Source organism: Eptesicus fuscus, chromosome 5 (assembly GCF_027574615.1).
Source record: "Eptesicus fuscus isolate TK198812 chromosome 5, DD_ASM_mEF_20220401, whole genome shotgun sequence".
Lineage (NCBI taxonomy): Eukaryota > Metazoa > Chordata > Mammalia > Chiroptera > Vespertilionidae > Eptesicus > Eptesicus fuscus.
Window position 1 is genome coordinate 34,231,882 of NC_072477.1, and position 72,089 is coordinate 34,303,970.

Consider the following 72,089-nt stretch of genomic DNA (forward strand, 5'->3'; position numbering starts at 1 on the left):
CTAAGAGATCCAGAACACCAGAGTTTTTGAACAGCATTGGAAATCTTTATAGGACTATCTCAGCACAAGCTGTTCAATTTTAAGCGATTTGAAACCTACAGTATACATTCCAAACATTTTACTCTACTATTTTTGTAGTCTCAGCTCCAAGTTATTATAAAATGGTTTAGGATACTTAAATTATACACTCCAAAGTGGTGAGTTTGAAAAATTATAACTACCAAATGGAATAAGCTTGAAAGCAATTTTTGGGGGGGCAGTTTCTAGTGAATATCACCCTCACAACCAGGCAGATTCCTTAATTAGTATTCAAAATCAGGCCCTTTCAGTTGGTTTCATGACTTCTTCACCTTTTCAATAAATAGGCAAAACTAATGTTCTGCGTGTCTTCCTTCTGACATAAAATCTAATAAATTATGATGCTTAGAAACATTAATTCATTTGGAATTTCTCATTAATTATAAACTTTTGAGAATATTTTATACAAATTAGTGTCATTTCTAGCTTGGTTTCTGTATTAGTCAGTGTTCTTCCAGAGAAACAATGTATATCCATATAGAACCTATACAGGTGGCCCCCAATTTACAATGGTTTGACTTACAACCCTTTGACTTTACTGTGGTGTGAAAGTAACATACATTCAGTAGAAACTGGCAAGGCTAAACTATGATGTTCGATAGGTTAGGTGTATTAAATGCATTTCCTTTTTCTTTTTACCATCACCCACTGCATTTTTTACTTTATCAGGATGTAACCCCATCATGAATCAAGGCAGTGTATATAAAGAGATTTATTATAAGGGATTGGCTCACTTGATTGTGAGCCTGATTTGCTGTTGGCAAGTGGAGACTCAGGAGAGCCAGTGGTATAGTTCCAGTCTGGGTCCTAAGTTCTGAGAGCCTGGAGAGACAATATCCCAGAACAAAAATAGTCAAACAGAGGAAGTGAATTCTCCCACACCCTGTCTTTGGTTCCTGCCAGGCCTTCAACAGATTGGATGAGACCCACCCACGCTGGGGAGAGCAATCTGCTTTACTCAGTACCAATTCCAATGTCAATCTCATTCAGAAACACCTTCACAGACACACCTAGAATAACGGTCACCTAAATATCTGAGGACCTTGTATCTTAGTGAAGTTGACACATTAGCTATCACAGTTTCCATCAGAAAGCCATCTTTTAAAAGGTTAATTCATTTCAATTAACCCTTAGCTGAAATATAAAGTTGTATAGAAACCCCTATTATTAGTTATATATGGGAATGTACTCATGTACTTTATAAGCTAAATATAATTATCATCTTCATTTTACTGATGTGAAAGTAGAGGGTAGAGCTTACCCAAGTCCCCCAGCTATTAAATGACAGGGTTATGGTTCAGACTCCAGTCCCTTTAACATAAGACACACCACCCTTAGCCAAATCATTCTAACCATACTGTGGAAGGCACATTTGAGGGGTTGTGTATTGTACAGTGTGGCTAACATCTAGGAATGATTTTAGCGCTTCTATGAAGAATAAGAGTGACTTTGTTTATTTATTTATTTGTGGGAGAGGTTGGGTAAAAATGTATGAAGGAATGCAAGGAGTCAAGGGTGACTGAGCTTTTCAGCTTGGATATCTCTGAACCCAACTAACCACATTATTATATTTGATTCTCACATAAGTGATATTGATAATAGCAGGTTACATTTGCCCAGGATAGGAGACATAAAGGATTTTTGAAATGAATGTCTTTAATTAGTTCACAGGAACCACATAGAGTGCAAGAGAGAAGTGACGGTCTTGGTCCTAACAGGCCTTCCTTCCTTTCCCAAGCTGGTAGACAGATATGGGCTCTTGCCAGACTGCTATTGTCAACACATTGAGTTCATGAGTTTGTAACAGAGGGAAACATGAAGGGAGGAAGTGTAAGAAGTGTCCCCCTCATTTATGATCTCCAGGCGTGTGTCTAGGAACAGGAGGAGAGAAAACATTGTGCCTATCAACATTTGCAAAGCCTACAATAAATCTTGATTGAAAAATTCATTAACTAGACCAGAAACCTACACCATACACAATAATTAACTCAAAATGGGCAAAAGAGTTAAATGTAAGACACGAAACTATAAAATTCCTAGAAGAAAACATAGAAAGTAAAATCTCAGACATCTCATGTAGCAGAATTTTTACTAATACATCTCCTAGGGCAAAAGAAACAAATGAAAACATAAACAAATAAGACTACATTAAAATAAAAAGCTTCTGCACAATAAAAGCTTCTATCAACAAAATGCAAAGAGAACCCACTGAATGGGAAAACATATTTTCCAAGGATACGTCTGATAAGGGGTTAATTTCCAAAGAACACATACAACTCAACAAAAGGAAGACAATCTAATTAAAAAATGGGCAAAGCACCTGATAGACATTTCTCCAAAGTGAACATACAATGGACATATGAAAAAAATACTCAACATCATTAATCATCACAGAAATGCAAATTAAAACCACAATGAGATAATACCTCACACCTGTCAGAATGGCTACTATCAATAAATCAACAAACAACAAGTGATGGTGAGGATGTGGAGAAAAGGGAACCCTCGTGCACTGCTGGTGGGAATGCAGACTAGTGCAGGCACTATGGAAAACAGTATGGAGTTTCCTCAAAAAATTTAAAATGAAACTGCTGTTTGACCCAGCTATCCCACTTATGGGAATAGAGTATATCCTTAGAAACCCGAAATACCAATCAGAAAGAATATATGCACCCCTATGTTCAGAGCAGAGTTATTTACATAGCTAAGATTCTGAAACAGCCCAAGTGCCCATCAGTGGATGAATGGATAAAAAAGCGGTGGTACATTTACACAATGGCATACTTATGCAGCTGTAAGAAAGGATTTCTTACCCTATGCAACAGCATTGGATAAAGCTGGAAAAATTTATGCTGAGTGAAATAAGCCAGTCAAAGAAAGACAAATATCATATGATCTCACTTATATGTGGAATCTAATGAACATAATAAATTGACAAACAGCCAACCAGTGGTTAAGGACAACAGGGGGGGTGGGGCATGTTTGGGGAGGGGGGTGGGATGGAAATGGGGGGACGAGGACAAATATGTGATACCTTAATCAATAAAGAAATTTAAAAAAATAAATAAATTGACAAACAGGCTCAGAAACATGGATGAATGGAACATGCTGACATAGCTCAGTGGGGGCTGGGGGGAGGGAGGTGAAGAGATTGGAAGGGATTAACCAAAGAATTTATATACATATGTACATAACCAATGGACACAGACAATAGTGTGGTGAAGGCCTGAGGTGGGACAGGGGCTGTGAGGAGGGGAGCTAAAAGGGGGTGGAGAATTGGGGAGCATCTATAATACTGCCAACAATAAAAAAATTCATTAACTTTCTTTTGAGATACTCATTGATTGTTACCACATTAATATAACAAAAAAAAAGCTTTTTTGTCTTTCTAAAACAAGTGTATCTTCATTGAGAGACACTGATGCCAACTAAATCCCTTTAGCCAAGTATAAGAACCACCCTGGCCAAATGCTCTGAGTAGAGTTCATTACTTAACCAGCCAGCTTCCAAAAGCAGAGTACCTTCTTCTAATTTCTTACATATTTTTTCAACCCAGCCTTTAGCTTTTGAAGTATTTTGACTTATTAGTAAAGGCTCGCCGATACCTTAGAGCAGTGATGGCGAACCTATGACACGCGTGTCAGCACTGACACCCGTAGCCATTTCTGATGACACACGGCTGCTGAGGCGGCCGCATGCTGAGGATGAAACATTTGCTGCTCCTGAGGATGAAACATTTGCGACTAGAGTCTTGGAGTTAACTCCAAGACTCTAGTCGCAAATGTTTCATCCTCCCCTATTAGACACTCTGTGCCGGAGGTCTGTAGGCCAAAACAACAAAAGTCCGGCACAGAGCATCTAGTTCTGGGACTTCCGGTTAAGCCGGGATCTTTGCCCTCACTTCCGCTGGCAGAGCAGGGAGCAGTGGAACACAGCGGGGGACGCATCTCTGGGGGCCCTGCCATTACCAGTAACCAAATAACTGTTAACCACAGCAACCATTATCTACTGTTCTGGGGTGTCATGGATTTCTAATCCATCATTACTGAGATAAGTGAGGGGGAGGCTGGGAGAGGCGAGGGTTTGTGGCGTGCTATGGGTGCCGTTTCCCGCCATTAGAAATAGCGGCAGCCATTTTAATTCACATAAGGAACACCATCTTGCTCCATAGTGCAGACTCCATTTCACCACTATTACTGTTGTGCATCCTTATTAACCCCTATTTCTGCTTATTAACCCTGCCCTTTCCTAAAAGACAGTTATATGCACCATTTTGTGGTTAGTTAGGCTAGTTAACCCCTAATTGCCTGCAGGCCTAACAAGCTATCTATAGTTCTATCTTCTGTCACTGCCCCCCTAATGGAGAACCCCAAAAATAAAAAACTAAGGTTAAGTAAAGGAAGTGGTAGTAGCAGTGGCCGACCCTTTCAAGAGACATGGACCGAGATGTATGGCTTTATAGAAAAAAATGGCAAGGGATGGTCAGGATGTGGAGAAAAGGGAACCCTTTTCTATGTACTGAAACGATAGTAAGCAGAATGTGGAATATAAATAGACATTTTGAAACTAATCATTCCCAGCTCTTGGAAAAAAGTGAGGATGAAAGGAAGGAATACATTTCTAGGCAGTTACACCTTTAGAAGAGCCAATCTAATTCCATCCTTAAATTTATGAAAGGCTCTACAAATTTAACATCTGCAAGTTTGAGCATTGCTCACTCTATAGCTCAGCATGGAAAAGCGCTCAGTGAGAGAGAATTTATTAAAGAAACTCTCCCAAGATGTGTACCAGTTCTATTTCACGATATGCAGAATAAAGATGCAATTATTAAGAGAATATCTGAGTTACCACTCAGTAGAAATATCATGAAAGACCGAATAATGAGACTGAACACAAACGTACAACATCAATTAAAGAGAGACATAAGGAAGTGTAAATATTTTTCTATCTCTCTTGATGAAACTACTGATGTCACATCACATGCTCAGTTGGCCATTATTGGTCGACATTCTGATGGTCTCACAATGAGAGAAGAGTTGATAAAGTTAATATCAGTGTCAACAAGTAAATCAGGAAGCGAAATATGTAAGGTTGTTATACAAACATTTCGTGACCTAAGCATTGATATCTCTAAAGTTGTGTTAGTGACAACAAATGGGGCACCAAATATGGTGGGGGAAAAAGTTGGATTTTGTCAAATTGTTTACAGAAGCTATTGGACATCCGATTGTGCCTTTTCATTGTATTATCCATTAGGAGGCTTTATGTGCCAAGGCAGGATTCACCACTTAAACGACTTAATGTCAGTTGTTACAAAAATAGTTAATAGCTGCTCGCCCCCTTCACAAGCGAGAATTTTCGGCACTTTTACTGGAGGTTGATTCCACCTACAGTGGACTTCTGATGTACAATGATGTAAGATGGCTGAGCCGAGGCAAAGTTCTTGAGCGCTTTGTGGAGTGCTTTGAAGAAATTAAGGTATTCTTGACGATAAGGATCTGGGAAACTTTCCTCAGCTTGATGATAAGTGGGTCAACACCCTGATGTTTTTTACAGATCTCTCTGTTCATATTAATGTTACAAGGTTTTGGCCAAAGTATTGACGTTATGTTTGGATACATAAAAGCTTTTGAAAGTAAAGTTAAAATTTTCAAGCGAGATGTAGAAACTAAAACTTATAAGTATTTTCCTCAAGTAACAAAGTATTTTGAGAAGGCCAGTGCAGCTGTACAAAATGAAATGGAACTCTTGCATATGAAGTACCAGCATGTTTTAGACTTATTACTTGACCAGTTTAGTGATAGATTTAGTCAATTTAGAAGTCTAGAACAGACCGTGAAAATAATTAAGTATCCTGATGTAGTAGTCTACAGTAGTTTGGAATTAAATGGTTTCCAATGGATGCAAATTGATGATTTGGAGATGCAACTTGCAGAATTTCAACACAGTATCTGGGCTCAGGTGTTTGTCAACTTGAGGTCAAAACTTGAGAATCTGGAAAGGTGCCGCTTGGAGAATCAAGAGGAGTGCCACTACGAACAGGAAATTTGGAGTGCCTGGAACCGACTACCAGACACTTTTAGCACCCTGAAAAATATAGCAATGGCTTTACTCACAATTTTTCCCTCTACATACTTTTGTGAGGCCTTATTCTCAGTGTTAAATAATATCAAAACCAACAAAAGAAACAGATTGACAGATGAAGTTAGTAGCGCTTGCTTGGGCCTGAAGTGTACAAAATACCAACCTTCAATTGAAGATTTAGCCAATGAAATTCAGCAACAAAAAAGTCACTAATAGGCAGGTTAGTTAAAGAATTCCCCCGCCCCCTCACTTATCTTAGTTCACGGCACCCCACACAAGCTAAATAATACCAAGACCAACAAAAGAAACCGACTGATGGATGAACAAAGAAGTCACTAAGCAGATAAGTTAAATATTTAGTTTTTTGTTTATTAAATACAATTATATATAACAATTATACATTTATGTTATTTAAACTATAAATATCGCGAAATAATGTTTTTTCCTCAAAGTGACACACTACCCGAGTTATGCTCAGTTTTTTGGCGAAGTTTGACACACCAAGCTCAAAAGGTTGCCCATCACTGCCTCAGAGAAACTACTGGAAGGAAAGGCTAAGTTTGAGAAGAGGGTCCTTAAAGAAAGATGAGCACTTTCTTGGGTAAATGTTTTAAGTGTAATTATGGGCTTGGGACCTAGAGCATTGAAAAGGGCAATGGAGACATGGGTTCCTTCTACTAGTATCTCGGGAGGATCTTAGGTTAAAGAAAAGTTAGTGACAAAATAAAGTTACACTTCTTAAAGTATAGCATGTCTACAATTCATAAATGAATTCTCTTAATGCAGAAAATAGTGCAATACATGCTATTTAGAAAATAATTACAATATTGACAACAGTGATACATTCATAATACATGATGGGGTTGAAAATTCGTTTAATGAGACACATAAAACTGAAAGATGAAAGTCATCATCTTTCAATGTGTTCAGTGTGTCCCATTTGGAGATCCACATTGGAGGCCCTGCACAATTGTGGCCTCAAACCACTGGTATCTCAGTTCCCCATTAGAATAGGGCTGGGCCTGACTCACTTTACCCAAGACACCAATAAGCCTCAAACTTATGTTTGCAAATGATGACACTGCTTTTGAGATGCTCCTGCCTCCTCCCACCGATTCTCCTCCTTAGAAAAAAATTTTGATGGCATGTTTTGATCATTTATGACTCAGGAAGTTATGCAACTCAGCTCCCGTGGGAATGACCCAGAGCACTTTATTCTTCAATTTCTCTTGATCCCACAACATTATCCTTGTGCAAAAACTACAACAGTACCAACGAGGTTCTGAAAGCACACCAATTTGGGTTCAAGTTTTGCTCTGCCATGTCTAGTGAGGTGACCTTGAAAAATTACCAGCCACTCTGAGCCTGCATCTCACCTGAGAAATGGGGATGGTAACTGCCTCTGTTTTATAGGGTGGTCTGAAGAGTAAAATGAGCTACTGTACCCTGACCGGTGGCTAAGTGGTTAGAGCATCAGCCTGCACACAGAAGGATCATGGGTTTGATTCCCAAAGGCATGTACCTGTATCTAGGTTGCAGGTTCACTCCCTGCCCACCTCAGGGCGCGTGGGGAAGGCAACCAATCCATATGTATCTCTCACATTGATGTCTCTCTCTCTCTCTCTCTCTCTCTCAGAAAAGCAATGAAAAAAATATCCTCGGGTGAAGATTAAGGGGAAAAAAGAAGAATTACTACAAGCACTTGTATGCTGCCTGACGTCTGGCTCTACTCAAGAAATGTTAGCGACAGTTACTGTTATTCTTTTCCCAGAGTTACACACTCAATTTCCCAAGCAACAGAGTTTTATGTAAAAGATACAAAAATCATTCAAAATAAATTTTTACTACTTTTTGATATTTTTAATGTTTTATTAGTTTGGTTGAAGGCACCAAGTGCTCTGATGAAATGTGTAATAGCCCTGATGTAGTACCAAACTGAGCCTCCAGATGTCAGTATGAACTCAATTGATGGAAGCAGTTACTATTTCTTATGCATTAAATAGCATTACAAATGTGCAATAACCACTCTTAGATTTTAGAAAGGTAACAAACAGATTGGCTTCTTTGACTTCAGAAGACATTGCACCATAAAACCAGTAATTAAAAATATGCAACAAGTGTATGAATCTGGAAATACCATTACAGAAAAGTTGAACACCACAAATAAAAACATGGAAGAAGGCTTATATTTACCACTTGCTCTTGAGAAACAAGTTATTTACATGATTGTGATATGTAGCCTACGGGGCCTTCAAAAATTATTCAAGAGAACCAGTGGCCACATCTAACATTTTCTACATACTACAGCTGTGTAGTACACATTGAGGACCATTTCCACTAGAAAGGTAAATTGGTTAAAATAATTGTTCCATATCTATGAAAACCATGTACAGTCACTCTATATATACAGTGTCCCAGGTTTATTATGGCTTTTGCTGTAGAAACCCCAAGAAGAAGTTTGCTCTTAGAAGGCACGGTTACCCATTTTACTAATTCAACCAATATTTACTGAGCACCTACTATGCTTCAAGCAAATTTCACATGTTGGGCATACAGCTGTGAACAGAGCAAACAAAGTCCCTTCCCTAAATGGGTTTGCAGTTTAGGAGAGAAAGGCAATAAGTACAATAAATAAAAACAAATTAAAATAGCATATTAGAAAATAATTTCTACATATAAAAAAGGAGAAGAAGAGAAACATTCAAAATGTAGTGATCAATATGGGCCACGGCAAAAAAGTGAAGCAAAAACTTGAAGGGAGTGAGGGAGCCAGCCAGCAGCGTGTTTGGCGGAAGAACATTCCAGGCAGAGGCACCAGAAAGGCATCAGGAACAGCAAGAAGGCTAGTATGGCTGGAACAGAGTGGGATGGGACTCCTGAGGATTTTGGTAGAATCATGATGTGTTCTGATTTATGTTTTAATAGAACCTCTCTGGTTGCCCTGCTAAGAATAGACTGAAAGTGTGGAAAGGGCAGAAAGCAGTTAGGAAGCTTCTGTGTCACTCTAAGTGAGAGACTGGGGTCATTTGGAGGAAGGCTTTGGGTGCAGTGTCTAAAGGTTGATGTTCAAGCGGAGATCTCTAGGTACTGCTGGTGCCTGGAAAGGTCTAGGTTAAGGATGAAGCTGTTTTAAAATAAAGCCCACTTTAAAAAATCAACCAACCAACCAATAAATGAGCCCCATAAAGCCCCATAATACTTTTATGCTAATGGATTTCTTCTTGGGAACAAATTATAGTTGAAGTCCATAGACAATAAACCTTATTTCATACTAGTACAAAAAGTAGGGTCAGAAAAAAAAATGTCAGCATGAAATATACATGCACAGTGATTTAAAAAACTTTTTTTTATTAATTTCAGAGAGAAAGGGAGAGATAGAAACATCAATAATGAGAGAGAATCTTTGATTGGCTGCCTCCTACAAGCCCCCTACTGAGGATTGAGTCCACAATCCAGGCATGTGCCCGGACTGGGAATCAAACCGTGATCTCCTGGTTCATAGGTCGATGCTTACCCACTGAGCTACACTGGTAGGGGAAGCACAGTGATTTTTAAAAAATATTTTTTAAATTGATTTCAGAGAGAGGGAGAAAGAGTAATGGAAACATCAATGATGAGAGAGAATTTTTGATTGCCTGCCTCCTGCCCACCCGCTACTGGGGATTGAGCCCACAACTTAGGCATGTGTCCTTGACTGGAATCGAACCTGGGACCCTTCAGTCCGCAGGCCAATGCTCTATCCACTGAGCCAAACCAGCTGGGGCCACAGCTGGTTTTTATGGCAGACAAAATGCAAGGTTTCTTTGGACCCTGGCAAAAATATTGGGATCAGATTTCACTTAATTTTCTATTTTCTCTAAAATCTTAGTTTAAAAAAATGCTATAGTTATCTCAGAAATACCAATTCTGCGGTTCTTTGTGAAATTAATAGACTTTTAAAAAATTAAATTTATTGGGTTGACATTTATCAACAAAATCATATAGGTCTCAAGTGCACAGTTCTATGATACGTCATCTGTATATTGCATTGTGCTTGCTTATCATCCTGAAGTCAAATCTCCTTCTGTCAACATGTATTTGACCCTTTTACCCTTTACAACCCCACACTCCTCTTTCCCTTTGGTAACCAACATACTGTTGTCTGTGTCTATGAGTTTTTATTTATTTGTCTTACTTGTTCATTTGTTGCTTTTAGTTCTACATCCCACATAAGAACGGTTTTTAACTTTTTCTGTCTCATTCGCTTAGCATGATATTCTCAAGGTCCATCCATGTTGTTGCAAGTGGCAGTATTTCTTCTTTTCTTATGGCTGAGAAGTATTCCATTATATATATGTACCACATCTTTATCCAATCATCTATCGAAGGACACCTAAAGAGCAGTTTTAGGTTTATAGAAAAATGGAGCAGAAAATACAGATATCCTATATACCTCCTCCTTCCATCCTCTCCAAAGCAGTTGCCTCTCTTATTAACATCTTGCATTATCATGGTACATTTGTTACAATTGATTAATTGATATTGATACATTATTATTATTATTTTTAAATATATTTTATTGATTTTTTACAGAGAGGAAGGGAGAGGCATAGAGAGTTAGAAACATCGATGAGACAGAAACATTGATCAGCCACCTCCTGCACACCCCCTACTGGGGATGTGCCAGCAACCAAGATACATGCCCTTGACCAGAATCGAACCTGGGACCCTTCAGTCCACAGGCTGATGCTCTATCCACTGAGCCAAGCCGGTTGGGACTTGATACATTATTATTAACCAGAGTCCATGGTTTACATTAAGATTCACTCTTTGGGTTGTACAGTTCTATGGGTTTTGACAATGCATAATATAATGTATCCACCATCACTGTATCATACAAAAGTTTCACCGTTCTAAAAATGCCCTGTGTTCTAGTCACTCACCCCTCCTCCTCTCCTTCCCCTGAACCCTTAGCAATCACTGATGTTTTCTGTTTCTATAGTTTTGCCTTTTCCAGAATGTCATATATTTCGAATTATACAGTATGTGCAATCATTTCATACTGGCTTCTTTCACTTACTAATATTCATTTAAGTTTTCCCTCTATTTTTTTTTTGATGGCTTGATAGCTCATTTAATTTTATTGCTGAATAACATTCCATGTTTGGATATATAGCTTCTTTATCCATTCATCTATTTTGGCAGTTAGGAAAAAGCTGATATAAACATTCGTGTGCAGGTTTTTGGTTGAAACATACATTTTTAACTCATTTGGGTAAATGCCAAACAGCACCAATGCTGGACTATATAGTAAGACTGTGTTTACCTTTGTAAGAAACTGCCCGACTGTATCACTTTGCATTCCCACCATCTATGAGTGAGGTTCTGTTTGTTGCTCCACATCCTCACCAGCATTTGATGTTGTCAGTGTTTTGAATTTAACCTTTTGCACTCGGATGTCAAGATTAAAATTACTCTTTGAATGTATCAATAATTTGAAATATAAAAAAATCCAAATAAATAAGTTTGTACGAAAAGAAACTCCAGTTTTTTATTCTACTGCCACACTTTGTAAAATCTGGGGTATTTAAAAAATTAAATGCCGAGTAGAATAAAGGAATCGAGAAAAAAGCAAGCGAGTGCAAAGGGTTAAGCCACCCTAATAGGTGTGTTGTTTTATTTAATTAGTAGGGGCCCGATGCACAAAATTCAGCTGCTGTGGCGGCTGCGGGCCTCTGCTTCGGTCCCCACCTGCCACAACTTCATACAGAAGAAAGGACATCCGGAAGGACTTCCAGTCTAATTATCATATTATGCTTTTATTATTATAGATTGTTTTAACTTGTAATTCTCTGATGACATTTAATTTTGAACATCTTTTCCCATATTTATTAGCCATCTGTATATCTTTAATGAGGTGTGTGTTCACCCCCAAGCCCAAGGTCACCTAGATTTTCTCCTTTGTTAGAAATTTTCTTCCAGAAATCTGTTGAAATCTCTTGTCTGCTCAAGGTCTCCCCCCTTTCCTTTATCAGTATGTTTTACCTGAATAGAGTATTGAAAAAGACAGGAGATGAACATTTATGTCTGCCATCATATCTTAAAATAATTTTTAGTATGTAAGGAATGTATTAGGTTTTGAATATTTATTTTTATTCCAGCATGGCACTCTTATGGTTGACTCCCATTTGATCTAATGTTCTAGTTGTTCTTGGTTGATATAGTTTTCAGTTGTTTTCTTGGATATTCTAGGGAAATAATAAAGTTTGACATCCTTTCTAGAATTTATTACTCCTTTATCTTTATTGCATCAAATGCCTTCAAAATAATGTTTATGTTGTCATTAAAGATAATTTTTTTTCTGGTATATCTCTGGTTATTTCGGAAAGATGCCCTTTGTCAAGAAAAGGGATTTTTCCATCTCTTTCTAGCTTAGCTTGTAAAATGTTTTCTCAAAAATAGATGCCGAGTTGTAGCAGATGGCATTTGGTAGAAGATAATTTTTTCAAAATGATGTAGAGGTTCTTCATTCTTTCATGTATCTTCTGTGAAACCTGCATCTGCCTTTTTAATTCTGTATTTCCCCTTTTGTCTGAGGATGCGTCTCTGAAGAAATTCAGTGCCCCAGAAGTAAGGACATCTACATTCTGGCAATGACCCCATTCCGGCCATCTAAAAGCAAATCTCACCAGTCTTTACAGCTTCATCCACGTGCATTCTCAGATATCAACGAACATGTTAAGGCCACAGCATTACTGAGACTAGTCTCTAAAATGAGAGACCAAACTAAACAGTCAGAAGCAAATGGGTCTGAAGGAAATATAGATGGTTCACGGAAAAAGGGAGAACCCAATTAGTCTCCTGAGAATCTTCATGAAAACATTTCTTCTTAAAAACAAGAACTGGATGACAGGAAAAACAAATAATCAGCACATTTTTTAAACAGCCCTTGGACATAAAAACTATTATCTCCAAACAAAAAAATTAATAGGTTAGAAGATAAAGCCAAGAAAATATTCCACGAAGTAGAGCAAAACAAACAAAAAACAACCTACCAAGACTCCCATTAAAAATATGTATATATAGGGATAGTAAAGAACATTATAAAGTGATAAACAAAAAGATAGATACAGAGACAGTAAAGCATCAAACAGACTTTCAAATTACAGGGGGAAAGTTAGGGAGAGGTGGGGGAGTTATGAAATCAAACGAAGGACTTGTATGCATGCATATAAGCATAAACAATGGATGCAAAACTCTGGGGGGGGGGAGGGCATGTGTGGGTGTGGGGTGGGGGGGGGTAATGGTAAGATATGTACACATATAATACCTCAATAAAAAATATTAAAAAAATATGTATATAGTTTTTATTGTTTTGAGAGAATGACCAACGAACAGTGTCAAATCCATAATTCTAAAGTGGGTGAGTTTGTAATATTCCTTTCTAGATTAAAAAGGGGGGGGGCCACCAAGGGAAAGACACTTGACTATAACATTAGCAACCACTTTAAAAGTATTTATTTTTAAGGCCAGTCCTTTAGAGACACTTCTTTGTTTTTAGATGTTATGTCTACATGTAAGTAGCTGTTGGTAGAACAAATGGTGCTAGTCTAAGTGTTGGCTTTGGGAACTAATCAGCTAGGGTTTCACCAGACATGGGAAAAAATGAAAAACCTGACTTACACATGATCAAGTTAATTAGAAATTGTTTAATAAAATGAAGTAACAGAATTTAAAAAATTAAAATAGTAAGCACAACCCTTATGTCTACCCTGCTTGAGAAGGAATTGGGCATTGGTTTTCTATACCTGCTGGGGCCAGAAAGAAAAGATGGCTAGAACAGTGTCTGAAGGTACACTTTCTGTCTGAAGGTTTATAATATGCCTAGAGGCCCCACCCTCATCACGAGGCCCTGCCCTTGCAGTGAAACCTGCCTTGAACAAACCATGTAACAGGGAGTTTGTGAAGCTTTGGTAATGGACACACTTTAGGAACTGACCGTGGTGGTGGTGGTGGTGAGGTGGGGAAGAGGTGGTAAGGGTAAGTCTCAACAACGGTACTTGGGCTTTTTTTTTTTTTTTTTTTTTTTTTGCTTACTAACATAGCCTTGACCTCTTATGACCTTTATCCTTTCCATTTCTCCTCTGGTTTGAATTCTTTTATGGCTCCGATCATACATACTTACTCTTTTTTAATGAATTAAAAATTTAATTCTGAACCCTTGTTACAATTGCATTTTCTCTTGAAACATTGCATCACAGCAGGTTATAGCAACTCTGGGATAAAAAGCAACCAGTGAACTGTCCAAAACAAGGTTCCAAATAAGACCTCTTATTGATTTACACTACCCATACGTATCCCAAATAAAATTTTTGATCAAAAACGTGAAATACATCCACCTGCTTATTTTAAGCATATTGAAAAGGAAACTAATTGGACCATTTCTATTTGTCCATTTTATACAAAAAAGCTACACTCATTCATAATCACTCTGATTATAATATAAATAGTATAACATGTTTGCCCTGGCTGATGTTGCTCAGTGGTTAGAGTGTCTGCCCACGTATCAGAACCTTGCAGGTTCCATTCCTAGTCAAGGGCGAATACTTGGGTTGCAGGTTCCATCTCTGGTCCTGTTGGGGTACATACAGGAGGAAACCAATCAATGTGTCTCTCTCACATTGATGTTTCTCTCTCTCTCTCTCTCTCTCTCTCTCTCTCTTTCTCTCTCCACCCCTCCCTCCATCCCTCCCTTCTTCTTTCCACTCTCTCTAAAAAAAAAAAAAAATCAATGGAAAAATATACTCGGGTGAGGATTAACAACAAGAAAAAAAAGTGTAACATGTTTATTTATTCTTAATTTTATTATGCCATTTTATATAATACATTTACCTGAACAAAGATTTTAAGTTGAAGGATGTTCTCTTAGCTATTTTAGTCTGCAGTTTATAGCCTATGCGTCCCATTTATCCCTTGAAAGTACAAAGTAACTTCTCTTCTGCCAATGTTCTGATCAAACTGCTGGAGGCCTGTGTCAGTAGTGGTTAAAAGGGCTTCCTTTCCTCTCTGGGCCGCCCTTCTGGAATTAATCCCTTGAAGTCTTTGAGAAGCATTTCCTGTCCTAAGGACTAATCCTGGTTCTTCCTGCTTTGTCCCTGTAACTGAACTAGACGCGTCCTCCAGGACTGTGGGGTGATCTATGGTTAAGTCTGGCCTGGGCTCTCATGTTACAGCGTTGCATGTTCACGTATCCAGATTATTGCTCTCAGGAAGACGGCATCCGGACAAGATCCTCTGCTGCACGTAGCAGCAAAAGAGAAAGCAGGGAGCAGTCTGGGTGATCTGCGGGCATGTTCATCATGAACAGCTTTGTAAATACACAATAAAGAGCCCTGGACTTGAATGAAAATTAGAATGGCCTCACTTGATCAAAAAATATGCATACTTTTAAAGAAACCTTGATTGATAATTAGAAATAATGTGTACAAGAAACAGAACCCAATGAAAATAGCGCCATTGTTTTGTATATGCATATTTCTATCTTTATTGAAATACATGGTAGAAAAACATGGAAACACAGTTTTCAGAATAAGCTTCTATTTACACAAATGCCAGTGCGGATCCACCAAGGAGTAAGCCTGATGTGGGGAAAGTGGACAAGTAAAGGTGGAGATATGCATCATATTTCAAAACTATTTTTCTTAATGACAATCACAGTTAAATTTTAATGTGGAAAGGCAACTCACATGAGAGGTTTACGGAGGTTGTTTTTCTGGTCCTCCTTCCTGGTCTGACCCCAGTTGAAAGGGCTCTGTGGAAACCTCTGCAGTCTGCATGGAGGAAATCTACTAAATAAATTGATTTTCAGCATCTGTCTCCTTTTCTTCTCTTTCAAGTTCTACTTCAGATGAGTCCTCAGTTAGCTTTAATTCCATTTCATAAAAGAACTTGGTTATCAAATTAAATACAAGAGCAATCCAGACCAGACCTTGGGTACTCCAAATTAATAATAAGATTGAGTAGGTGATGCTCTGATCATCTTTCGTAGGATTTGAAACTAAAGACAGGAAGCAAATAACATGCAAATCATCAGATGGTGACTTTCCCCCATAACATTTTCTTGCCACTCATTTCTACCTAGAAAAATGCCTCCTTTAATCCAAAAAAATAAAATTAGAAAATAAAGTATATCTAAAAATGTCACTGCTTTCACGAAAAGAATAGAATTTAAATTGCAAATACTAAGATTCTTTTCTTAGAGCACATCTGGAGGTTAAAACTTTCTTTTACCCTTTGAAAATCATCCTTTTAAATCCTGCAATGAGTATAATATTTTTCTATGAGGCAATTTATTTGCTACTGCCGGGAAACTATTAAAATGAGGTAAGAAAAAAATAAACATATAACAAAATTATTTAAAATGGAATTCAGATCTTGTTGGGAAAAAAACAACAACAGTACATTTCACTGGGCCACTTAATTATATTTATGAGTCTAAAATTCTATAAATTCATTGCTTTTGTCATTAAAAATCTTGGTATAACACTTTAAAAAAGAAAATCACTTATAATTCAACGATCCTAATACCACAAATACTACAACTTTTATAGTTCCTTCATGTGGTGTCATTTATTTTTCATGATGAGCCATTTTCAGTATATGTATGAGGAGGGCGGAGCTGAAAGAGCATGAACTTTGAAGTCAAAGAGAAGTGACCAGAAACAAATAACACATAGTGATTTATCACAAAAATACAATTTGGCTGTGCTTATTAGAGCATAAATAACAAGAAATAGTTTAAATTATCAGACATTAAATCACTCAATATTTCTTTATAATTTTATAAGTTAACCAGCAAAGCTTTATGGAGCATAATGATCAGAGAATAAATATAATTGAAAGGCTACACTCACTTTCAGTTTCAAATGATATTTGGTTAACTATCTCTGATTCAGCTTCTTCAAAACAATGACTCCCAAAACACACACACATGTGCGCGCATGTGTGCGCGCGCACACACACACACACACACACACACACACACCAATAAAAGAAAAATATACCTAAGAATGGGAGTCCAATCTATTGCCATCATCTGAGTATATATTTTACTAATTAAAAAGAAATGTAAGGAACTTCTGATTTAATATATAGAAAGACACAAGATATTGTCATCCCACACTAACAAAAAGATAAAAATGAGATAAGCTACAATATTATAGTTTTATTAATTTTTTAAAGTCTGAGAGCTGAGGACATGAAAAAGAACCCTAAATACACTAAATTTTAGAATATGACAATCCCTCCCTAGGAGAGAAGATATTCATGGCTGCTTTCTTTTCTACAGAATGATACCCACTATGGGCAAGAAAGCTTGTCCACTGAAGCCTGGAGGAGAACTCAGGGAATCTGTCTGAAGCACATCAGGTTTTCACAGAATAAAGGCAGCAGCTGACAAAAGGGAGAAACTGGGGTCCGGAGAGCACACAGAACACCCAGAAACCCAAATAGCTATGAGTAGACCATAACTAGAGAGAAATCCTCCATGATTGCCTCTAGTGTCACTGGGTCTTGGCTCCCATGCCTTGCTGAAGAGTTGGTTTTGGATCGGTCTCAAAATACCCCAACCTAGGGATGAACTGAATCTAAGTAAAGCTGCAACAAAGCCCAGATCAGATCATCTGAAGATTCAACAGTTTTGCCTCACCCCCACACCGCCATCTCACACTAGTAATTGAGAAGAAGGACAAAGCCTTTTTCTGAAGGTGTACATTATTTCCTGCAGTCTCCATGGCTCTTTTACACACAGGCTGGCATAAAATGAAAACTTAGAAAAAGAAGAAAATCATGTGACACATTATCAAAAGAAAATAGTTAGTAGTCTTAGAGATGGACAAAATATTAGAATTATCAGAAAGATTTAAAATAACCATGAAAAATGTGATAAAGGATAGAGTAGAAACAGGAGGTAATGTAGAAAAATTTGGGGGGATATTTCAGCAGAAAAATGGAAATTAATGGCAAGGAAATGAGGATGCTAGAAGTGAAAATACAGAATTTGAAGTAGAAAATTGTTTTATAATTATGTTTATTTAAAAAAGAATAATATATTGATTTTTAGAGAGAGAGGAATGGAAAGGGAGAGAGAAACAATGATGTGAGGTTGACTACTTCCTGCATGCCCTCCACTGGAGATCCAGCCCACACCTAGGGCATATGCCTTTGACTGGGAATTGAACCAGCAACCTTTTGCTTCATAGGATGATGCCAAATCAACTGAGCTACACCAGCCAGGGTATTACTATGGTTGTTTAAAAATATAAGATAATATGGAAAAGTGGATGAAAATGTGAAGGATTTCACCAAAGAATGGGAACCTGCCAAAAGGGAGGGATTAATGGATACTATATAACTAACAAAAACATTATATTAATATTAAGAACTCATTATATAAATTTAAAAGCACATTATATATAGCAGGAGTTAGAATTAGTACACTAGAAGTTGATAAATAGAAGATGTCTTAAGTGAAGTCATAGAGGAATATGGAAAATACAGGAAGCTTATTAGAATACATGAAATGCAGTGAGGAGGTCTCACATTTATGTGATTGGAGTCCCATAAGTAGAAGAGAGAATAAGAAATAATCAGCATTCAAATACATGGTAGCTGAAATTTTTCAAAACTGATAAAATATTTTAATTCTTCTATTCAATAATCTCTGTCATCCCCAAGTAGAATCAATACAATGCAAACCACACTAAAATAAATTACAGTTAAATTGATGAAAATCAAAGACAAAGAGAAAAGATTAAAAGTAGGTAGGGGTGAGGGATGGGGAAGGGAAAGGCTCCTTACTTCAAAGGATCAACAATAAGATACAGCTGACTTACCATCAGAAATGATGGAAGCCAGAGACAATGGAATGGCACCTTTAAAATATTGTAAGAAAATAACTACCAATTTAGAATTCTATACCCCAAATAATTGATGAACTATTTTAATTGTGAGCCACAGATATTTATGGACACATCTAATGTCTGTATGGCTCTACTCCTTTCCTTTCCCCATCTTTATTTTAGGGAGGAATTTGAAATAAATTTTGGAAAAGCTATGTAAGGTACATGATATAGGATTAATCTCTTAAGCCTAATGTTTTGATTACATATGCCTTTTGTTTATCATGTGTGATTATACAGAAATACTTAGTTTAAAAGGAATTATTTTGTATCATATTCTGATAGTGATAACTGTGTGTGACGAGAGAGGAAGGAGGGTGGGTGTGTTTATTCATACACTGGAGATTTATTTGAAAAGACTTGACCTTTATCTTAACATTCAAAGAAATCTGTTAACATTTTTAGTTGAGCCTTTTTTTTTAACTTTCTGTTTCAATCTGTTGCTATGATAGTGAATCTTATTTCAAGATTATTAAGACTCACCTATTGCATAGTCTCCTAAACCAATAGCACTTATGGTGGTGAATGAATAATAAACTCCTTCGACATAAGTCCAATTCTCTAATGACATAAAAACAAATGGTGGTAATGCCAGAAACAAAAGTGTTCCAGTTATAATGAAAAATACTATCTTCCAAACAGTAACATTGCTCTAAAATATATTAGAAAAAGAGACACAATGTTAGCAGTTATATCATAAACAGGCAGCATTCAAAAACTATTGTTTGCTCTATTAGTTTAGTGTTCTTATCTACCCCTTCATTGCTCAAAGGCTTAGAGCCTATAGAGGAATCCTTCCTTTGAATAATCTTGCCCCTAGGAGTATGTTCGGGCTCTATCGCTCTACCTCCTATACAGCATCCTTTGTTTTTCCATCTCTTTTCTTCTCTTCTGTTCTTTCTTTACTATTCTCTGCATCTAGACTTTGATTTAAGATGAATTTTCACTTTAGCATCGCCCCACTTTCTCCTAAGATTGTCCTTGCCTAGATATCAGGGTACAGTTCCTCACTTCTCTGGGCTCTGCCCACACCCCCACAGCCTAGCCCAGAACATCCAATCTGGACAGAGTATCACGCCTTCCTGCTTGCTTGCTTAATAAGGTAAGTTAGACAACTGTCAGCTGAAAGATCAGGGTACTATTTGGCGTCAATAAATACATTGTTTAGAGAGTCGCACAGAACAAATATACTTATATTTTCAAACAAAATCAAGATACTCATCTTAAAATATTTTTATCAATTTATTTTTATCATATGATTCAAGTCTCTAGTCCTTTATTATACGTAATTCATCAGTTATCATTCCTTCAGTTTATTTTGCCCTTTTGCTGGCCAGCACTATATGAGATACAAGGCAAACAAAAGAAATAAAATCCCATATTTTATGCCTTCACTAAGCTCTGATAAGTAAATAAACATTTAGAAAATTTATCATTTATGTATGTACATATCATTTACTTAAATTTAAATATAATTTAAATATAACTATAAAGTTCTAAGTACCACAAATAACCTAAGTGCTAGGTTTTTAAAATGCAGTTGCATAGGAGAGTTATATTTTGATACTAATTTGTTATAGTGATCACATTAGAGCCCAAGGTGTACTGTGTTTTCTTTTGTGGCAACGCCAATCGAATAACAAAGTAAATCCTACAGGAACCATAGACCTCCAAAAAGGGCACAAAGAAAGAACAAAGGAAGTGGTGCCTCCGTTGTGAAGTGCTCTGACCAAGAGTAAGGACTTGATCACATCAACGATTAAGGGAAATCTCGCGTGCTTCCTTGGGCTCTCTGAAGGGGACTACTTCTCTATATTCCTTTATAGAAAACAAAATACCTTAAAGAATATCAACAACTTGATTTAATAATAAATTCTCAATTATCTTAATAAATAACTGCATTGTAATTATTTTAAAAAAGGTAAAACCTGTGTTAATTACTGAGTTGACCACACATGATTCAACACGATATGTGGTCAAAGCCTTCATCCAAACATTTCTGGGGTTAGTGCCGGCACTGCCACTGGTTTTCTAGGTAATCTTGAACAAGCCACCTAGCCTTTATGAAATGTTTTCCTGTCCTGTAAAAGGAAGGAGTTGACTAAATGACTTCTGAGATCACTTAGTTCATACACAATTCACCACTAATCATCTTATTGTAAGTTCAGTGATTAGAGGTTAATTACCAAAGAGGAAATAGATGGTCTCTTGAACATTGGATTTTCTCACATCTGTTTTATAACACAGAATGACTTGCTCTACAAATTGCATTAAACATGAGTTCAGTAAGTATTTATACATGTCATGTGCCTAGTTAATCTAAGGTCGTGAATCCATATATATATTTAAAGAAATAAAACTTCTCTACCAGGGGTGTGTGTGTGTGTGTGTGTGTGTGTGTGTGTGTGTGTGTGTAAAGTGAGAGAGAGAGAGAGAGAGAGAGAGAGAGAGAGAGAGAGAGAGAGAGAGAAAGTTCTTACCTCATTTACACCCTTATGTTCAAGGTAGTTTCCAAGTTTTTCAAATGGCAGAAAAACTAATCTACTAATATAATTAAAGACTATGATAGTTAGAGGAATTCCAATTGCAGCAAAGACAACACAGAACAGTTGTCCATTAGGAGTCCTAGGAAAAACTGTTCCATAACCTGATAAGAGAAAAAAAGATAAATGCAATGCCCCTCAATATGGAAGCTTGGCATAATATGCACATTTATCATTAGGCTTTGAGGGCAAATTTTTAGTCATTGGTATTCTTAGAGCCCCAGTACATACTGCACATTTTTAATAAAAACAAACAAAAAAAACACAATGACTTAGCTTATCCTAAGCAAATCAAGAAATGTGGGCTAAAATGAAGAAAAGTTTGCTATTTCGAAAAACTGAATCAACATAAATGTTCAATAATAGAGGCTGACTATGTACATTATAATATATTGATATAATTAAATAGTGTGATGTCTATTAGAATTATAATAAAGTGTAGAGAGCACCTGGGAAAGGCCCCTGAGATGATTGTCATCTGAATTCAGTGGTGCCTGTTAGAGCCATGTCCTGGAAACATACCTTGCCAGAGGAAAGTGTGTTGTCAGCCTGACCTTCAGCTCAGGCGCCAGGGGTTGGGTTGCATTATCTAAATCCAGCCAAGCACCAAGAACAAACACGATTATCTGGGCCCACCCAGAAGTGACAATTGCACACCCCTACTGGGGACTGAACCCACAACCCAGACATGTGCCCTGATTGGGATTCGAACCAGCATCCTTTTGGTGTCCAACCAACTGAGCCACATTGTCCAGGGATATTTTAAATATATACATATATATTTTATTGATTTCTGAGAGGAAAGAAGAGGGAGAGAGAGATAGAAACATCAATGATGAAGAATCATTGATCGGCTGTCTCCTGTATGCCCCCTACTGGGGCTCGAGTTCGCAACCCAGGCATGTGCCTTTGATAGGAATTGAACCTGGACCATTCAGTCCACAAACACTCTATCCTGTGAGCCAAAACCAGCTAAGGCCAGGGCTATTTTTTAAAAATCTTTATTGTTTCAAGTATTACATAAGTCTCCTTTCCCCCCATTGTTTCAAGTATTACATAAGTCTCCTTTTCTCCCCAGCCACTCCCACCCCCCAGCACATGCCCTCACCCCCCACTGCCTGTGTCCATTGGTTATGCTCATATGCATGCTTTCAGGTCCTTTGGTTGATATCTTACCCCACACTTAATTTTATTTTTTAATTACAGTTTGCACTCAATATTTCTTAGCAGTTAGATAATCATATACTTTACAAAGTGTATCCCCAAATATTTCCAGTACCCACTGACACCATACATAGTTATCACAATACTAGAGGCCCAGTGCATGAAATTCATGCACAGGTAGGGTCCCTAACAGCTGCTGGCTGCTGGCCAGGGCCTGCTTTCCCTGGCTGCCAGCTGCTAGCCAGGGCCTCCCTTCATTCCACACCGCCCCCTTGTGGTCAGCGTATGTCATAGCGAGCAGTTGAACTCCCGTCCCAGTGGACAATTTGCATATTAGGCTCTTATATATATAGATTATTGACTATATTATCTATGCTGTTCTCTACATCCCTGTGACTATTTTGTAACTACCAATTTGTACTTCTTAATCCCTTTGCCTTCTTCACCTGATCTACTAACCCACTCCCCTCTGGCAACCATCAATTTTGTTCTCTGTGTCTACGAGTCTGTTTCAATTTTGTTTGCCTCCTTTTGAGAATTGCCTTTAGCCCAGTGGAACTGACTCACCTGTAAGGTTTTCCCACACCTATACCAACAGCTATCTGACATCCTATCTAATAAAGAGGGAATATGCTAATTGACCATTACTCCATCACAAAGATGGCTGAACCTACAGCTGAGGCCAAGTTCCCATAAGGAGCCTTAACGAGCAATCAGCAGGGTCCTGAGGCTATGCCCTCCCCAGCCCCCATGGGGCTTGACAGGGGACCTCAGGCCATGCCCTCCACCCAGCAGGGCTTGACAGGGGACTTCAAGGTGTGCTTCCTGTCCTGTTGCTGGGCTAGGGGACCTCAGGCTGCTCCCCCAGCCCCAGCATAGGCCGGGGGAACCTCAGGCCGTGCCCCCCACCAGGTGGGGCTTGACAGGGGACCTCAGGCCACATTCCCCACCCAGCAGGGCTTGACAGGGGACCTCAGGCTGCTCCCCCCACCCCAGTGCCAGGCCAGGGGACCTCAGGCCGCACCCCCCACCATGTGGGGCTTGACAGGGGACCTCAGGCCATGATCCCCACCCAGCAGGGCTTGATGGGGAACCTCAAGGTGTACCCCCAGTGCTGGTGGGGCTTGAAGGGGGGCCTAAGGCTGCACCCACCTCCGGTGCTGGGCTGAGGGACCTGAGGCTGCGTCCCCCCGCCTGGCGGGGCTTGTCAGGGAACCTCAGGCTATGCCCCCCACCCAGCGGGGCTTGACAGGGGATCTCAGGCCATGTCCCCCACTTGGCGGGGCTTGATGGAGGACCTCAAGGCACCCCCCCCCACACCCTGGTCTGGGCTGGAGGACCTCAGGCCACGCCCCCTGTCCTGGCACCAGGCCAGAGGACCTGAGGCTATGTTCCCTGCCTGGCAGGGCTTGACAAGGGTGGGACTGGCCTGGTCTGGATCTAGCCCAATTGTGGGGGGGGGGGGGGGGTGCTGGTCAGGTCTGGGTCTCACGCAATTTTGAGGTGCATGTGGATTGTGGGGACTTGACTCTGGGTCCCATGGTGAGACCCAGACTCTGACAGGAGGAAGGTTTTCATATACATTTTACTAATTTTATTTCATCTTTGACACTTCTATTATAGAGAAAGGGCCAATAGCAATATTAAATTATTTCCTCTAAGTAATCTCCTCTTAATGTGCACGAATTTCATGCACCGAGTCACTAGTAGAAATATAAAATGCCAGACCCTCTCTGCAGAGTGAGACCAATTTTGTGGTGAAATTTTTGCTTCAAAATTATCTTGTTGAATTAGACTAATGTATATGGTTATATATCCATGTGCTGATTTATCAATTTTAAATTTTAGATGATATTTTATTGATATTTTTTATATAAAATATAGGGATTCAATTCTTATACACCACCTTCTTCATGCTCCTCTCCAGGTTTGATATTTATATTGCTACTTTTCATTCTTTTGTATTTGCCTTTGTACTTTTAAACAATATTCTTAAACCTCTGTTTAAATTTTCTTTATTAATTCCTGATTCCTGGTATTGTATAATGAAAGTTCTTACCCCTCTCTCCCCCTATTATTTTCTCCCTCTTTCTTCCCTTCTCCATCATTCCACATTCTGGTTTCTTTTTTATATAAGCCTGTGTGTGATCACATATACACTCTGTTCTGCATTTATAACCTACCCCTTTTAGGAGCATCTTATAATAATAGTTGTTTTGGTTTTTTTGCCTCACTCATAGCCCCTTTTTTGCCAAAGACTTGGTGATGCAGCTTTTTGGGGAGTGGGAGAAGAGAATTAAGTCCCATTTGACTTATTTGGGAACATTTTTTCTGGATTTGAAACATTTGTTTTGTTGAAGTGTGTGGAGGGAAACCTTTCTTATTCCAGATAATTCCTGGTTCAGAGACCATAGTCTCAAGATTTTAAGGGACCCAAATGTAGGGAAAAAGAAAAATTGGCTTTTTTCACAGCCAGCCAAAATATTGCTAGCTTTCCTCTTTTATCTTAGTAGACACAGTGCCCCTTAAACTAACTACTTTATTTCATTAAATCTAAGGTATTGTATAAAGATACAGGAAATACGTAGACGTAATGCTTCATGCAAAACAATTATAAAACATTTAACATCCTAAGTGGAAAAAGAAAAGTACAATACCTACCTATTGTAGATACGATAATTATGGAAGTTATAAATGAGTTGAAAAAAGTCCAAGACACAGCAGCAGTTTTATTTCCTGTGGGAGGTATTCCTAATACTACAAAATAAGCCATCATCTACAAAGTAAAATAAGAGAAAGAATAAAAATTGGGGTTGTGTAATTTATATTTCTTTAAGTAGAATACTAAAGAAAATTAGTTCCATTTAGTTGGATTCAAACCAAAATCCATATTTAATTGGGTCAAATAGGAAATTTTCCCTAGGATCAAGAGAAACAGAAATGTTTATGATGATAACTTATAATGGCAGGCCTTATTTGTTTTAGTGTTGTCAACTGTTTTAGAAGTTGTATATGGGTTTAATATATGTCTACAGCATTTTTTTTAGGAAATTTGTGAGAGTATGTATATAGACTTAGCACAATTATTTAAAATGTTAATAAAGTTCAATTATTTTTAAATAATTAGCAAATCCTGGTCAAAGATAGCTGCAGAGAGACTTCCAGTGTAAGCAAACCAATCATGAGAGAAATGGTAACAAAAGAAATAAGGACATTGTAATTGTATCACAGCACTGGAAAACAAGAAAGGAATTCATGAGAGGGCTAGCAATTTTTGGAAAGTCTAAAACACATAGAAATCTGTTCATGAAAGAAATTCAGCCAAATAACTTTACAATATAAACAGTAATGACCAGTTAGAGACGTTGATATCTTTATTCTCTAAACACCCCAAGAAACCTTAAATACAGAGAAGAAAAGGAAGATGGGATGGAAAAGTGGTACAATGAACAGGATAACTGAAAGATATTTTTGTACGCTTCCTGATTCTTTATAGAATGCTAGAATGAATTTAACACTAATCAAGGTCAGACATGAGCCCTAGCCAGTTTTGCTCAGTGGATAGAGCATAGGCCTGCAGATTGAAGGGTCCCGGGTTTGATTCTGGTCAAGGGCACATGCCTGAGTTGCAATCTCAATCCCCAGTTGGCTAGCTGATCAATGATTCTCTTTCATCATTGATGTTTCTATCTCTCTCTCTCCCTCTCCCTTCTTATCTGAAATCAATAATATGTAAGACCAGACATGAATAGCACAGGAAAGGAAGGAAGGAAGGAAGTAAGGAAGGAAGGAAGGAAGAAAGGAAGGAAGGGAGGGAGGGAGGGAGGGAGGGAGGGAGGGAGGGAGGGAGGGAGGGAAGAAGGGCAGGAGGGAGGGAAGGAGGGCGGGAGAAAGGGAGGGAAGGAGGGAGGGAGAAGAAAGGAAGAAAAGAAGGAAGGAAGAAAGGGGGGAATTATAGAGTATCTAGAAGTATAGAATCCCAAGTTCTAGATAAAATATTATCAAATCTAGTAGAGTTATGAAGGATACATTATGATTAAGGGAATGCAATCAATGTTAAACTATAGGAATCACTAAACATATAATAAAGATGAAAGCTATATATTAATCACTTCAATAAATACAAACATAGATGAAATAAAATAATATTTATTTGTAAGCTATAAATAGGAACAAATGTTTTAACTTGACACAGAGAAACTGTAACAAACTCCAGTGGTTTCATGCTTAACAGGGAAACATTAGAGGTATTCTAATTAAAGTCAAAAGTAAGATAAAAATGCCATGCCACTATGAGAGTCATTGGAAAATCTAATAGCAGAATTAGAATTCTAAAGACTTTAAATGTTGAGTAATTGAACAAAGAACATAAAATATGTTTAAAATGTTTAACAAAATCAAAGGAATTAGAGACATGTAACAATAAAATATTAATAAGAAAGGCCACACAGATTTAAAGAGGAAAAAGCAGAGATTTTAGAAAAGAAAAACATAATCACTGAAATTAAAAAATTCAACACATCCAATAAGATGGAACCAATGAGAAAATAAGTAAATGAAGGATATAGCATAATGAATTTCTCAAAACAAACCAACAAAGGCAAAATAGTGGAGAATATAAAAGATAAGTTAAGAGTATACTGTATAGAGGCTAGAAATAAATCAACCATAATGATCATTTTAAAAAAAATTAATGGCTCAGAATTTCCAAGAGTTGATAAGAGAAATAAATATAATGATTCATGAAGCAAACACGTAGCAAAATAAAAAAAACCTGAAGTCATATCTAGACTGTTGAATTAAACCAATAAAACAACAGAGATCAAGAGAAGTTCATAAAACAAGAGGTCTCTGATGTCAGAGAGAAAAGATAAAATTATCTACAAATTATGGACAATTAGATTGACAGAAAACTTGAAAGCAACAGAAGAAAGCAGTAAAATAGTGGGATAATGTCTCCCAAGTTCTGAAAGAAAACAATTGTCAACCTAGTATTGCATAGTCTGCTAAAATATCTTTCAAGAAATAAGATGAGATGAATATATTTTTAGACCAAAACAAAACACACACACACACAAAAAGAGTTAATTATCACTAGTAGACTCTCATGAGTAAAATTTACCAAAGACATTTCACAGGAAGGAAAATTATCTCTGAAACTAAGAATGAATAAAGAAATCAATAAAATAAAAACAAAAGTTAAGCATATAGTATTATATAATAACATAGTAAAAATTAGGTTGAACAAAAACACTATTGGATGACATGTGAGATGGGCACTAGGGAGATGGTAATCAGTGGTAAAATACTCCGAGATAGGATGTTTCACACAACATAGGAAGCAACTATTTTTAAATATTGGACAAGAGGAAATGCAGAACTGTAATCACTAAGAGAAGGAAAACAAGGTGAGTACTACCATTGCCCAGGCTGTTTGGAGATAATTTCTAGACTCTGGTATGGGGGGAGGGGCACCCCCAAGACAGCATGGTGATTTTGCTGAGCTGAGAGGACAGAGATTGGAGTTCAGTCAAGTTGAGGTGGCTACAACATGTATAGAGGCGGAAGTTACACAGAAGTCTGCAGAGAATCCTCTTTGAATATTTCTTTGGTTGAATGATATTCCACACGTGAAAAGGGTGAAACTTTGTGAGGCTGGTCAGAAACAATTTCTTGAGTGTGGCAGACAGACCCTTAAACTGGCCTCCAGGGTCTGGTGTTCATGCCCTTGTGTGACTCCCTCTCTTTGAGGATGGGTGGGACCTGTGACTTATTTCTAGTGACACAGAATGTATCAAAGGTGACAGGATGTACATGATTCCATGTAGGTGATTAGATTATATGAGACTGTAGTGCTGATCTTGCTAGAGACTCTCTCTGCCTTGCTGGCTTTGAAGAAGGAAGCTGCCATGCTGTGAAGTGCTGACTAAAATGATATAACCAATGTAAATGTCCTCCTATAAAAAGGCAACACAAACCTTTTTTTGATAAACAAAACCTGAGAGGCTTCATCACCAGATTTTTGTGGTTCTTCATATGCTGAGTACTCTAGATTGTATTTTGAATACTATGTTATGAGACTCTGAGTCTCATTGAAATCCTATGGAGATGGTTGGCATTTTCACTTTAGCAGGTCATTTAGTTTAGATTCAGACCGCAAGTTCCAACTCACATTCCATGGGATGTGCTTCCATTGTCAGTTCAGCTCTCACAGCCTCTGCAGTATCATCTGCCCATCACTCAGAGGTCAGTCTGGGACCTAGATTTAGGTCTACCCACTAGTTCAATTCTCAGAGTCTTTGGTGTGAAAACTAAACCCATGTACGTGCAGGTCAGGTCTAAGCAATTTTATAGGGTCACTTCCACAACAGCTCTCTCTCTGCGATCTCCCTGCTACTGTCTTGTTCCTGATTGCTCCCCTTTGAGGTCTGCCAGCCAGAAACCAACGTTTTCCTTGATTTGTGCTATGTCTGGGGCCAAGTGGTAGGAGGACAGAAAAAGAAGGGAAAAAAGGAAAAGGGTTTGGCCCTAGCCTTGAAAGGACAGTTTCAGGGAGCAGAGTTTTGTGAGTTCCCACTGCTTCCACTGTTGCTGCTGTCATGACTGCGGCCACCACAGCATTACTGGGGAACTGGGGTGCAAGTCAATGAAGAAAAGAAATAAAAGGGAGGATGTCCACTCTCTCTGAGTGTTAGGAGTTCCCTTTCCTGATCCTTGAGTCAGGACTAGAGGATGTCTCCTAGAACACTTGGTTCACTTCTGAGTTTGCAGCTGCATTAAGATCAGACTGGGGGTACAGGGCTGGGCTGGGGTGCTTAACTCACTCAGTACTTCAAATTCTATTGCTGCTACTATTTACTATTCAGATGCTTCAATACCTGATTTATATATTCTTCCCAGGTGTTACAGGTACATTCAGTGGGAGAGAAAGAGTGGAGTGTACTCACTCCACCTTACCCATAACTACACCCTGATCAATTGATTTTGGACAAACTTGCCATGGTAATTTCATGAAAAAAAAAAAAAAAAAGTAGTCTTTTCAGCAAATGATTCTGCAACAACAGAATATGTGTATTAAAAATAACAAACCTTGATGCTTACTTCAAATAATTGACCAAAATTAACTTGAAATACATTATATAAACAAACAAATAGAAAAGCTAAACTATATAATAACTCAAAATCTTTCTGACTTCGGTTTAGCTGAAGATTTCTTAGAACACAAAAAGCACAAACTATAAAAGAAAAGAATTATGAACTGGGGTTTCTAAAAAACAAAATTCTCTTCAAAAGAAACCCAGGAGCACCCGGCTGGCATGGTTCAGTGGTTGAGTCACGGTTTGATTCTTGGTCAAGGTACATGCCTGGGTTGTGGGCTGGATCCCTAGTAGGGGGTATGCAGGAGGCAGCCGATCAATGATTCTCTCTAGTCACTGATGTGTCTGTCTCTCTCTCCCTCTCCCTTCGACTCTGAAATCAATAAAAATTAATTAAAAAAAAATAAGCCATGAGAAAATTAAAATCAGGCCACAGTCTAGGAGAAAATATTAGCACTACATATGCCTGACAAAGTACTCAGTGAAGGAAGTTATTTCATACAATGCTCACATTAGATGGCTTCTCTGCGTAGAGAGAAGTCTTCTGACTCTGAAATGAACTGGATCTTCATCTCTTACCTGCACAAACATTTCGACATCTTGTTTAGTTTTATTAGCACGATGTTTCAGAAAATCACTTTTCAGTTTAACTGCCAACTGTCGCCGATCCACCTCAAAGTCTTCCTCCAAAACTTGAAATATAATTGCCCCAAGCACGAGGAATGATAAATAGCAAAACAAGAGGATGCTCATATGCACTTTGGTGATTGGTGTCTCTTTATATAGTGGAATGAGGGTCAGAGAATTCAAATCACGTTAATGTCCTCTCAAAAGAATCCCAATACAACAAAGCAAGACAAAATTTCCAGATACAAAACATGAACTTGTTCTTAATTATTAACCTACTATTACACAACTATACAAAATAGACAAACCTTAAATAGTCATGGAATCAGAAAATGACCTCACTGTGCTCCTGATTCTAAGTTTCCTTATTAAAAAAGAAAAAAGAATTGTGCTATTTTGGGAGATCTGTAAATACTGCAGGGTCAAAGTTAGCCAAGTGACTCAGTTATTCACTTGGTTTCCTTAGAGGAAATTGTATTATGGAGTTATACTTTGGAGTATGCCCAGTGAATATTTTTTCAAGAATGCACTGTTAATGCTTTAATTGTCTGATAAAATGAATTTAGACGCTTAAACTACCAGATACTAGCGCTGTGAACCTATGCCAGTTACATATCTGCCGTGTTTCAGATTCCTCACCTGTAAAGTGGAGATAATAATAGTTACTTGAGGGGTTGTTATAAAGATTAAATTGGTTGTATATTTAAATCCATAGAACGAGGTCTAGCAAATAGGAAATGCCCAACAAATCTTAGCTAGTAGTCAAGAAGTGGTGGTGTTGGTAGTAGCAGAAGTAATAACAGTAGGAGTATTAGAAAGAGGAGGAGTATTGACTCTGCCTCCCACTTCCTCTACCCTCTGTCCTGCAAAAACTAGGCAGAAAGGAACAGTGCAGTTGCTGGCAGAATGAAGAAGACTCTTATCTTGATGGGGCCAGATTTCATGACTAAGAGAGTTGAAGCCCCTGTGCGTTTCTTTTTTTTTTTATTATTTCTTTATTGATTAAGGTAGTACATATGTGTCCTTATCCCCCCCATTGCCTCCCCCAACTCCTCACTCATGCCTTCACCCCCCTGTTGTCTGTGTCCATTGGTTAGGCTTATATGCATGCATACAAGTCCTTTGGTTGATCTCCCCCTTACCTACACCCTCCCCTACCTTCCCTCTGAGGTTTGACAGTCTGATCGACGCTTCTCTGTCTCTGGATCTGTTTTTGTTCATCAGTTTATGTTGTTCATTATATTCCACAAATGAGTGAGATCATGTAATATTTATCTTTCTCTGACTGGCTTATTTTGCTTAGCATAATGGTCTCCGGTTCCAACCATGCTGTTGCAAATGGTAAGAATTCCTTCTTTTTTACTGCAGCGTAGTATTCCATTGTGTAGATGTACCACAGTTTTTTAATCCACTCATCCACTGATGGGCACTTAGGCTGTTTCCAAGTCTTAGCTATGGTGAATTGTGCCACTTTGAAAATAGGGGTGCATATATCCTTTCTGATTGGTGTTTCTAGTTTATTGGGATATATTCCTAGAAGTGGGATCACTGGGTCAAATGGGAGTTCCATTTTTAGTTTTTTGAGAAAACTCCATACTGTTCTCCACAGTGGCTGCACTAGTCTGCATTCCCACCAGCAGTGCACAAGGGTTCCTTTTTCTCCCCATTCTCTCTAGCACATGTTGATGATAGCAATTCTGACAGGTGTGAGATGGTACCACATTGTCATTTTGATTTGCATCTTTCAGATAATTAGTGACTTTGAGCATGTTTTCATCTGTCTCTTGGCCTTCCTTCTGTCTTATTTCGAAAAGTATCTATTTAGGTCAGTTGCCCATTTTTTGATTGGGTTATCTTCCTTTTGTTAAGTTGTATGAGTTCCCTGTAAATGTTGGAGATTAAACCCTTATCGGTGATAACATTGGCAAATATATTCTCCCATGCAGTGGGCTTTCTTGTTGTTTTGTTGATGGTTTCTTTTGCTGTGTAAAAGCTTTTTATTTTAATGTAGTCCCATTTGTTTATTTTCTCTTTAGTTTTCATTGCCCTAGGAGCAGTATCAGTGAAGAAATTGCTTCAGTATATGTTTGAGATTTTGCTGCCTGTGGATTCCTCTAGTATTTTTATGGTTTCCTGTCTTAAGTCTTTTATCCATTTTGAGTTTATTTTTGTGTATGATATAAGTTGGTGGTCTAGTTTCATTTTTTGCATGTATCTGTCCAATTTTCCCAACACCATTTATTGAAGAGACTGTCTTGACTCCATTGTATGTTCATGCCTCCTCTGTCAAATATTATTTGAGCATAGTGGTTTGGGTCAACTTCTGAGTTCACTATTCTATTCCATTGATCTATATGTCTGTTCTTGTGCCAGTACCAGGCTGTTTTGAGAACAGTGGCTTTGTAATACAGCTTGATATATGGTATTATAGGTGAGATACCACCTACTTTGTTCTTCTTTCTCAGGATCACTGCAGCTATTCAGGATCTTTTTTTATTCCAGATGAATTTTTGGAAAGTTCGTTCTAGGTCTGTGAAATATGCCATTGGTATATTTATGGGGATTGCATTGAATCTATAGATTGCTTTGGGTAGTATGGATATTTTAATGATGTTGATTCTACCAGTCCATGAACACAGTATGTTCTTCCATCTGTTTATGTCTTCCTCTATCTCTTTTTTCAAGGACCTGTAGTTTTCTGAGTAGAGGTCTTTTACCTCCTTAGTTAAGTTTATTCCCAGGTATCTTAATTTTTTTTGTGCAATGGTAAATGGGATTGCTTTTTAAGCATCTCTTCCTGTAAGTTCACTATTGGTGTATAGAAATGCCATAGATTTCTTGGTGTTAATTTTGTATCCTGCTACATTGCCAAATTCATTTATTAAGTATAATCATTTTTTGATGGAGTCTTTAGGGTTTTCTATTACAGATCATGTCATTTGTGAATAAGGACAGTTTTACTTCTTCTTTGCCAATTTGGATGCCTTTTATTTCTGCTTCTTGTCTAATTGCAATGGCTAATACTTCCAGTACTATGTTGAACAGGAGTGGTGAGAGTGGTCATCCCTGTCTTCTTCCTGATCTTAGGGGAAATTGTTTTAGTTTTTGCCCGTTTAGTATGATGTTGGCTGTGGGTTTGTCATATATGGCTTTTATTATATTGAGGTATGATCCTTCTATTCCCACCTTGCTGAGAATTTTTATCAAGAAAGGGTGTTGGATTTTGTCAAATGCTTTTTCTGCATTAATTGATATGACTATGTGATTTTTATCTCTCAATTTGTTTATGTGATGTATCATGTTTATTGATTTGCGGATATTGTACCATCCTTGCATCCCCAGGATAAGTCCTGCTTGGTCCTGGTGTATGCTCTTTCTGATGTACTGCTGGATCCGGTTTGCTAGAATTTTGCTGAGGATTTTGGCATCTATGTTCATGACATATATTGGCCTGTAATTCTCTTTCATTGTGTTGTCTTTATCTGGTTTTGGTATTAGGGTGATGCTGGCTTCATAGAATGAGCTTAGAAGTGTTCCTTCCTCTTGAATTTTTTGGAATAGTCTTAGGAGGATAGGTTTTAGTTCTTCCTTGAATGTTTGGTAAAACTCCCCTTTGAAGCCATCAGGCCCCAGGCTTTTGTTTGCTGGAAGTTTTTTGTTTGTTTGTTTTTCGCCTCTTTCATTTCTGATTTTGTTTATTTGGGTTCTCTCTTTTTGCTTCTTGATGAACCTGGCTAGAGGTTCATCAAACTTGTTTATCCTTTCAAAGAACCAGTTCTTGGTTTCATTGATCTTTTGTATTCATTTTTTTGGGGGGTGGGGGGTCTCTGTGTCATTTATTTCTGCTCTGATCTTTATTATCTCCTTCCTTCTGCTTACTCTGGGCTTTTCTTATTGCCCTCTTTCTAATTCTTTAAGTTGTAGAGTTAGATGATTTACTACCAATTTTTCTTGTTTTTTTTTTTGAGGTAGGTCTGTAGAGCTATAACCTCTCATGGCTGCTTTCATTGTGTCCCATAGATTTTGGATTGTTATGTTTTTATTGTCATTAGTTTCCAGGATGTTTTTAATTTCTTCTTTGATCTATTTGGTAACCCAATCATTGTTTAATAGCATGCTATTCAGCTTCCAAGTGTTTTAATTTTTTGGATTCTTTTTATTGTAGTTTATTTCTAGTATTATGCCATTGTGGTCTGAGAAGATGCTTGATATGATTTCAATCTTCTTGGATTTGGGGAGACTTTGCTTGTGACCCAATATGTGGTCTATTTTTGAAAATGTCCCATGTGCACTTGAGAAGAATGTATATTCTGTGGCTTTGGAGTGAAATATTCTGAAGATATCAATTAAGTCTATCTGATCTAGTAAGTCATTTAGGATTGCAGTTTCTTTGCTGATTTTTTGCCTTGAGGATTTATCCAGTGATGTCAGTGGTGTATTAAAGTCCCCTACTATGATTGTATTGTTGTTGATCTCTCCCTTGATATCTTCCAGGAGTTTTTTATGTATTTGGGTGCTCCTGCATTGGGTGCATATATGTTTATCAAGGTTATATACTCTTATTGTATCCGTTTAGTATTATGAAGTAGCCTTCCTTCTCTCTTGTTATGGACTTCACTTTGAGGTCTATTTTGTCAGATATAAGTATTGCTACCCCAGCTTTTTTTTTTTTTTTTTTCATTTCCATTTGCCTGAAAGATATTTTTCCATTCCTTCACTTTCAGTCTGTGTGAGTCCCTTGTTCTGAGGTTGGTCTCTTGTAGATAGCATATGTATGGGTCATGTTTTTTTATCCATTCAGCCACTCAATGTCTTTTGATTGGAGCATTTAGTCTGTTTACACTTAAAATTATTATTGATAGGTACTTGTTTATAGCCATTTTTATTTTTTCTGCCTGTGTTCCTTCTTACCTTTTTTATTTCTTCTTTTTACACCAGTTCCTTTAGCATTTCTTGCATTGCTGGCTAGGGAGTAATAAACTCCCTTAGCCTTTTTTTTGTCTGTGAAGCTCCTTATTTCCCCTTCAATTTTGAATGATAGCCTTGCTGGACAGAGTATTCTTGGATTCATTCCCTTGCTTTGCCTCACTTTGTAAATTTCCTTCCATTCTTTACTGGACTGATGTGTTTCTGTTGAGAAATCATTTGATAATCTAATGGGAGATCCCTTGTATGTCACTTTCTATCTCTCTCTTGCAGCCTTTAAGATCCTTTCTTTGTCTTGAACATTTGCCATCATAATTATGATGTGTCTTGGTGTGGGTCTTTTCAGGTTTATCTTGTTTGGGACTCTCTGTGCTTGTGTGACTTTTTTCTTCCCCACATCAGGGAAGTTTTCTGACATTATTTCTTCAAATATGTTTTCTAACCCTTGTTCCTCTTCCTGTTGTTCTGGAACATATTATTCATATGTTGCTTCATTTCATGTTGTCCCATAGTTCTCTTAGGCTCTCCTCCAGTCTTTTAATTTTTTTTCTCCAATTGCAGCTCAGTTTGGCTGTGTTTTGCTTCCCTGGTCTTCTAATTCGCTAATTTGGTCCTCCGCTTCTCCTAGTCTACTGTTGAAACTTTCCATGGTGTTTCTTATTGCAGCGATATCACTCTTCATTTCTTCTTGATTCTTACATAAGTTGTTGATTTTTTTCATCCATCTGGTTTATGAACTGTATGACTCTTATTCTGTATTCTTTTTCTGACATATTGCATGCCTCTGTTTCACTTAGCTGCTTTTCTGGCGATTCCTCCTTTTCTTTCCTTTGGGGGGTTTCTTTGTGTACCCATTTTTTATATCACCAATGGATCTAGATGTCAAGTCATGCAGGGGCTGCTCCTTGGGTGGCAGTGGTGGCTCCTATGGCTACAGTTGCTCCTCGTGTGGTCACAGCAGCGGCTGCTCCTCAGTTGGCAGCAGCTCCTCTGGTGGGTGTTGTTCGCAGCAGTGGTGGCTCTTCTGGCTGGTGGGGGGAGGCTGCTCGCACAGCTGCTGCTCCTCTGATGGGGATGGGCTGATCACAAAGCTGCTGCTCCTCAGATGGGAATGGGCTGTGCGTGGCTGCTGCTCCTCGGACGGTGGTGGGCTACTCGTGTGGCTGCTATTCCTCAGATGGGGTGGGCTGCTCATGAGGCTTCTGCTCCTTGGACAGGGGCAGGTTGCTCGCATGGCTGCTGCTCCTCAGATGGGAGTGAGCTGCACATGCAGCTGCTGCTCCTCAGACGGGGGCAGGCCACTCACACAGCTGCTGCTTGTCAGACAGTTGCTGGTTGCATGTGGCTGCTGCTCCTCTGACTGGTATGGGCTGTGCAGGGCTGCTGTTCCTCGGATGTAGGCGGTTTGCTTGTGTGGCTACTGCTCCTTGAACTGGGTTCAGCTGCTTGGGCGGCTGCTGCTCCTCAAATGGGGGCAGGCTGCTTGTGGAGCTGCTGCTCCTCGGATGGGGGTGAGCTGCTCACACAGCTGCTGCTCCTCGGATGGGGGCAGGCTGCTTGTGCAGCTGCTGCTCCTCAGACGGGGACAGGGTGCGGTCTGTGCGCAGCTGCTGCTTCTCGGATGGGGTGGGCTGCGCGGGGCTGCCTCTCTTCAGTTGTGGGCGGGCTGCTCATGTGGCTGCTGCTCTTCAGATGGGGGCTGGCTTTCTCCAGGGGCCCTCTGCCCTTCCCAGTTGCAAATTGTCTCACCAGCTGAGTCTCCTTCGCCAATTTGGGGTGGTTGTCACTCATTTCAGCTGGTCATTCTATGTGCTCCAGGACAAGGCTCAGGACACATCCGTCTATTCTGCTGCCATTTTGTCCAAACCCTGTGTGTTTCTCAAGGCTCTGGTACAGAGCTCTGAGGCAGGCATGTGTCTTGGAAGTAGCAGCACCCTCCACTTGAATCTGCCTCCTCACGCCTCTTGCATTAGAGAACACAGCAAGTCTCAGTAGCCCCGACCTTCATCACCTGGGTGATCCTTCCCAGTGGGATTTTAAAAATGCAAGTATATGGTTGTTTTCTATGTGATATCAAAACTGTAAGAAATAGGCCATTGTATGCCAATGATATATCAGTAAAAAAAATAAAAAATCCTGGTTCAGTTAATGCAGGAAAAAAATAGGTATGAGAACAAGCACATTTTAAAGCCAGTATTTTTAAAATATCCAAAATGCAGCCTGATTAAATATTATGCAATTAAATATATCATAGCCACAGTTATTAATATACATTTCCAGTGTCAAATAATGAATTCTATCATACTATATGTAAATAATTCAGAATAATAATAAAAACAAATAGTCTTGCCTAAGCAGCTGTTTTCCTTTTCATTTCTATCAGAATAATAATGGGCTTTTATTGTCTTCTATTTCCATGTTTAAACTAAAAATAAACACTCTGACTAAAAGACATCTGAGTTCAACCTCCATAGAGTCTTTCTGAGGACTCCCTGCCTTCAGTAAAATACTGGGAATAAGGAGCAATCAAGTGATTATGTAACCTAAGTTAATACAATGTTATATGTTCATTAGGTCTCAAAAACTACTTTCAGGAACTATTAGTAGAGCATTAAAAACAAGTGCATCTGATCTGGCCACATTTCGCAAGAGGGTCTTCACTGACCTGTTGGGGAAAGATGCTATACTGGGAAGACTAAACTTCTCATTAACACTCCACCATTCAGCGGTGTCTTCTCCAGTAGTCCTGCCACCAAGCCAACACTGCTTCTCAATATCCCTGTCACCAAAGACCAGGCCCCCACTCTGGTGAAGCTGTTTCAAGTAATCCTACCTCTAGTTTGAACGGATTGCCCTTTAAAACTATACGTTAATTCGCTGGTAAATGACATTTTGAGCCCGTCTAGATGATTTTTGTCACCATTCCTCTGTTCCGTCTGGAATCTTGGAGGTGCCTAGTTCTACACAGTCACCTCCCCATTATTACCACACCCTCTAGTCAGCTGTGGCCCAGCTCCTTTACCTGGTGATTCACATTCATTCTGCACTCAAGCCCCTGCCCCCTGTGACATTTTGGCTGTGACCTCATTCAGCTCACCCTTCCTGTCTTATCAGTCCCCCACTGACCCCTTTCCTGGTAATGGTGTGACTCCTGTGGTCAGATAACCTCTCTATATTTGCCCCATCAGACTTACTGCTTCAGGCCTAGTCCCTTTAGACTCAGAGTCAATGCTGTCAGGCCTCTGGACCTTCACTGTGTTCTTCCCATCCTTCTCCACGGCTGCCCAGACGTGGACATCTGACATCATCTGCTCTCTGTGCCTCTCTAATTAGACATAAGGTTTTCTGCTGTTAACTCAATTATGCATTTCTTTGAACTATATTCATGCACAATCCCCTGGAGAAGGTATAGACTTTACCTTATTCAAGTTGTTATACCTCCTTTGAACATCTACATCCTCAATAAATGCTTCTTGGATGCAATTGAATAATTTCCATATAACTTATATGATTGACAAGCTTTATATTTTCCCCTCCTACTGACACTATCCAAAGACAAAATACACTGTTGCAAAAATCATGGGCTTCAGAGTTTTGTGACACTGGCTTTGAGTCCTGGCTCAGTCAGTATCTAGTTTGTGATCTTGATAGGTAACTTCTCTGAATCTCTGTTTTCTTATCCTTAGTATAGATTTCATCGTGTCCTCACACATTATTTTGAATTTGAGTTTCTGTGTAGACTGCCTAACACAACAGAAATTCTCAATAAATAACTTTTCTGATTTGTTGTAATGTCTTTAGGCAGAAAGAATCCTCATGGCACATTTTTATGGTGACTTCCCTCTAGTGTTTGTTTCTCTTGTAATTCCTCTCTTTCATAGATAAAGTAAAAGTTTGTTGAGTGAATGAAAAATGTGGTAATGAAATGAACCTGGAGCCAGATGGAGTCTTGGCCAGAAGTTCCTGGGAATTAGGCTGAGAGAAATGAGAATGGGTTATTTCCTCTTCTCTTGAATCCCGAGGAACCACGTGGGATTCTTCCTCTGCTAATTTACCTATGGCTGCTGCTATGAACTAGGAATGAGATGGCGATTTTGAGTGCATGAACCAAGAGAACGCTCAAACACTCAGGGAAATATCGGCGCTATCCCAGGTTTCAGGTGCTTGTGATCATGAGTGACTGTAACCTTGGACCCACCCCTAAGCTGGGCCATGCAGTGTGAAAGGAGACTACAGCGTCCCTGTGTTCTAACAACTGCCCCAGTAGCGCCAGAGCAGGCTGGTGCAGCAAAGCAGCAAAGCGCTTCTGGATCTGGCAGTGTTGCCCACATTGGATGGGAGGAAACACTGAAGGGTAAGAGTCAGCCTCAAGCTTCCTGGTGCGTTGTGTGCTAAGCAACAATTGGAACTTGAGGGACAAAAAATAACAAGGGTATGCTTTTTATTTCATAATAGTAACAAGAAGAAGAAAAGGAAGAGTAAGAGGAGCAGGGAAGGGGGCAAGACAAAGAGGAAGAAGAAGGAGGAGGAGGAGGAGGCGGCGGCGGAGGAGGAGAAGGAGGAGAGGAGATTTGTTGATGCTTGTTATGTGCCAAGTACTGTTTAAAAACATCGTAACAAGACTTTTCTGAATCATGACAGCACCCTATGAAATAATTTTAATTCCCCTCTTTCATGGATAAACTAAAGCTTACACAAACTATGAAATTTGTCCGAGATCACAGAGCTATTGTGATTTTAATAAGCTGAGATTCAAACTAATATCTAACCAGCCCTAAACCTATGTGTTCCCTTCACTGCCATTCATTCATTTATCAAATATCGAGTACCTATTTATTAGATGTTAATAACTGTTTTAGCACTGAGCATGTAACAGTGGACAAAACAGACAAAAACTCTGGCCCTTCTGGAGCTTACATCTAGTGGGGGGATTCAAATACTAAACAGGTTTATAGAACGTTAGGTGATGGAGAATGCCCTGGAGGAGAGAGCCAGGAAGGCTGATGGAGGGGCGGGGCTGGGGACTGCCATTTTAAATGGAACAATGAAGATAGAAGTTGGACAAAGACCTAAAGGATGAAGGGAGGACCTGTGGGAATCTGGGGATAAACTTTCCAGACTGTGGCAGTGGCAAGGGCAAAGGCCCTGAAGCTGGAATATTTTTAATTCGTTTTGAGGGACAAGGAAGCCAGAGCAGTAGGAGCAGATGTAGTGGAGAAAGAGTGGGTGCTTCTAAAAATCAGGATACGGTTGCAAAGGAGAGAGAGAATGGATGCTGCGTGATCAAACACATCATGTAGTGCATACAGCATGTAGGGAGGAAATTCATAACAGAAATACATGTCTGTGGTTTACCTCCAAGGAGTCGATCTGGGGGTAGGGAAAAAGGATAGGATGGAGCCTATGCTTTTCATTTAATATAGTTCTCTACTTATCATTTTCATACCAGACATGTATTTCACTTTTAAAATCTAATTAAATAAAGGAATGACTAATCTTATAACTGTGCCTGAGTATATGCACAAGAATGTAATTGCTTCACTGTTTATAATAAGAATCAGTAGGGAAATGCTTTTAAATACTGGACTATCCTACAAGAAAATATATAAATAATGATAAAGTAGACCTGCATGTTAACTGGGAAAAAGGCCTAGGATCTGGGACTCAAAACACTGGAGAATGAGATTCATCTTATGGATGTAATTGAATAAATGTGCCAATGTACAAAATTCCTCCAAGATGTTGTTTATATAGTGATAGTAAAAAACAAACAAACAAACTATTCTTGCAAGTGGCTGGTAAGGGGAGACTGAACAAATGAAGGTTAAAAACAAAGCAGGGTTTCTATGCCTAAAGAGTCTACAGGGTGCTGCTGTATCCTCGAAGGCACACATGGAGCAGGTAGTCCTAATCACCTGGGAATTTGACTTGTGTCTCCTCTGGATTATTTTCATTATTTTATTTTTATTTTTAATGAATCTTTATTGTTCAGATTACAATTGTTTCTCCTTTTTCCCCACATATCTCCCCACCACCCAGTTCCCACCCCCCTCTGCCCCTACCTCCCCCCCCCCCCCGCTGTCCTTATCCATAGGTGTATGATTTTTGTCCAGTCTCTTCCCATACTCTCCACACAGACACCCCTTTCCCCCTGAGAATTATCAATCCACTCCCATTCTATGCCTCTGATTCTATTAAGTTCACCAGTTTATTCTGTTCCTCAGATTTTTAATTCACTTGACTTTTAGATTCACTTGTTGATAGATATGTATTTGTTGTTCATAATTTTTATCTTTCTTCGTCTTTTTCCTCTTTTTAAAGAATACCTTTCAGCATTTCATATAATACTGGTTTGGTGGTGATGAACTCCTTTAGCTTTTTCTTATCTGTGAAGCTCTTTATCTGCCCTTCAATTCTGAATGATAACTTTGCTGGGTAGAGTAGTCTTGGTTGTAGGTTCCTGCTATTCATCACTTTGAATATTTCTTGCCACTCCCATCTGGCCTGCATGGTTTCTGTTGAGAAATTAGCTGATAATCGTATGGGAGCTCCCTTGTAGGTAACGAACTGTTTTTCTCTTGCTGCTTGTAAGATTCTCTCTTTGTCTTTTGCTCTTGGCATTTTAAGTATGATGTGTCTTGGTGTGGTCCTCTTTGGATTCCTTTTGTTTGGGGTTCTGTGTGCTTCCTGGACTTGTAAGTCTATTTCTTTCATCAGGTGGGGGAAGTTTTCGTTCATTATTTCTTCAAATAGGTTTTCAGCATCTTGCTCTCTCTCTTCTTCTGGTACCCCCATTATTCTGATGTTGGTTCGCTTGAAGTTGTCCCAGAGGCTTCTTACACTATCTTCAACTTTCTGAATTCTCTTCTCTTCATGTTTCTCTGGAGGAGTGTCCTTGGCCTCTTTGTATTCCAAATCTTTGAGTTGATTCTTGCAATCCTCTAGTCTGCTTTTGGGTCTCTGTATAATATTTTTTATCTCAGTCAGTGTATGTTTAATTTCTAGTTGGTCCTTTTTCATATCCTCGAGGGTCTCATTGAATTTATCGGCCTGTTCCATGAAATTCTTGAAAAACCTTATAACTGTGGTTTTGAACTCTATGTCCAGTTGCTTGTTCTCCTCCATTTCTTTGGTTTGTGATCTGTTTCCTTGCCTTTTCATATTCTCTGCTTCCCTGAGTTGGTAGGGTAGCTTTGTGTACTAGGTGTCCTATTGGTTCAACGGGTCAGCCTCCCAGTTACCTGAGGTGGACACTCTTGGTTTACCCTTGTGTACTGTGTGTCCCCCAGCAGGAGCTACAGCAAGAACTAGTTTTCTCCTCCTTTGCTTGGGCGGTTTTGGAGCAGTCTGACTGGAGCTGCAGTTAATTTGGTTGAGCTGCCACAGAACAGGCCATTTATATGCAAAAGCCGCTGTGTGGAGCCTGGGCGGGTTTGTAGAATGTGCGGGCGGGGCCTCAGGGCGGGGCGGGGTCTCAGGGCGTCACTAGGCTGGGGCGTGGCCAACGGCGATGGCTGGCGTCAGCCGTCTCTGCCTTTCCTGTTTCCAAGTCCCTGCGCCCCGCGCTCCAGCGCAGTAAACAATGATTGCTGAGCGCACCTCTGCAAAAAAGTCACTCTCACTTTCCGACCCGATGGCCGAGAGTCCAGCCTCTCCCCATAGGTGTCTGGGTCCCCCGAGTGTCCCCAGAAACTGGATTTCAGAGCGATCGGGAGCTTGTCTCCCTGCGGGTTGAAGAAAAACCACGCGCCCAGTCGCCCGCTGCCAGCCCGATTCGCGCGCCTCCGTACCTCAGCTCCCCAGCGTTTGTGCTCCTTTCTTTTCCTAGTTGTAAATCTTCCACTCAGCCAGCTTTCCCGTGGTTCTGGGTGGTAGACGCTCTGTCCCTTAGTTGTACCCTCGAAATTGTTGTGTGAGGCAGCAGATTAGCTGCTTAACTATGCCGCCATCTTGGTTCCTCTCCTCTCATTATTTTTTTTTTTTAATGAAATATTCTTTTTAAAAATTGATTTCAGAGAGGAAGGGAAAGAGCAAGAGAGATAGAAGTATCAATGATGAGAATCATTGGTTGGCTGCCTCTTGCACGCCCCCTACAGGGGATAGAGCCCAAAACATGTGCCCTGACTGGGAATCGAATCTTGACCTCCTGGCTCATGGGTCAACATTCAACCAATGAGACATGCCGGCTGGGCTCCTCTGGATTATTTTTAGATGCTGCAATAGAAAATTGGTTAGCTCCCTTTGTGGACTATCCATTGAGAATTCCTGAGGCATGATTGTGATTTGCACACGATTCAGTCAAATTATGCATTTCCTCTTGAAAAATGATGCCTTCACTAAAATAGCAAGAACAAAATGTGGACTTGGTGGTCTGCCTGGGCAGGAATAAAGCACAGGCTTTGCATTTCCACTGGGGCCGAAAAGCAAGAACAGTGGAGTTGGGCCAAAGTTGTTGGCAGTTTCTTTAATAGAAAGTTAAAAAAAAAAAACACCTGGAAATACCTGCCTTCAGCATGAGGCTACAGAAACACTCTTGCATTTCAAAATTACATAAAAAAAAATTTAAGAATAGGTTTGCTGGCCTTCTGTAACCACCACAACCAAGAGCTATAAACTAAAGTCATATATAACAAAAAACACACACCAACCTTTCTGTAGCTGTTGATTCTATTTTTTCCCACCTTGTTTTAAGAATGTGCATTTAATTGGAGTTGTTATATTACTATATTTGATCTTTTTGTTCTATTACTTCCTTTATTATTACTCATGTACCTGTTGGTATTATTTTACCTTGTTTATTTTCTTCCTCTGTCTTCTAGCTTTTATTGGCCTATTTACTTACTAGAGGCCCAGTGCATGAAATTCAACCAGCCTGTGCCCTCTTGCAGTCTGGGAGCCCTGAGGGGGATGTCTGATTGAGGGCTTAGACCCACTCCCCACGGGCCTAAGCTGGCAGTCAGACATCCTTAGTGCTGCTGTGCAGGCAGGAGAGGCTCCTGCCACGGCCACTGCACTCGCCAGCCATAAGCCCGGCTTCTGGCTGATTGGCGCTCCTCCTGTGGGAGCACACTGACCACCAGGGGGGCAGCTCCTGCGTTGAGCATCTGCCCCCTGGTGGTCAATGCGCATCATAGCGACCAATTGTTTCATTGTTTGGTCAATTTGCATATTTGCCTTTTATTATATAGAATAATATTTATTCTTTAGTTTATATTACCTTATTTTTAAAAATATTTTATCTTACCAGGTTGATCTTAATATATCCTCTTAGATAATTTTATCCCTCTGCTTTATAATAATGTAATCACATCCCATTTACCAGTATGATAAATGGTCACAATTCTTTTAAATATTCCCGTTGAACCACTTGAATCATACCTGGGCCTTCTCTCCTCTGTTACCCAATAGTGTTGGGAATGCTTTATCTCACCCAGAACACCCAGAAGGTCAGTCTCTCACCCTCACTCTGACTCCAGGGTGCTCCATGCCAAATGTGGCTGGGACTCCCAATGTACAATGTTACAGTTCTTTAAAAGCATAGCTGTGTCACATGAAGGACCAGGCCAACTTCTAGTATTTACTACATCACCCAGAAGAACCTGTGTAGACAATACTTTTTGCTTACTCAACGGCCATTCCCTTTTCCCTCTTCTCTTGCTGATATGCATTCCTGACCAACGGGGATGAATGGGAAGTAGACCTACAGTAAGAAGAAATGCCTGGGGGAAAAACAACTTTTCATATATGTTGAATGTGGTTTTGTCTACACATGGAGTCTGGAACTACTTTACCGTCATGAGACAACGTGGGGAGATGTTGTCCACACACTGAGGATGGTGATGGGAAAGATGGGAAGCACCCGGGTTCATCACTGCATATTGGGTTGCTGCACCACACCTGGACCCACTTTGCCTCTGGACATCTTTGTGGGAGGTAACAACTGTCCTTATTTTTTTTAGATGAACTTAAAAAAAATCAATTTATTTTCCAATTACAATTGACATGCAATATTATATTAGTCCCAGGTGTGCAACGTGATTAGGCATGTATATACCTTGTGAAGAGATCACCCTGAAAATATACATATCCTTCCTACGTAAGCCAGTTTCAGTTGGATATTGTGCAACTTACAGTCCACAGCATCCCAACTGGGACATACTATCCCATGGGAAGGTCCAGAACTGCAGGAGTGACTCCACTGACCTCATCTCTTTCCTAACCTCATGGAGATTTGCTTTTCCACATTTTCTTTTCCTCAGTTGTATTTCACTGCTGCTTAATTAAAGCCATGATAATTCTCCCTGACAAGTTTCAGTAACTCTGAACCATTCATAGATAAAATCAGATTCTTGTTCCTCACCTCCCACCAAATGTTTGGGCTGCGTATGCAAATGTGCCTACAAATTCCTAAGCAACTGTCAAGTTCATCATACCCAATTTTCTTACAGAATAAAAATGTAAAGTTCCTTCCCACTACACACCTGTTACAGAATAACTTCCTTTGTAATTAGAGAAGCAAAGTACATTCTTATAATAAACTGGAAAATGCCAGAAGACAAAAGGAAGAAAATGTCACTCTACCATCTGAAAATATGTTCAGTTAACATTTCAGGGTATTTCTTTTGAATCTTATACAAATGAAGTCATACTGCATGTATACTTTTGTGTCCTGGCTTATTCACTTAACATGTTGCTTTTACTCTTGCATTGATATTCTTCAAAAGCATGATGTTTAAAGTTTAAAAAATGTCCTATTATGAAGATGTACCAAAACATATTGAATCATTACATTTATAGAAAGCTATATAATATAATGTTAAAACTCTGTTCTGAGGTAAAAATCCCAACTCTATTTTTGATTAGATGTGTGAGTTTAGACAGGTATATAAGCTCTTGGAGCCTTGGTTTCCTCATAAAATGGGTATAACAGTAACACTTACCTTCTAGGCTTGTGAGAAACAAATAATAGGAGGCCTTAAAACAGGATCTGGCACAAAATTAGTACTCAAATTATTATAAAATTTTAGGGTTATTCTTAATCTTCTCAAAAACATTCATGTCTTAAAACATCATTGGATATAAGTCACATTTTTGCATCCCTGGTTATTTTTTTGGAATCATTTTCTAGGAAGGGAATTCCTGGTTAATGTCTTTTGTTTTTGATACTTAATCAGAGTTTTATAAAAACAAAAGAGCAGGAAATTCAGGCCCCAAGAGGCAATAGTGAGAAGAATACATTCCTTGAACAAAATAAGTATTTTCCATTTCAGTCTTCCAGTCCCCCTCTCAACATGATAGAGTAGATTCACCCATTTCCTCCAAAGCTTGGCTTCCTGCCTGAAATCCAAGTAATCCAGTCCACCTACAGATCAAAATTAACTCCTAATACAACCACCGGGCTCTTCGGGGGCCACTCAGATGACCTACTAGAACAGTATTTTCTTTTTCAGTTATGGGTTCTCACTTTCCTTTTTTGAAGAAAAATTGACTTAAACAAAACTCTAGAATCATTCCTCCACACAATTTTTGAAAATTCATGGCGCACAAGAAGTGGGTAAAGGAGTCCTTTCTGAAGGAAGCCTCATTGTAGCCCCCAGATATAATTTTAATTAAGTAGTTTAATCAACTACTTAATTAACCAATTAAGCATTTTCATCAACCAATTGTCAATTTCCTCACACACACTTTCATTTATCCTGTTCTGATTAAAGACATTAGTATATCTTTAGCGGCCTGCTTGCCACTACTTCAAAGAAAGGCCACAACATCTGTCCCTAATTCTTAATTACTAGTCCTAGACTTCTCTATTCATCATGGCAATGAGAAAATAATAAAAGGAATAATTCATCTTGTGTTTTTAACCCAGTCAAGAAAATGCTTTCACCCAATCCACTTCTCTGACTTGATTATTTTAATATTTAAATTGAATATAAAAGTTATTTTGGATTACATTACACAAGAGCATTAAGAAAGACTGACTTCCAGCAGGTTTTTACATCTGAATTCTGTGACAGATTTATATCTTTAAAATAAACTTAGGCTTCATTAAAGGATGCTGGAGAATTTACATCCATGGTGCGTTTGCTGCCCTCTTGTGGCTATCCTGGATCCCAACATCCTGTACAGCCTTTGTCTAGATGCCTGGTCTCTCCCTTTGTCATGGGCTTTCTCTTCCTTACTCTCCTCTGTGTTATCTGAAGGACTTCAGCCCGTCAATGACTCATCCACAGCCCCGGCTCTATATTGACCCCCAGATGGCAATGCTATCCTCTGTGAGTCTCTATCTCTCTTCCGGCCTTGGTTCTCCCATGTGTGACCATAGGCTCTCTTCCTCTTTGATGGACAGTGTACATTCGTAGGAATGAATGGTGCACTTGGTAAAGTGATTTTTTGTTTAAAAAGGATATTCTCAATCCTTTCTTATAATATGACCCTTCATCTGACAAATGATCAGGCTGGACACATCTGTTAGCAGACTGTGACTTACTCACCGTGTGTCTTATAGGCATGCCTATAGGGATGGGGGTGGGGGGCACTTCTTCTAGGAGCCTTTTTCCTATGCTTTGTCCCTCTTCACCACCCAGTCAAATGTGCATTTTCCTGGTTCAGAGCACCTCACAAATATTTTATCTCCAATCTAAGGAAGATTTCTAATTCAGAATGAAATGCCTGCTGAACTTTATGAAAAATCAATTATTTTAACTTTTCCTGGCACTTTCTCAAGTTTTGGGGAATGATTTCCTCTCTTCTCCTGCTGGAAACAGACTTGTAAAATTAAATTTTAAAAATATTTACAAGTGAATAAAACATAAAACCAACATTAAAGATGGGCTAGTAAATGGGGACACTAAGATATCGGGTTAAGAACAGTTACCCACTCGTTGTCTCTTAACTAAACACATCAGCACTAAAAATGCAGGTAAACAATGTCAGGTATGGGTATGACACTATGCTAGTGACTTAGCAATTAAACTGAGGACCGAACTCTATTTCTCTACCTCTTGAGCACAGTACCTCACTTCTCAGTGCCTCAGCTCACTCGTCTGTAAAATGGACATGATAATACATACTTTTCAGGCTGCTGTAATAAACAGATGTGATATTTTTACAAACTGTACATCAAGATACAAAGGGTTTTTTTTTGTCTTTTTTCTTTTTGGAGATAAAATTAAAAGGAAACAAGATCAAAACAGCCAACCAGCAAAGATGTTTCTTTAATGGGTCCTCTATAAAAATTAAGCAATTAGGAGCTAATAATTCATAAAAATAAATTTTATTCTAAATGTAGTTTTCCCTACCATAAGTACGAGAAAATTTATAGTGTATACAATTCATGGTTTCTTTCATTAAAGCAAAACCTCCCAGGACGGACAGATGTCAGATTGAAATTCATTAAGCAATGAAGTTGGGTTTTAGGGAGAAAATGAAACAACGCCTAAGTAGATGTTGTCACAAGTGACTCTGACCTGTCTCTGAGTCCAGTTGGTTTTAAGGCACAAGATTGGGCCGAAACAGTAAAATTTCACCTTACTAGAGAAAAGACAGCCTAAAATGCAAGAACATCATCTGAGAAGGAGCGAGCTCCTCTGCCTGACTTGGGAAGCACACCCATGGGTTGCTCTCCCGAGCTCTGTTGCTGTCAGACTCAAGGTGGGCCATCTCGTTTGGTCCGTCTTCATTCTGCACAGCTGCTGACTTTTGCTCACTCCCTTGGGTCTTAGGAAGTCTTAACTGTCATTTCAGGGGTTAGATTCTATAATGGTTTAATTTGAACACTGCAGTTATTTTTGGCACACTAGCTTATGCGGGATAATTTTTTACAAGAAGCAGAGCCCCTCTTAAAACCAATCCCCACAAGGACTTCCAGTTTATAAAAGAGTTCAAAGGGAAGCTGCCCCAGTTGCAATAGGAGTTGGGGAAGTGTCTAGATCTCTTGGAGATCCTCCTCCATCCCTCCCACCAATCTCCTGGCATTGGCTCCCAACCCACCTCCAAGGATCTTCAAGTTTCTAGGAATCACAGGTTGAAACATTAGCCTATGCCAATCTGACAATAGATTTTCTAAATAAGAAACTAGGATAAACTCTAAAATAACCGAAGGCAGCATGAGAGAAACCAAACCAGTCTCCAGAGAGGAGAATGCCTGAGAAGGGGAACAAGGGAACTCTCTAGAGTGATAGCAGTTTGCTGTATCTTGACAGGCGTGTGGGTTATACAGGGGTAAGCATTTGTCAAGACTGAACTGTACACTTAGGACCCACCACATATATGTTGTCACCATATACACCTCAGTAAAATAATGGAAGGCTAGAGCCAGGCTGAATCTGGTTAGTCCCCATACTAATACGAACTCACACTTAACTAAAAGGATACTCTGTAACTTCAATGGTTTCCATCTATAAAGATCAAGCTTGTGTTTATGGAGCACCAACTATTTTACACAAGTTAATACTATAATTCCAAATAAAATAACATAGTTCAATGATTGCCATTGTTTAATCTCTAGTCTTAATCTATCCTTGATCAAGATAAAGAAGGATGTAACTGCCCTTATGAAATTAATACTTTGCCTCATAATTATGGCAAGGGCTACTACTGTAGCCCACTAGAGACTATTCCCAGAAAAAACATGACTTAATTTTTAGTGTTAATTATCAAGTGATACTAAGAGTTAAAAGTCTCATTCCAAAACAGTGGTTCATATATATTTTAGTTCTAATACACCTGTGTGAATTGGATGAAATATAAACCTTTCCTCTCAGATATGTGTGTGTGCGCGCACACACACACACACGCACACATACACACACGCACCAAATATTGGATATATTTTATAAACTTCATTCCTCAAAGCCTATCCCTGAATTTCAGGTAAGGAATCCTTTCTCTGAATTCCTTTCTCTGAATATTTTCTCAGCTTCAGAAAGTCTCATTTGAGAATAACCACTATAGTGTGGTGGTACAATAAAAAACAAAACAAAAAAAACCTTGTCCAGGGGCAATGGTATGATTCTCTGTTCCTGAGTGAAGTTTTTATTGTTGAGAAATTCATTTTCTCTAAATTGGCTCATGTTTATTAAAAGACTATCTAAGATGTGAGCAGTACTGTATGACATATAATGCCATATGACTTACCTTGGGGTTTTTGCATAATACACATCAATTGAATTCAATTTTAAGCTCATATGATCGTCCTAAGAAGTGTAGAAGGTTTCACCTTCATTTGTGGATAGAAAACCTCAAATATAGAGATATCCAAGATGAGTTGGTTAGTAAGACAAGACTGAAAAAGAGACTTAGTATCCTTGTTTAGGTACCAGCCCTTTGTGGCTGTGTTGTCAACCAAATGTTTTAAATAAATAAACACCAACAACAATAATAAAATAGTTGTCATTTGTTGAGCATTTCCAACCATTAAGCTAAGACTTGCTCCAAAAAAAATATTCTGAGCCATGAATTTGAAATCAGAATTTTAAATGCGATTGATACCGAATGATGATCTTTAAAAAATAATGGGGACATATTCTTCATCATCTGGTAATTGTCTTAACACTGACTATTGCTCCTTCATTTTAGAGTTCAAGCTTGCACTTATGTCTGCCATTGTGTTCACACTATAGGAAAGCCAAATAATTCCACAGCATCCCGCACAAAGAAAGGTTTCTGGCATATGGGGAAATGTAATGAGAGATTTGTGTTCACAGTGAACACAACAGTTTGAGAAATGTGCTCAATAAATGCTTTTAGATTGAATACTTCATTTAAAAAATAATATTTAACTTTTCTTCTAGAATGCCAATTTAGCAGGAAATTATATAATTAGGATAAAAAATTCTGTCTCCATTTCCAGAAATAAATGGATTAAGTTCCCCTTTAATGTAGATGTCAATTGCCTAAAAATACTAACCTTAATGCCAATCTTTAGTAATTAATGAAAATTGGCATGTAAGAATTTCTTGTTGGCAGAATGTTGATAAATCATAAGGTCCAACTAACCGGAAGTATCAAACAAGCCCTCAGAGTCTTACATGCCATTTTGTGCAGCATATTTATGCGAGTGAGCCTTTCCTGCTGCAGAAACAGCAAAGACAAAATGCTGGAAGTTATACAATCAGACATGAAGACTCATCACTTTAATATTAAATTTAACAACAGTGATTTAGTGTCAGCAAACAGCATTATCTGTCATGTTCAATAAACACTATTAACTTATCCTGTGTTTTTATTTGATTCATGTGTTTGTTTTGATTTTAAAATATTTATTGTTGAATAAAGCTTGCAAGTGTAAAAATGATTCCTAGCTTTAGGCTTATGTATTTGAATAACATTATAATAAAAATTTTAAATAACTATGAGCATATATTTCCTTTAAAGGGTATATACATATTACTCAAGTCTGAGAAACATTGGTTCACATTAGCATTGATTAATTTCTCAATGTTCTTGAGACACACTTTTGCCACTTAATGGTCCGATTTTTCAAGCTGACACACAAGGATGCCATGACAAAGTTTGGCAAGTACTTAGATGGAATCAATACATTATTGGTGTCCTTGGGCATTTTTGGTACATTTTCCCCTCATTCCCATGGGCTATCCGTTTAGTGATGCTGTAAAAAATAATAAACTTTGGAATGAAGTTGGAGATCACTTCAGCCACCTGAGACTCAGTCAGTGAAATCCCTATATGTCCCATCTGATCCACTCTGAAGCCCATTTCTCACTGCAGAGAAGACAGAAGCCAAAATGAGACTTAGGTAGCTTTGGTATCACACGGCAAACTTTGGGACTGTAAGAGCGCTTCACTACATTTTGGTCAAGAGAGGGCTCTAAGAAACAGAGAAGACCATAGCACTGGGGTGCAGTTTATGACTCTCTCTTTCTCTTCTTCTGTTTTTTAAATCTTCACCCAAGGATATATTTTCTATTGATTTTTTTCTTTAGAGAGACTGGAAAGGAGGAAGGAATGGGGCGAGGGGCGGGGGAGGGTGCAGAAACACGGATGTGAGAGAGACACATCAATTGTTTGCCTCCCACACATGCCTCAACTGGGTCAGGGATTGAGCCTGCAACCAAGTGACATGCCCTTAACCAGGAATTGAACCCATGACCCTTCAGTCTGTGGGCTGACACTCTAACCACCTTGCAAACCTGCCAGGGCTCTCCTTCTCTTCTTGATAGACAGTGGGATGTTGCCCAAGACCTGCTTGTATCTCAATCGCCAACCGCAAGTAGCTGTGGCATCTTGCCTTGTTCTGGAACGTGGTCACACCTATCCATTCAAGGTCCTGAGACAGGGATTCCATTGCGGGTTCACACACCAATCCCTGCCAGTCTCTGGACACATACCACATGGACATGACATTTCTCCTCTGTTTGCTGGTCTCTTTTGAGGCTATAGGTCCCCTTCGAAGCAGTCACCCATGGCTGCATATTCTAGCTGACCCATTCACACAAATCCTGTCCAGCTCCAATCCCAGCCTGTGCCTCCCTGTGGCTACTGAAAACCTTAGAACCAACAGAATTCTCATACAATTTTATCTTTATAATTTCTAAGGGCTCTGAGGGCAAGGACCTTGCTTCTTGTGTTCATCTTCTTATTTTGAGTATCTAGCTTGGTACTCAGCATATAGCTGGCTTTCAATAAATACTTAGTGAATGATGGAATGAGTAAATAAACAGGCTTTGAAACATGCCCTAACCTACCAATTAAACAGAGACTCAAAGCATTTTCTCTGGCTTCAGAAACACAGATGATTTTAAAAAAATATCCCAGGTTATTTCACTTGTGTGGTCTCCAAATCCATCAGCTCCTTCCTTTTGGTCATCTAGGTTTTAAATGACTAAAAGGCTCTCCTCACATCTTCCTCAATCACACAACAGAAGTCAACATCCTTCCTCTTTCATGCAGTGCAGGAGAGAGTTCCAGCTGTCCAAATGGCCGAGGCAGAGGCCTCTCCTTTACCTCAAGAACTGGAGGGAACTTTTCTTTCTTCTGCTCAGAAGTTCAGTGGACCAATGTGAACACAAAATAGGATTTTTAAAAAATCAGTTTCCAGCCTCGCTGGTGCAGCCCAGTGGTTGAGTGTCGACCCATGAACCAGAAGGCCATGGTGTGATTCCCAGTCGGGGCACATGCCCGGGTTGCTGGCTCCATCCCCAGTGGAGGGCATACAGGAGGCAGCCAATTGATGTTGACGTTTCTCTCCATCGATGTTTCTAGCTCTCTTTCCCTCTCCCTTCCTCTCTTTCTAAAATCAATAATAACATAAAACAAACACAAAAAATCAGTCTCCAGAAAAACTTCTGTGGTTACACTAACCATATCTTACTGTCAACAGAAATACTCTGGGTCACATCTGAGCAAAATGTTTCCATCTATTCAAGTAATATTAATTTTGCCTTTGTTTTCAAAGTGTATAAATAATATCAATCATTTAAATTATCATTTTAAATACATTTTCCAAAACAAAAAGTTGTGGTTATGATCTAACTCTCAAATTTCTGCTAGAAATTCAGATTACTCTCCAGGAATCTGGGACCTTCTCACACCAGAAAGAACTAATTTCTTTCTACAAAATAGCCACACTGTCATTAACTAATGGCTTATTTGAGGAGAGGCAGCCTTACTATAAATAGAATGAATAATAATACCTAGTCAACATTTTATCTTAAGATAAAAGTCATGTCAAATTTTCAGTAACCCATTAGGTGCCAGTATGGCTGATGGTATTTTCAAAAAAGGCCACAGCAATGTATTCCTGGTCCTGCGTGCCACTCCTCATGCAGTGAAATCGATTTCTCTTCCTATGGAAATCGAGTTGACCTTGGGGACTATCTGCCTAAATGATTAGAATGTGGTGGAAACAACACTGCTCACTTCCAAGGAAAGGTCATACGAGTTCCATCAGGTGTCTCTCTTGGTATGTTCACACCTGGAACCCAAGGATGATGTTGTGAAGCCTCCCTGGTGACATGGAGAGACCTTGTGTAGGTGTTCTGGCTAACTGCCCACCTAAAGTCTCAACTGGCCACAGCATCACAACTAGACCTATGAGTGAGTGAGCTATTAGGTAATTAATTCCAGGCCCCATCTTTAGCTGAATCTTAGGAGAGAAGGAATGAACTAGTCCCACTGTCCCTTGCCCTGCAACTCTGTGAACAAAATAATTAGTGAGGTTGCTTTAGGCCACCAGGTTTTGGAGTATTTGTTATATAGCAATAGACAACCAGAATAACCAAATACTATGTCATCTCATTCAATCCTCATGACCACTGAGAGGTAGGCATGATTAACGCTATATTGCCAGTGAATAAACAGCCAGTGTTCTGAGCCCTGGAAATACATTAGTGAACATGACAGACATGGTTCCTGCCTTTACCAAGCTTACAGGGCAGAGTGACCACTTCTTTCCTTTAAAACCATAAATTATAAGCCATTGGAAGAGCTGCTGGCCCTTCATTATACACATGAGAGCAAAGATCATGCCTTTCCCTAGATACTGTCTTCCTCATAATATTCTACAGCAAAAATAAACCAAATCATGTGTTTCTCTTGGCTTAAGATGCAGAGTCTGTGTGTGTGTGTGTGTGTGTGTGTGTGTGTGTCACAATCGGTCATGTTCTTACATTAGAAGTCTATAGACTGAGTTTTAAACTATGTTGTTTGGCTTTCTGTTATATTTTATTTGATCCTTTTAAATATTTTTTCTAAATTCTCCTATTATTCAGGTAATATATGTATATTGAAGGGAAATTAGAAAATATAATTAAATCAAAAAGTAAAATTATCCCAAAATGCCAATATACTAGTAGACAGATAGCTTCTATTAAATATTGTAATTAGCAGGCTTCCAAGAACTTGCTATACCTGTGTATGTCTATCTCCTTTTGTCCCTACTCTTGCAGCCCACCCCTCAATTTGGATTGCTGCACCGTCTCCGATTGAGCACGCTTCCTTTAAGCAGTAACACCCACAGCACTCCAAGCTTCGCATCTAAGGAAGGTCTGCTGCATACTTGATTAACAAATTAGCTGCTAAAACAGCTATCTCTGCTAAACACTGCATTTTTCAGGGATGGGTATTTTCTGAATAATCATGCTGTTAATTACTCCATCTCACCTCTCAGGTTTAATGTGTGTCCTTCAATTTTCGAGTTATGACCTTGGCTCTTACCTATCCTTGCAATGCATGGAAAACCGACTTGGCTAATAACCCTACCAGCTTAACCTGATCCTGAGGTCCATCCCACCCAGACAGTACACCTACGTAACACATCCCAGTCCTGTAGGGACAATCCGAGTGTCAAGTTCATTCAAGGAAGAAGGCAATACAAATGAACACATATTAGTCAAATGGCAGAATATTGCTTAGGGCACACTAGATTGAAGTTTAATATCTTGTATTTCAAACCTATTCACATTGCTACAAGAAGTAAAATGATGGAGGCTTGAAATCATTCCAAGTAAAATTAACTTGGCTTTGAAAAGCAGGATGAGTCTAGAGAGGAGAGGACTCCCTTCAAATATATTTTTATATTCTTTCACTTTAGAAAAGTAGAATAATTCAACTCAATAGAGAGTATCTTAAATGTTTTAGGATTCCCCAACCCTTTGGGCTCACATATGTTTCTGTATATTTACAATTATCTTAGATAGTCAGGGCCATTAACACTTTGGCTGTGACTTTGAATCCTTGGCTAGGGAAGTTGTACTTCACCCATTAACAACATGCCACATTCTTGAATGGCAACCTCTGAACCCTGGTTTTAGCTGATTGTGGCAATCTGGGTTTTATTACTTAAGAGCGATAAGATGACAGATTGGGCTGGTTCTCTCTATCTCAGAATAGCAGCCTTAAGTATTTGGAAAATGTGAACATGAAAATCTTTAGGGATTTGAAGAGTGTAGGTTATTTGCTGTCTGGACGAGAAAGAACAGAAGATTATCACCCAAACAATTTTGATACTGGGTTTTATCCTCTCGCAGCAAGCAGACTATAGTTGAGTCTGTTGCCATTTGCCATGAGACTGGGAATTTACTCATATCTCTAGCATATCTCATTTCTTTTTAGCTCCATGTTTAGTTAGTAACAGTGGAATCTGGGTGCCAACATGCTTTTAGCAAATACTGTCCAGATCTGCCAGAGATTTCAGTTGCTCAGGGCCATGTAGAGATACAAAACAAGAAGAGTGATGAAGAGGAAAGGAGCTTTCAGTGAGAGAATGTTTAGAACAGTTTCAAGGTTAGAGTTCAACTTCTACTCTGCATTTCAAATTATGGTACCTTTTTAAGAAATCTCATACAGTATTCACGGCTAAAGAAATAATCCTGGAAAAGAAGTCACTTTGCATTATGTTTCTCATCATATGGAGGGATATTTTTAATCACCAATGACCCATATTTTGCAATCTTTATTTCTAAAAAAAAAAATTATTTTCAACTAACATACTAAACACTGCGCTGTTCCTCAGAGATGGTATTCCCTCTGCAGTGAATGGAGGCCATGCACACTAGATCTCAGCAGATGCTTCAGCAAAGATCAGTCCTTAGGAAGCCTGGATAAGTTGCGTTTCCCACACTAGAATTTCCTGAGCAATTAAATCTTCATTACTGAATGCGGAAGCTTCCACATGAGGCAGCCCTTCTGGCCATCCCTCCTACAGTATTCTGCATTTAAATCAGACCACCCAAATGGATTAGAAATGTGACCAGCAGCCAGCAGCTTGGTTAAAAATATAAAGCCAAAAATTGAATGGCCCAAGAGATATTCGCTGTTTATACGACCTTCTTCCTCAGGGTGTTACATGTGCACCAATAAAATTACGAAAGAGAGGAACAGAAGGCCAGACTGAACAGCTGGAAAAATGTCTGACAAGCCTATAGTCCATTCACCTTCTAATTTCATTCCAGGTCTTTGCACCCCCAATTCCAGTTCCATAGCACTACACAGGCTTCTGGCAGACAGTCCTGATCTTGCTCTGCAACACTAATTTGTGTTGGGGGGAAATAGGCAGTGAGATTGCAGCAGGTTACAACAGTTAAACAAAGGGAAGCTATTCATATATATATATATATATGATCTGAATGGGCATTTTAATGTCACTGAGAAAAAAGAATTTTCCTCCTTCCTCTCTCCTTTTCATACCTCTGACCATAAAAGAAACCCCAAAAACTTAGAAATGCTATTGTAATTATAGCTTACATGTCATCATTTCTTGGTACTCTGGAGTATATAGAAAATGAAAAGGTAATGTTTTACCTTGAAAGACTAAAATGGAAAAACCTTCTGTTCCTGGAATCTCTCTGGAATGTAGTGATTTGTGTGATTGCAATCACAGAGCCGGCTAAAATGGCCTATGAATTCTCCAATGTCTTCCTTCTGTCAAAAGGAACATTTCCATTAAACTACCTTTACAGCCTGGAATTGCTGTCTGCTTTTCAAAAAGAGCTCTAAATGGCTATTAAGCAACCAGCAACTTTACCTAAATGTAGGGCAATTAGAACCATTTTCAAAGTTTTGAAAGATTGTTCTAACCTCCCCCTTTCCTTGGCCAAGATTAGATGGAATCAAGAAAATAAGCAACTTGGAGATGAATAAGGCTGATATGTTCGGTAGAAGACTCCTTAGAGATGTAAACGAGTCAATACAATGTTTGAAAGTAAAATGTTGTCTGCACCTTTGGGGCAATTTTTGAATTTTTAATTATTATGATTAACTGGGGAAAATGGGATGCCATAATCATAGAACATCTCCCAATTTAAAAAAAAACACAAACCCTCAGGTGCAAAGTTGAACTCACCCCATTTGTCTATACAAACATATTATTATGCATCCGTGCAAGGCCCATCATTTTTGAAAATTATTTTTCTCTATTTGATTCCTTATCCCTACTTCCATTCTCTACATACACTACAATTCCCTTCACCAATGTGCTTGATATGTGTCCATATGTATGAATAGATACATACAAAGGCATCGTGTGTGTGTGTGTGTGTGTGTGTGTGTGTGTGTGTGTGTGTGTTAACTCACACAGTGCCATTGTAGTTTAGATATTTTTTTGTTACTTATTGGGACAACATTATGCTTTTAAGATCTACCCCTCTTGCTGTATGCACAATGAAATGCATTGTTCCTGACTGCTACATGGTAGTCAGTCCATGGTGTGTATTCACTACATTCTCTTTATTATTTCCCAGTATGGACAATTAGCCTCCAACTCCACCACGACAAGCAACACTGTGATAAATATTCTTGCAGAGTTTTTTTTTGTGTGTGTGTGTGTGTGTGTGCGTGTGTGCGTGTGTGTGTGTATATGTAAGAGAGTTTCTCTAAGGTATCATTCCAGAGTAGGATTCCACAGTCATATACACATACTGAATTTTACTAAGCCGTCTAGGACCTACTCTTACTCTAGAAGAGCCAGGCCAGTTGCTCTTTGACCAACAGGGCTTGGGACTTTTTTGTTTCCTTACATTCCCATTAATATTTGATAATGTCTTTCTAATTTTTGACAATTTAATGGGCATAAAGTAATCTCTTGTTTTAACATAAATGTTGAGATTTTGATATATTTTTTGGGGAGGAAGTTGAATACATTTTGTTTGTATGAGGTAGTTATATTATCTACTAGACTGAGTATGCTTTTGCTTCAAAGTTTGAGAATAGAGAAGAGTGTGTATGGATGCTGAGCTGAAGAGGGGGTGTTGAGAACAGATGCCGTGGGTGCTCAGTTTAGTCTGTTTTGTCAACCCTCCCAATGATTCTATGAACATTATAACCTTTAATAACTCCTTTCTGCTCTAACTAGTTATAGCAGATTCTGTTGCTGGCAACTAAGAAGGCTGGTCTATACAGTAATTGGTAGCATAAGTGGTTGAAAACCCTCAAGAATAAAATGGGAATCTAGGATCTACTCATATAGGTTAAGTATGAAAGCAGTGAGGATCTGTTTCCCATTATAAAACATGTCACTGCAGGATTTTATCTGTGGACTTTTGTTTTTCCATATATATGTGAAATAAATTGGATGTGACTAAAAAATACTCTTGGATTTTTATTAAAATCATATTGACAGCTCTGGCTGGTGGCTCAGTTGGTTGGAGCATCAGTCCATGACATCAAAAGGTTGCAGGTTTGATTCCCAGACAGGGCATATACCCAGGTTGTAGGTTCGATCCCTGGTTGGGGTGGGCATGAGAGGCAACTGATCAATGTTTCTCTCATATTAGTGTTTCTCTCTCTCTCCCCTTTCCTCACTCTCTAAAAAAAAATCAGTAAACATATCCTTGGTGAGGATATAAAAAATCATATTGGCTTATTAAATGATTTTGGATAATTGACATCATTATAATATTGCTATTCATAATGAACATTGTATGGCTCTTTAATTACTAGTATTTGGGCTTTCTTCTATGTTCTATAATAATATTTTTAAATATCTCTAGAAAGTTCTATAGATTTTTGTTAAATTATTTCCATTTCTGGGTGATGTCTATTTCTCCTCTAGTCCAATAATAACCCTGCTTTGATATCCAGGAAATTATGAATTACATTTTAATGTTAACCATTATCTCCACATTATATGACTACTATAAAATAGAAAGGAAATGTCAAAATGAAAAAAAAATTGTTTATTATGTAAAAATGTATAATTTATGGATTCTTTAAAATGTGGATGATAACTGGATTTCTAATGCATTTTCCAGTTGGTTATTGCAAGTTTAAAGAAATAGTATGTGTTAAGGAAGCTTGCAATACTCTGTTATTAGTTCTATCAGTTTCTCAGTTGATTCAGCTTCCCCCCACTCCTGTGTTTTAATTTTAAATATATTTTTATTGATTTCAGAGATGAAGGGAAAGGAGAGAGAGAGAGAGAGAGAGAGAGAGAGAGAGAGAGAGAGAGAGAGAGACATCAATGATGAGAGAGAATAATTGACCGGCTGCCTCCTGCACTCCCCCTACTAGGGATCAAGCCCTCAACCTTGGCATGTGCCCTTGACTAGAATTGAACACGGGACCCTTCAGTCTGCAGGCCCATGATCTATCCACTGAACCAAACCAGCGAGGGCAACTCAGCTTTTTAAAAATGTAGATGATCTTCCCATTTTCAAATGACTGTTTACTTTCTTCCCTTCCAATCTCTAACCTATTTCACTGACCAGGACTCCAACACTATGTTGAACAGGATCAAGAGAAAAGGAGCCCAGAAATGATCCAACTGACAGAATTCAGTGACTCCTTTAGTGGGCTGTGTAGGTTTTAACTCAGTTAATAAGTGTACCAGCTGGCTTGGGCTCGGAGAAAATGGCGACGGAATAGAGTCGGGTTTGGAGTCTGTTCCTGGGGCGGAGAGTCGGAGCAGCAGAGGCTCGCAGAGGGAGTGTATGTGGGCAAGCCAAGGGACAGCTAAACTCCAGGAGAAGGCGGGGGAGTGCTGGGCAGTGTTCCTCTGACCGCGCAGCACCCACAGGGGCTGGGTCCCCTCCTGGAGCTGCGGGCTCGCCGGGCGCCTCGCCATCTTGCAAGGAAAGGAGGATTTTAGTGGAAACCTGACTTTCCGCGACAACTGCAAACACTGAACTGCGGGGAGCACCAGACCACCGGTCCCCTATCAGCGCAAACAGTCGGATTCAAAGAAACTCTTCACTGCACCACGGAAAGGTCAGATTTCGCCTGAAATGAGGGGCGGTTTCTAATCCCCGCGGTGGGTGAGGGAAGCGCTGGGTGAGGGAAGCGCGGCAGCCGCAGGACCGGCAGGAGCCAGGAGGTCTGTGCCTAGAAAAATCGGCGGCAGTTGGAACTGCCGTGATCCGTGAATGAGGAGGGGGGTCTTCTGAGCTGCTAACAGAAGTGACCTCTTGAAAGCAACTCATTTTAATCTGACGAGGAGAGTCAGACTAAGAATTTTCAAAGGAGTGCAGGCTCCTTAGTCTGGGGCACAGACCCACGGTCCGCACACCTGGGCTCTTTCCGACTCTGATTGCTAAGCCCAATACAGAGGTAAACCCAGGTGGAAACCCTGAAAGACTGCAGGGGGAAGGTGTTTTTTCGGAACCTGGGGCCAGAGCTGCGTGTGACCATCAGAGAGGCAGCTCTGAGGCGCATACCTCCACAAACCGGTAGTGAGTGCCATAGAGGGGAAAAAAAAAAAAAAGAAAAAAGAGCTAGAGAGGCCCGGAAGTCAATTCAGAAACACTGCCACCCAGGGGCTGAAACGCTAATTGTCTCTGGTGTAATTAAAAATAAATACGAGAAATTAAGACACGGCTGGCTTAAAAAGCAGGACTGGCTTCCAACACTGAGGAGCCCTGGAATGAAGCTGAACTGAAATACCGCCCAGACTGGGAAAAAGGCGTACCAAACAGAATAATAGAGGAAGTGAATGACAGCCGCTACTGCACATTTTAGTCTTCCTATTTTTTAATTTTCAATTCTTTTTTCAATTTTTAAAATTTTTTATTCTCATATTTTTTTATTTTCATTTTTTGCATCTTTTACTTAAGAAACTAATTTTTTTTTCTTTTTCCTCACTCGATTTTCACCTTTTTAATTATTACATTTTTATTTTCAATCAACACTATTATTACTATTATTTTACTTTTTTTTTTTTTTTTTTTTTTAATGTCATTTGATTTTCTCTTTCTTTTTTTTTTGGATTAGTGTCCTACATTCGATTTGCATCTTTCCCTTACAATCGCTTTACCCTATCTCAAAGCTAACATTATGCCATCACTCTCCTCCTAACCTTTCCCATTTTGGTCCCCAGTTTATCTTAACCCTTTCTGGCTTTAGATTTTCCCTACTTTTTCAGTTTACTTCCTGCTAAAACTTCACCCTACTTATATATCTAATTCCCAACCCCCTGCTCCAAATCCATACAAACCTCTCTCTACGCTACCTTAAAAAAATTATTTTTCTCTCGGGCCTTTTGTTGTTGTTTGCTTGAATGTTGATTAGATTGAATTTTTATGCTTTTTTATGAGATAGTTTTGATTATTCTTTTTGTTGGTTTGGTTGGTTCTTTTGTTTGCTTTGTTTTTGTTTGTTTTTTACTTTTGTTTTCCCTTGCCTCACTTGATATTATCTGCTATTGCAGTTTGTATTAATCTCCAGGCTCGTGGTGCTGGAATTTGCTGGGAATAGTGGTTGTTCTAGTGGAGTTTACTCCCCATATATATAGTTTGTTCCCCTTTTCTCTCTTAGTATCATTCTTGTCTCTCTTACTTTTTTTTTTTTTTTTCTTTTATTTTTCTTTTCTGTTACTTCTTTTTCTTTTCTTTCTTTCTGCTCTTTTCCCAAGTTCAGATTCACACTCGTTGTTTTTTTTGTTTTGTTTTGTTTTTTTTTTTCGTTGTTGTTCTTTCTTTTTACTCTCCCTCTTCCACTCCTATTCCCTAATTTGTCTTTCTCTGGTGGTTACCTTTATTGGAGGTTATTAATATCGTGAATACAATTCTGTTCAGTGCCTTGTCTGTTGTGCCTGGTTGTGTTGTATTTTATACCTTTAAATCAACGCCAGAGAGAGAAATCTATATAACCAGACATCCGGAGAAGAGAGACCATGGGGAGACAAAGAAACAGCCCCCACAGGAAAGAGAAACAGGCATCACCAGAAAAGGAAGTAAACGATTTAGAGGCAAACAACCTATCAGAGAAAGAATTCAGAGAAATGGTCATAGGGTGGCTGAAAAGGATGGAAGACAAATTCGACAATATGAGTAAGAACCAAGAAGAAATGAAGAAGAACCAAGAAGAAATGAAAAATGACATCGCTGCTGTAAAGAACTCTATAGAAAGCATCAAGAGTAGACTAGATGAAGCAGAGGACCGCATAAGTGAGCTAGAAGACAAGATGGAAAAAAATACCCAATTACAACAGCTTCTAGAAACAAAAATTAGAAAGATTGAGGAGAGCGTAAGGGAACTTCGGGACAATACAAAACAAAACAACATCAGGATAATAGGGGTGCCAGAAGGAAAGGAAACTGAGCAAGGAATAGAAAACCTGTTTGAAGAAATAATAACAGAAAACTTCCCTGATATAGGGAAGAAAAAACCCACACAAATCCAAGAAGCTCACAGAGTTCCAAGCAAAATGAACCCCAAAAGACCGACGCCAAGGCACATTATAGTTAAGTTGGCAAACACCAAAGACAAAGTAAGAATCTTACAAGCGGCCAGAGAGAGACAGACAGTTACATACAAAGGAACCCCCATCAGACTAGCAACTGATTTCTCAACAGAAACTCATCAGGCCAGAAGGGAATGGAATGAAATATACCAAGTCATGCAAAGGAAGGGTCTAAATCCAAGAATACTGTACCCAGCAAGGCTATCAATCAAAATTGAAGGTGAAATCAGGAGCTTCACAGACAAAAAAGGACTAAGGGAGTTTATCACCACCAAACCAGCAATGAAAGAAATGCTAAAGGGTCTGCTGTAAAAAAAAAAAAAAAAAAAAAGAAAGAAAGAAAGAAAGAAATAGGAAGCAAAGAAGGTACACAGGGGTATAGAATAAAAATGGCGTCAAATAAGTACCTATCAATAATAACTTTAAATGTAAATGGCTTGAATGCCCCAATCAAAAGACACAGGGTATCAGACTGGATAAGAAAACAAAACCCAGATATCTGCTGTCTACAGGAAACCCACCTCAAAAAAAAGGATGCATACAGACTGAGAGTAAAGGGATGGAAAAAGGTTTTCCAGGCAAATGGAAATGAAAAAAAAGCTGGGGTTGCAATACTTATATCTGACAAATTAGATCTCAAAGTGAAGGACATAAAAAGAGATAATGAAGGCCACTTCATAATACTAAAGGGAGAAATCCAACAAGAAGAAATAACTCTGGTAAACATATATGCACCCAATACAGGAGCACCAAGATACATTAAAAAACTCCTGGAAGATATCAAAGGAGAGATTGACAGTAATACAATCATAGTAGGAGACTTCAATACCCCACTATCACCATTGGACAAATCCTCTAAACAAAAAATCAGCAAAGAAACATCAAACCTAAATGACTCACTAGAACAGATGGAATTAATCGACATCTTCAGAACATTTCACCCCAAAGCCACAGAATATACATTCTTCTCAAGTGCACATGGGTCATTTTCAAAGATAGACCATATGTTAGGACATAGGCAAAGTCTCTCCAAATTCAAGAAGATAGAAATCATATCAAGTATCTTCTCAGATCACAGTGGCATAAAACTGGAAATCAACTACAATAAAAACAACCCAAAGAAATCAAATACTTGGAGACTAAACAGCATGTTATTAAACCATGACTGGGTTACCAAAGATATCAAGGAAGAAATAAAAAACATCATGGCAACAAACGACAATGAAAACACAACAATCCAAAATCTATGGGACACAATGAAAGCAGTCCTGAGAGGGAAGTTCATAGCTCTACAAGCCTACTTCAAAAAACAAGAAACAATGGTAATAAATTACCTAACCCAACAACTCAAAGAGTTAGAGAGAGAGCAACAAGATAAGCCTAGTGTAAGCAGAAGGAAAGAAATAATAAAGATCAGAGCGGAGATAAACGACATAGAGACCAAAGAAACAATACAAAAGATCAACAAAACCAAGAGCTGGTTCTTTGAAAGGATAAACAAGATTGATGGACCTCTAGCCAGGCTCACCAAGAAGCAAAGAGAGAGGACCCAAATAAACAAAATCAGAAATGAAAGAGGTGAAATAACAACAGATCCCGATTAGATACAAAGGATTGTTAAAAAATACTACGAACAACTCTATTCCAACAAACTGGACAACCTAGAGGAAATCGACATATTCCTAGAAAAATACAACCTTCCAAAACTTAATCAGGAAGATTCTAAACAGCTCAACATGCCAGTAACTATGGAAGAAATTGAAGCAGTCATCAAAAAGCTTCCGGCAAACAAAAGCCCGGGGCCAGATGGCTTCACAGGAGAGTTTTATCAAACTTTCAAGGAAGAACTAAAACCTATCCTCCTCAGACTATTCCAAAAAATTCAAGAGGAAGGAACACTTCCAGGCTCCTTCTATGAAGCCAGCATCACCCTAATACCAAAACCAGATAAAGACAACTCAAGGAAAGAGAATTACAGGCCAATATCCCTCATGAACATTGATGCCAAAATCCTCAACAAAATTCTAGCAAATCGGCTCCAGCAATACATCAGAAAGATCATACACCATGACCAAGTAGGATTTATTCCAGGAATGCAAGGATGGTACAATATCCGCAAATCAATAAACGTGATACATCACATAAACAAATTGAGAGATAAAAATCACATAGTCATATCAATAGATGCAGAAAAAGCATTTGACAAAATCCAACACCCTTTCTTGATAAAAACTCTCAACAAGGTGGGAATAGAAGGCTCGTACCTCAACATAATAAAAGCTATTTATGATAAACCCACAGCAAACATCATACTCAATGGGCAAAAACTTAAACCATTTCCCCTAAGAACAGGAACAAGACAGGGATGCCCACTCTCACCACTCCTGTTTGACATAGTACTGGAAGTATTAGCTATCGCAATTAGGCAAGAAGAAGAAATAAGAGGCATCCAAATTGGAAAAGAAGAAGTGAAGCTGTCCTTATTTGCAGATGACATGATATTGTACATAAAAAACCCAAAAGATTCCATCAAAAAACTAATAGACTTAATAAATGAATTCGGCAATGTAGCGGGATATAAAATTAACGCCAGGAAATCTATGGCTTTTCTATACACCAATAATGAACTTACAGAAAGAGAGACTAAAAAAGCAATCCCATTTACCATCGCACCAAAAAAATTAAGATACCTAGGAATAAACTTAACTAAGGAGGTAAAAGACCTATACGCAGAAAACTACAGGACACTGAAAAAAGAGATAGAGGAAGACGTAAACAGATGGAAGAACATACCATGTTCCTGGATTGGTAGAATCAACATCATTAAAATGTCCATACTACCCAAAGCAATCTACAGATTCAATGCACTCCCCATCAAAATACCAACAGCATATTTCACAGACCTAGAAAGAACTCTCCAAAAATTCATCTGGAATAAAAAAAGACCCCGACTAGCCTCAGCAATCCTCAGAAAGAAGAATAAAGTAGGTGGGATCTCAATACCAGATTTCAAGCTGTATTACAAAGCCACTGTTCTCAAAACAGCCTGGTACTGGCACAAGAACAGACATATTGATCAATGGAACAGAATAGAGAACCCAGATATCGACCCAAACCACTATGCTCAATTAATATTTGACAAAGGAGGCATGAACATACAATGGAGTCAAGACAGTCTCTTCAATAAATGGTGTTGGGTAAACTGGACAGATACATGCAAAAAAATGAAACTAGATCACCAACTTACACCATACACAAAAATAAACTCAAAATGGATACAGGACTTAAACATAAGACGGGAAACAATAAAAATACTAGAGGACTCCACAGGCAACAAAATCTCAGACATATGCCAAAAGAACTTCTTCACTGACACTGCCCCTAGGGCAATGGAAGCTAAAGAGAAAATTAACAAATGGGACTACATCAAAATAAAAAGCTTTTTTACAGCAAAAGAAACCATCAACAAAACAACAAGAAAGCCCACCGCATGGGAAAACATATTTGCAAATGCTATCACTGATAAAGGTTTAATCTCCAACATCTACAGGCAGCTTATGCAACTTAATAAGAGGAAGATAAATGATCCAATAAAAAAATGGGCAACAGACCTAAACAGAATATTTTCAAAAGAAGACAGAAGGAAGGCCAAGAGACACATGAAAACATGTTCAAAGTCACTTATTATCCGAGAGATGCAAATCAAAACAACAATGAGGTACCATCTCACACCTGTCAGAATGGCTATCATCAACAAATCAACAAACAACAAGTGTTGGCGAGGATGCGGAGAAAAAGGAACCCTCGTGCACTGCTGGTGGGAATGCAGACTGGTGCAGCCACTGTGGAGAACAGTATGGAGTTTCCTCAAAAAACTGAAAATGGAACTCCCATTTGACCCAGTAATCCCACTCCTGGGAATATATCCGAAGAAACTAGAAACACCAATCAGAAAGGATATATGCACCACTATGTTCATAGCAGCACAATTTACAATAGCTAAGATTTGGAAACAGCCTAGGTGCCCATCAGCAGATGACTGGATCGGAAAACTGTGGTACATCTACACAATGGAATACTATGCTGCCATAAAAAAGAAGGAATTCTCATCATTTGCAGCAACCTGGATGGAATTGGAGAACATTATGCTAAGTGAAATAAGCCAGTCAATGAAAGAAAAATACCACATGATCTCACTCATTTAGGGATAGTAAAGAACATTATAAAGTGGTGAACCAAAAGATAGATACAGAGACAGTAAAGCATCAAACAGACTTTCAAAGTACAGGGGGAAAGTTTGGGAAAGGTGGGGGAGTTATGAAATCAAACGAAGGACTTGTATGCATGCATATAAGCATAAACAATGGACGCAAAACTCTGGGGGGGGAGGGCATGTGTGGGTGTGGGGTGGGGGGTAATAGTAAGATATGTACACATATAATACCTCAATAAAAATATTTAAAAAAAAAAAAAAAAAAAAAAAAAAAAAAAAGAGTATGTTATTATAGATGCAAAAAGACAGATAGGTTCAGTTACGGTAAAGGTTGACCTTGTCAGTGAAGATACCGGCCTAGGATGTAACCACCCACCATAACTGCTTTTAGTGAAAGTTTCATTTCAGACCATCCCTTGTGGTTACTTTAGGTCTCTGAGTTTGCAAGACCGCCATGCAGGCCTCCCCTGAGCTTATCAGGTTAGCATGTGGCCCCTTTCGTCCACAATACAAACATATTTTTAAAAAATTAAATATATGTATAAACTTAAAAAAAAAAAAAAAAAAAAAAAAAAAAAAAAAAAAAAAAGTGTACCAGCTGGCTTGAAACCACAGGGATGAACATATCTTCCCTGGACTGTAATAGAAGGCAAGGTATTTGGCTTTGGTTCACCACATAAGCGCATTCATAATTCAGAAAAATAAAATATAGTCAGTCTAGTGTACATTTTAGCATATTCAAGGATCAGAGAAGTCCCGTAGAGAAGAGAACCAATTATTTTTTATCTGTTTAACACAGGCTATCCCATGTATTTGATCATAGAACTCTTTGAAAACTATTAAAATAGAGATTTCAGAAATGCCATGGTAAGATAAAGGAATATTATTTCAAGTTGTGTGTATTCAAATTCGCTTGGAAGAAACAATCTACATATAATGCTGTGCATGTGGCTGGTTCTCAGATACCTTTGTATGCAGGTATAGACATGTGGTCCCCCGCCCTTTAATTAGAAACTCTTATCCTTAATGTGGTATTTATTGAATCTCATGCTGAGATAAATATTTTTTGTTTATGCAATTTCCCAGGACTAATTGCTGAGTTTTTAGAACAGCCTTTCACTAAGCTTTAATGAATACAATTAAATGAGCCACTAAGATAAAACAAACTATCCATTCAGCCACCTCTTGTGAATGAGCTGATCTTGAAGTACCTGGTATAAATGCAAGGTCATTGGCCTTTTGCCCAAGATTTCAAGAGGCAGGATTATCCAGATAATATCTCCTTATTCCCCTTCAGGCTTTCCTCAAAATTCCCCAAGAGTGGAAGGTGACTTCAGAAATATAATATCAGGTCTTTTCTACATCAATAATAAAACCCCTGTTACTACATTAACTCTTTTTTTAAAAAAGATATATTTTATTGATTTTTTACAGAGAGGAAGGGAGAGGGATAGAGAATTAGAAACATCGATGAGAGATGTTTCTGCTACTGGGGATGTGCCCGAAACCAAGGTACATGCCCTTGACCGGAATCGAACCTGGGACTTTTCAGTCCGCAGGCCGACGCTCTATCCACTGAGCCAAACTGGTTAGGGTGCTGTTACTACATTAACTCTTGCTCGATGTTTAGTAGCAAATCACTGCATCTGAATATTTTTAAAAAAATCTAAGACATAGTTAAGAACTATTTGTTTTCATAAAACACTTCCAATAAAATTATTGAATAAGACATCCTATTTCTTTTTTTCTTCTCCCCTCCCCCCTTTGTATTGTAAAATTGGCACTGGACATTTTCTTTCTTAAATGACAAAAACACTTTTGTAAGTGAAATCAAAGAATGCTGACTTTTAAAGTTCATAAATTAAATGTGCATTCAGATGTTATTGATAAACTTCAATATTCTATCTCCTTTTATATGTACATTTAGGGCAAATGCCCAATAACTAATCAAAAAATGGAAACACTAATTCAGTTTTATAAGGAATAAAATGAGTTGTCTCCACAATACCATGTAATTGTTAGTAATTATAAAAATATTCCCTAACTAAAGTAGGTTTTTTCATAAATATACATGTAAATCAGAACAGAATACTGTGATTCTTAAAGAGCAGGTACCATCTATTAATGCAACAATTTGTATTTAATGAATTGACTGAATTGCTTAAAAAAAGTCAATGCATTAATGTAAAACATGGTATTATTAAGTAGATAAAAGCAGGGGAAAGATAATGACAAATAGATAATTTTAAAATGTCAAACTGTCATTTTTTTAATGATATTCCTAAATGGCATATTTCTTCATAGTTCTTTACAGCTCTGCTGAGCATACCTGTGAATATTGTCATTTAACCATGTTAATTAACTATCCTGATTTCTTTGGCTAACCTTGCACCTTGACTTATGTGAAATAATAAGAAGAAAAGAAAGACAGAAAAACTAAATGGAGAGACAATGAAAAACCCAACATCCCCTGTTGATCCAAGTGACAGTTTTTGTATTAAAATATACGACATAATTTTTATTTCTGATAGTAAATTGTGATGTAGGAAATGTCAATTACTTTTTTCCTTAGCTAGACCAAAGGTAGGTAAAATAAGTTTTAATTATGTACAAAAGAACTACAAGTTAGAGTTTAGTTTAATTCATTGAAACACTTCATAATCACCTATAATTCCTTCATTCATTTAATCCAGGGATTTGTAAACTACAGCCTACAGGCCAGACACCAGCTTTTATAAATAAAGTTTTACTGGAACGAAGCTATGCCTATTCATTTACATATTTTCTATGGCTGCTTTCACACTAAACCATCAGAGCTGAGGAGTTGTAACAGAGACTTTATGATCCACAAAGCCTAAAATATTTATTATGGGGCCATTTACAGAAACAGTTTGCTGAGTCTTGATTTAATCAGGCATTCATCAATGGTTATCATTTAACAAGTATTTTGCTGTCTCACAGGCATTGGTCCCGTGCTGAGAAGAAAGCAGGGAGTACACAGCTGCAGGCTCTGCCCCATGGAGTTTATGTTCTAGTTAAACAGCAATAGCATCAACAGCACGACCAAATCCATAATAGGGCAAATAGAGCAGATTATAGGAACACAAATGAAAGGCACCAAACCTATTATAAAAATAAGATATAGAAACTGAAATCTGAAGGGTGAGTAGGAGTCAGGAAGAAAAATAAGAGCCAGGAAGAAGGAAGAAGGAAGAAGGAAGGAATCTGACGTAGGTTGTCATTGTTGAATGGAAAGACACGTGGCACGAGTGATGTCCCGCCTGGTCAGGGCAAAGACGTTTAGGGGAAAGTGGCACAAAGAAAACTAGAAAAGCATGCAGGTCCCAGATTGTGCTGGGTTTTATAAGGAATTTATTCTATGAAAAATGGAAAACCACTGAAGTCTTTAAATGGTGGAAGAGATACAATTACATTTGTATTTTAGAATGGTTACCTAGACTGCAGGATGGAGCTCAGAGCGAGAAAGGCTAGAGTCATAAATAACAATTAAGCTATTGCACAGATAGAATTCCTGGCTATGGTCAAGCGAGGAATTGGCGAATCCTCTCCCTGCGAAGTAACTTAGGACAAAATTGGCAAAAAGCATCAGCAGTCTGGAAGGGAACAAAAGCATGTGGTAATCTGAGAAGCATTTTCACTTGAAAATCAGCTTCACTTCTCAGACAGGAACTTGGGAATCTGTGGTGCTTCGTCCCCTTCCCCAGCTCAGTGGACAAGAGGATTTTCCAGGGCGGGGCAGGTCAGAAGGACCAGCAGCTTCTCTCTGGCTGGGGAAGGGCTCGCGCCACGCCATGCGGTGCGGTGGGAAAAGCCACCCCCAGCAGCACTGTGGGCAGAAGTGACCATCGCAGAGATGGCTGAGTCGGGAAGGCCACCGGCCTGAGGTTGTAGTCATTGTTGGAGGAGGCGTGTTTCTTACTGGACTATGTGCACGTGCAGCAGATACTGGAGAAAACCCAAAACAATCACACAAGCCTGGCCAACCCTGAAGCTGAACACGTGCATGGGAAAGAGGAAAGAGCCATGCAGAGAGTAAAAGGCTGGGCATACTTAAAAATGCCGTCCATCCTGAAAGCCTCCTCCCTATCCCCACTTACATACTTATCAGCAGAGAACAGAAGCCTTACTGGCTTCAAGTGGGTGAGCACAACCTCTATCCAACCAACGTCTGACCAAAGCAACGTAGACACTGGGGTAAGGTCAAGTTAAGCAAGCCTAAAAATAAACACAAGGATATTAAAAACAAAAACAAAACGCTAAGCAGAG

At 38.8% G+C, this 72,089-nt stretch overlaps 1 protein-coding gene across 4 annotated transcripts; it reads right to left on the minus strand.

Moving 5' to 3' along the window:
- Positions 1-10,499: 10,499 nt before the first annotated feature.
- Positions 10,500-38,369, minus strand: LOC114230547 (potassium channel subfamily K member 16-like). Of its 4 annotated transcripts, none has more exons than XR_008555965.1 (7): positions 38,291-38,369; positions 30,484-30,680; positions 25,469-25,583; positions 21,581-21,747; positions 19,584-19,752; positions 15,888-16,198; positions 10,500-10,534 (listed from the first exon to the last, which is right to left on the minus strand). XR_008555965.1 is itself a non-coding variant. In XM_054715485.1 (6 exons), exons 1-6 carry the CDS (start codon positions 38,346-38,348, stop codon positions 15,990-15,992), a joined length of 915 nt encoding a protein of 304 aa, XP_054571460.1. In that variant the 5' UTR covers positions 38,349-38,369; the 3' UTR covers positions 15,681-15,989. The 4 variants fall into 4 exon arrangements, 2 of the variants coding, with proteins under 2 accessions (XP_054571460.1, XP_027997071.1); XR_003616457.2 differs by lacking the exon at positions 10,500-10,534 and adding an exon at positions 15,681-15,779; XM_054715485.1 differs by lacking the exon at positions 10,500-10,534 and having other exon boundaries at positions 15,681-16,198.
- Between the last annotated feature and the right edge of the window lie 33,720 nt (positions 38,370-72,089).

What these genes read in the sequence shown, in the direction of transcription:
- LOC114230547 (XM_054715485.1), bottom strand. Translation starts at nt 38,348, where the DNA reads ATGTCATTTACCAGCGAATTAACGTATAGTTTTAAAGGGCAATCCGTT. An exon ending in AACATAAGGGTGTAAATGAG is followed by an intron (nt 19,753 to 21,580) that starts GTAAGAACTTTC and finishes AATATATTTTAG; the next exon opens with AGCAATGTTACTGTTTGGAA. An exon ending in TTTAGGAGACTATGCAATAG is followed by an intron (nt 16,199 to 19,583) that starts GTGAGTCTTAAT and finishes TCCTGTCTTTAG; the next exon opens with TTTCAAATCCTACGAAAGAT.